The sequence below is a fragment of the Onychostoma macrolepis genome, chromosome 01 (assembly GCF_012432095.1).
Source record: "Onychostoma macrolepis isolate SWU-2019 chromosome 01, ASM1243209v1, whole genome shotgun sequence".
In the NCBI taxonomy this organism is placed as follows: domain Eukaryota; kingdom Metazoa; phylum Chordata; class Actinopteri; order Cypriniformes; family Cyprinidae; genus Onychostoma; species Onychostoma macrolepis.
Genome location: NC_081155.1, coordinates 17,314,655 through 17,380,974, shown reverse-complemented (window position 1 = coordinate 17,380,974; position 66,320 = coordinate 17,314,655). Strand labels below are relative to the sequence as shown.

Sequence of the window (66,320 nt, the reverse complement as noted above, 5' to 3'; positions counted from 1 at the left end):
ACTGTGATTGAGATAATGAATATATTAACATAAATAGTTTGTGCTTATAATTACTAATTCAGCTATATTTTCACAACATTTGTAAATGTAAAAAGGAGCATTAGCTAATATGTGAACTGAAGTTTAATGACATTTGTTTAATGTGTTTTGTGGGGGAAAAAATAATACCTATGTGGCAGCAGTGCCTTACCGTAATACCCCAAATCCTATGGACAAAGCATGACAGACTCAAGCCCTATGAAGTGAGCACATGCTTGTGCCATTTTGAGAACACTAGAAGGGAGCACGTTCTTTTCGCCTGTCTAGATACTTCAGACAGGCGTTTGCACTGCCAGATTGGTTTACCTGTTTACACGTTCATAACGTGCATTTTGTCGGACTCAAAACGCGAGTATTCGACGCCCATTTCTGTTATGATAAACGCCCGTCAAAAACGCGCGTTTTTGGTGACTCCAAAGCGCGCATCAACAAGGAGCGTTTTTACAGCAAATCACACGTCATGGACGCGCGTTTTGATTAAAAGAAACAGGCGTTTCCGTCGCGCGTGTTCCAAGAACCCAAAGCGCACGTCAACAACGCGCGTTTTTATGGCAAATCACACGTCGAGGACGCGCGTTTTGCTGACAAAACGCACGCTTTTGACGTGTCAGTGTGCAATCAGACGCCCGAGCAGGCGTTTATGAATACTTTGGCTTGCCATAACACAGCGGACCAAATCCGGACGTTCTCCGAACGTGCGCCCGCGAACGTTACAAAGCGGACGTACTGCGGACCTAAACGGACGTTCGGAACGTCCGGGGGACGTCCCCTGTTTGAAGTCCAAGACTATTTCGACTTAATCCAGTACACGCTGATAGGCAGCTCCTTTCAAATTGTCCTGTGCTTGTGTTCCCGCGCTCTGTCTGAAGACCGGGCTTCTACAGCGGGATTTGCAAACACTGAGCACTGTAGCCAATCGACAGCTGTATTGACATTGATTGACAGCTGTAGGTCTAGTGATTATATTAAAGGGATCGCTCTTTGCTCACTTTTCTGTAGTTAATCTATTCACAGTTTGAATAGTCTATTTCTCATTCTAAAATAGGCCTAACACTGTTCTGTTAGCTTATTTAATGCATATGTTTAATTAACTGAAAAAAATGCTTAAGGCTTCTTAATGTGTGCTAATAAAAACGTTAACAATTATTTTATATTTTTGTCAAATTGTTAAAATTTTGTTAAAATAGAGGGGTGTGTTCCAATAGTTTTTGCTATGATTTCGAAATTAATAAAACTGGCTACTGAAATTTCAGAATCGTGGGTGTTATTTTTATTTATTATTATTTTTTTTAATAAAACACTTTAGCGTTTCATATTTATTATGTTGCCTCTGTGTCTGTGATTAGCCTATAGGAGCCCTCCAAAAATCTCTCCTTGATATCACATCCGGTGATAGCAATCGTCAAAATGGAATTAGCAGACGTGAAAAAAAATCTCGCCAGTGGAAATTTTAAAATAGTACACAATTCGTCGTCAAAACTCAAGTCCGACGTTTGGGAGAAATTTGGAGTAATAACTGATAGTGAAAATAACCTCGTAATGGGCTTCGCTGCATGTAGAACTTGTCTTAAAGTCTTAACTTATGAAAGCCGCAAGACTGGGACATCGTCACTGAGGAAACACTTCGACAGCCCTTGTCAAAAAATCCTATAGGATTCCAATAGGACAATTGTATAGGATTCCAATAGGAATTTCTATCGTATTTTGGAACCATTCCTATAGGATTCCGATAGGAATAGTCCTATAGGACAAGACATAAATATCCTGTAGGAACCGTTCCTATAGGATTTTAATGGGATTTTAATCCTATAGGATTTTTTTTTTTATATTCTAAAGGTGCACTTTTCCACTGTATTTGTAGTACTTACACTGTACTTGCAGTTTGCTTAAATTCACCCTGATGTAGAATGTAATGTAAAAATTCTAAGGCACTGATAATTGATTGATGACACACACACACACACACACACACACACACACACACACACACACACACACATACATACACATACAGTATTGCCACTAGACCAGTTCTAGACTCTAAAAGAATTGGGGAGGAAGATATGAAGCTTATACCAGGAGACCAGAAGTTGAATATAAAAATAACACTTTACTGTAACAACAACAACAATAACAATAATAATAGCAAATACAATCACATCACAACACAGAGCAATAAAACATCAAACAGTAAGTAGAATTTGATATCGTAAATCAGTTTAATTTCCCTTTGAGGTGTATAATACTGTTCATTTCATGCAATAAATGTAATAAAGTTCAGTTTGTGTTTAATGTAAAAAGAGAGAGAGAGAGAAAAAAACACCAATTCAGTTAAGGGAAAACCGGGGAAAGTATGAAAAATACTGTATCCAATATATTTCAAAGCAATCACTAATGCTCTGTCAATTGACCATATGCACAATTACTTCCTGGTTTTAGATGAGCCAGCTCAGTCATTTCCAGTCAATTGTACTGTGCTTTAAGAGGCGCACCCTTTGCTTAGTTTCTGTACAAAATCCATTCACAATTTTAAGAAAATTTTTGTTTATCCAAGAGGACCAAACGTCCACGTATACCATTTCAGGAATGACAAACGCGGGTGTTAAATATTACGCGGGTAAATCTGCTAACTTGTTCAGGGACTCGTTGCTATGATTGACATTGATAATGGAAGACAAGCCAATGTCAAAATATCGCTGTGCATTAAGTGATTCAGACTAAATTTAGAATAGCAAAACCACAACAGTAACAAGTCTGTGTTGACTGAATATATTTACCAGCTTTTACAGTTAAAGATAAAACTTAATAAATGTAGTTACTAAATTAAATCTAAAAATATTTCAAAATATTTAATGCATTATTTAATTGTTATACCATTAATAATGAACTTATTTCATTTGTAGTTAACTAGTTTAAATAATTCTCCCTTATATGCTTTTGGTGTCGGGGCATATTTATTTATTTATAAAATGACATGAGACTTTGTGATTCCTGCACTTGCTATACTTTATACTTCAGTACAATAAAAGCACACAAATTTGGAGTTGAAATGGCAGCTGAGCTAATGAGTGATCCTCTGCTGCCATCTACTAGTTATAATGATCATTTAATAACATTTTCATCTTAAAAGTGTTTGTTTTTCGCTAGGAGACACGTTTCTTTCATGTCATCTTCATGAATGAAAAGTATATCTATAAAGTGAATTTTACTTCACAGCCAGAGTTGAGAAGGCAAATATTATAATTTTTTAAAATGTGTTCACGACTATGAAGGTAAGTTATTGATTATCAATAATACCATTATGATGTCATTTGGGAGATAGCATCTCTGGCTACCTAAAGTTAAAGGCATCATCTATCATTGTTGTTATGCTATCATTATTTAGCATGTTGCAATTATTATAATTTTTTTCTCGATTTCTGACAAGCACGAGACAGGAGAGGTTTATGCTCGCTTTGAAAGAGACAACAGAGAAACTGCCACCAAGCTCAATCCCTCAGATGACCACCCACCAATCATACTCTCCTCCACAGATGTCTGCAAGGAACTGAGCCAGATCAGCGCGCACAAGGCTGCTGGACCAGACAACATCCCTGGTCGTGTTCTCAGGGCATGTGCGGAGCAGCTCGCTGGGGTTTTTACAGACATTTTCAACCTGTCTCTTGCCCAAGCAGCCGTACCAACATGCTTTAAATGCACTTCCATTGTGCCAGTGCCAAAACACTCTAGTCCGAGGTGCCCTAATGACTACCGCCCTGTAGCACTCACACCCATCGTCATGAAGTGCTTTGAGCGGCTGGTCCTGGAACACCTAAAAGACTCTCTACCATCCACATTGGACTCACACCAGTTTGCCTACCGTAGCAATAGGAGCACAGAGGACGCAGTTTTACATGGCACTGCACTCTGTGCTCACTCACCTGGACAATAAGAACACTTATGCACGTATGCTGTTTGTTGACTTCAGCTCAGCATTCAACACTGTCATCCCAACCAAGTTAATAGCCAAACTTGGAGACCTGGGCATCAATACCTCAATGTGTAACTGGATTTTGGACTTCCTGACCAACAGACCCCAGAATGTTCGATCAGGATTCACCTGCTCCACATCCATCACACTTAACACTGGTGTACCACAGGGCTGTGTGCTAAGCCCGTTTCTCTACTCCCTCTTCACCTCCGACTGCAAGCCTGTGTATGGATCTAATTCCATCGTCAAGTTTGCAGACGACACCACGGTGATTGGCCTCATCAGTAACAACGATGAGACTGCCTATAGGAAGGAGATCCAGCACCTGGCCACATGGTGCACTGAAAATAACCTGCTCCTCAACACCACCAAAACGAAGGAGCTCATCGTGGACTTCAGGAAGGAGTCAAGAGGCACACACGACACCATCCACATCAATGGAATGGCTGTTGAGCGTGTCTCCAGTTTCAAGTTCCTGGGGATCCACATCTCGGCGGACATGTTGTGGAAAACCAACACCTCCAGCCTGGTCAAGAAGGCTCACCAGCGCCTCTTCTTTCTGAGGACACTGAGGAAGAATCAGCTCTCCTCAGCTATCCTGGTGAACTTCTATCGCTGCGCAATAGAAAGCATCCTGACCAACTGTGTCACAGTATGGTATGGGAGCTGCTCTGTTGCGGAGCGCAAGGCACTGCAGCGGGTGGTGAAAACTGCCCAGCGCATCACAGGGACTCCACTACCTGCCATCGAACACATCCAGAGGAAACGCTGTCTGCATCGAGCTCGCAGCATCCTTAAGGACTCCTCTCACCCAGCCCACAGACTGTTTTCTCTCCTGCCCTCCGGCAGGCGTTTCAGGTGCCTCCGGACCAGGACCAGCAGACTAAAGAACAGTTTCTTCCCCAGAGCTGTCTCTTTACTGAACTCTAACCCCCGTTGATCCACTCCCTCATATATTATTAACTCTTCTCTCCTACCTCACATCTGCCTTATTTGCACTACTGAATGTAAATTTTATTACAGTAACAACTGTTTACTTTTGTATCTTGCACTACCATACCTAAATTGGATTATGCTCATTTGCACTGCCGACTGTTGTTACATTATCAATGCTTACATTAACATTTTGCACCGTATGTCTAATTGTATTACGCAATCACTTCCACTGCACTTTTACACCTTGTTTATAGTAATAGTCATCTGTATATATATTATATTGATAGTACATATCACCTGTAAATTCTGCTTATAGTAATAGCCATCTGTATATTTATTCACTATATATATTCACCTGTAAATTCTGTATATTTATTCACTATACATATTCACCTGTAAATTCTGTTTATATTAATAACCATCTTTCTATATATATTTATACATATACTCAGTACATATCCTTGTCCTGCACTTATTCAACCATTGTATATACTGCACTTGCTACTATTGCACTTCTGGTTAGACCTAAACTGCATTTCGTTGCCCTGTACCTGTACTTGTGTAATGACAATAAAGTTGAATCTAATCTAATCTAATCTAATAAGGGTCTCAAGAGTCTCTACCTATATAAACCACAACATTAAATCCGCTTTACCGGAATTTTACGAGCTGGCTTGTTATAAAAGATGTATAAAGAATCATTTTAAATGCAATAATCTATCTTGTCTTTTTAAAATTTATTTTATGTACCATATGGGTTGTTTTGCTAATCTCCTTGCTCCTTGCTAATCACATTCAATAAAACCAGCTCAACAACTCACCAACAGATATTGTTAACCCAAAACAGATAAGTATTACTATTTCTTCCTTTTTAGCATCTTTAAATACATTTTAACAAGTTAAACAACATTAATCACTCGATTTCTCAGCTTCTTCTCCTCTTTGACCGTTACTGTTCAAAGTATGCGCGCTACAGTTGCACGTGCACTACACTCAGATTTCTTAAAAGGGAAGCGTCAGGATGATACCATATATAGATGTTTGTGTTTCTATGAATTCCTACTAACATGTAATGCATTTTATCTTATTTAGACATTATGAAATGTCATACTTATTATCTTTGCCTTACTGTAATATTATGAATTTCAGTTATATTTGTGTGCATTCAGATAGGCTGCATTTTTATTGAGGGTTACAAGTACACACATGCAGTGTTACTTTTAAAAAGTAATTAATTAACAGAATCAAATACAGTGCCTTGAGAATGTATTAATACCCCTTTTTTATGTTGCTGCCTTGTGCTAAACTGCTTTAAATTACTCCCCCCCATCAATATATACTCCATACACCATATTGACAAAGCAAAAACCGAATTGTCACAACTTCGTAAATTGATTAAAAATAAAAAAAACTCAAATAAGTACATTGCATAAGTATTCATACCCTTGACTAAATATTTAGCTGAAGTACCTTTACAGCCTCAAGTCTTTTTTGTTTGATGCGACAAGCTTTGCTCATCAACATTTGGCAATTATCTGCCATTTGTCTCCTCACCTCTTCATGTCTCAAGCTCTGTCAGGTTGGATGCGAGCAGACGCACATTTTCAGGTTTCTCCAGAAATATTTGACTGGGTTCAATCCCAGGCTGTCGTTGAGCCACTCAAGGACATTCACAGAGCTGTCTATAAGCGACTCTTGCTGTGTGCTTAGGGTCACTGTCCTGTTGGAAGGTGAACCTTCTGCCCGTCCGAGGTGCCCTAATGACTACCGCCCTGTAGCACTCACACCCATCGTCATGAAGTGCTTTGAGCGGCTGGTCCTGGAACACCTAAAAGACTCTCTACCATCCACATTGGACTCACACCAGTTTGCCTACCGTAGCAATAGGAGCACAGAGGACGCAGTTTCCATGGCACTGCACTCTGTGCTCACTCACCTGGACAATAAGAACACTTATGCACGTATGCTGTTTGTTGACTTCAGCTCAGCATTCAACACTGTCATCCCAACCAAGTTAATAGCCAAACTTGGAGACCTGGGCATCAATACCTCAATGTGTAACTGGATTTTGGACTTCCTGACCAACAGACCCCAGAATGTTCGATCAGGATTCACCTGCTCCACATCCATCACACTTAACACTGGTGTACCACAGGGCTGTGTGCTAAGCCCGTTTCTCTACTCCCTCTTCACCTCCGACTGCAAGCCTGTGTATGGATCTAATTCCATCGTCAAGTTTGCAGACGACACCACGGTGATTGGCCTCATCAGTAACAACGATGAGACTGCCTATAGGAAGGAGATCCAGCACCTGGCCACATGGTGCACTGAAAATAACCTGCTCCTCAACACCACCAAAACGAAGGAGCTCATCGTGGACTTCAGGAAGGAGTCAAGAGGCACACACGACACCATCCACATCAATGGAATGGCTGTTGAGCGTGTCTCCAGTTTCAAGTTCCTGGGGATCCACATCTCGGCGGACATGTTGTGGAAAACCAACACCTCCAGCCTGGTCAAGAAGGCTCACCAGCGCCTCTTCTTTCTGAGGACACTGAGGAAGAATCAGCTCTCCTCAGCTATCCTGGTGAACTTCTATCGCTGCGCAATAGAAAGCATCCTGACCAACTGTGTCACAGTATGGTATGGGAGCTGCTCTGTTGCGGAGCGCAAGGCACTGCAGCGGGTGGTGAAAACTGCCCAGCGCATCACAGGGACTCCACTACCTGCCATCGAACACATCCAGAGGAAACGCTGTCTGCATCGAGCTCGCAGCATCCTTAAGGACTCCTCTCACCCAGCCCACAGACTGTTTTCTCTCCTGCCCTCCGGCAGGCGTTTCAGGTGCCTCCGGACCAGGACCAGCAGACTAAAGAACAGTTTCTTCCCCAGAGCTGTCTCTTTACTGAACTCTAACCCCCGTTGATCCACTCCCTCATATATTATTAACTCTTCTCTCCTACCTCACATCTGCCTTATTTGCACTACTGAATGTAAATTTTTATTACAGTAACAACTGTTTACTTTTGTATCTTGCACTACCATACCTAAATTGGATTATGCTCATTTGCACTGCCGACTGTTGTTACATTATCAATGCTTACATTAACATTTTGCACCGTATGTCTAATTGTATTACGCAATCACTTCCACTGCACTTTTACACCTTGTTTATAGTAATAGTCATCTGTATATATATTATATTGATAGTACATATCACCTGTAAATTCTGCTTATAGTAATAGCCATCTGTATATTTATTCACTATATATATTCACCTGTAAATTCTGTATATTTATTCACTATACATATTCACCTGTAAATTCTGTTTATATTAATAACCATCTTTCTATATATATTTATACATATACTCAGTACATATCCTTGTCCTGCACTTATTCAACCATTGTATATACTGCACTTGCTACTATTGCACTTCTGGTTAGACCTAAACTGCATTTCGTTGCCCTGTACCTGTACTTGTGTAATGACAATAAAGTTGAATCTAATCTAATCTAATCTAATAAGGGTCTCAAGAGTCTCTACCTATATAAACCACAACATTAAATCCGCTTTACCGGAATTTTACGAGCTGGCTTGTTATAAAAGATGTATAAAGAATCATTTTAAATGCAATAATCTATCTTGTCTTTTTAAAATTTATTTTATGTACCATATGGGTTGTTTTGCTAATCTCCTTGCTCCTTGCTAATCACATTCAATAAAACCAGCTCAACAACTCACCAACAGATATTGTTAACCCAAAACAGATAAGTATTACTATTTCTTCCTTTTTAGCATCTTTAAATACATTTTAACAAGTTAAACAACATTAATCACTCGATTTCTCAGCTTCTTCTCCTCTTTGACCGTTACTGTTCAAAGTATGCGCTTCTGATTGCACGCGCACTACACTCAGATTTCTTAAAAGGGAAGCGTCAGGATGATACCATATATAGATGTTTGTGTTTCTATGAATTCCTACTAACATGTAATGCATTTTATCTTATTTAGACATTATGAAATGTCATACTTATTATCTTTGCCTTACTGTAATATTATGAATTTCAGTTATATTTGTGTGCATTCAGATAGGCTGCATTTTTATTGAGGGTTACAAGTACACACATGCAGTGTTACTTTTAAAAAGTAATTAATTAACAGAATCAAATACAGTGCCTTGAGAATGTATTAATACCCCTTTTTTATGTTGCTGCCTTGTGCTAAACTGCTTTAAATTACTCCCCCCCATCAATATATACTCCATACACTATATTGACAAAGCAAAAACCGAATTGTCACAACTTCGTAAATTGATTAAAAATAAAAAAACTCAAATAAGTACATTGCATAAGTATTCATACCCTTGACTAAATATTTAGCTGAAGTACCTTTACAGCCTCAAGTCTTTTTTGTTTGATGCGACAAGCTTTGCTCATCAACATTTGGCAATTATCTGCCATTTGTCTCCTCACCTCTTCATGTCTCAAGCTCTGTCAGGTTGGATGCGAGCAGACGCACATTTTCAGGTTTCTCCAGAAATATTTGACTGGGTTCAATCCCAGGCTGTCGTTGGGCCACTCAAGGACATTCACAGAGCTGTCTATAAGCGACTCTTGCTGTGTGCTTAGGGTCACTGTCCTGTTGGAAGGTGAACCTTCTGCCCGTCTGAGGTTCTGAATGCTCTGGACTGGGTTTTCTCTATATTTTGGTGCATTGAGCTTTTCTTCTATTCTGACAAGTCCCTCAGTCCCTGCTGCTGAAAAACAGACCCACAGCATGAGACTGCTACCACCACACTTTACTTTTGGGACGGTACTCTGCAGGTGATGAGCAGAGCATGGTTTCCTTCAAACATGATGCTTAGAATTGAGGTTCATCAGACCAGATAATATTATTTTTCACAGTCTGAGAGTCCTTTAGGTGCTTTTTTTTTTCTTTTGTCTTCACTGAGGAGAGGACTGAGTTTGGCCACACCGCCATAAAGCCCAGATCGGTGGAGTGTTGCAGTGATGTTTGTCCCTCTGTAGATTTCTCCTGTCTCCACATATGATCATGGAGCTGAAATCGCAAGATCTATTCTTTCCATCCCGGCATCAAGCGCCGTGGCGAGAGAGACTTCTCCTGTGCTGGATTTGTAATTCAGGAGTGGAGGAGTCAGCTGAAACCATCAACAGTTGATCACATGCTGTTCTTGCATAGCAACCTTACCGTGTGTAATTTCTTTCTTTTTCTTTCTTTCTTTCTTTCTCTCTCTCTCTTAAGCTTTCTCTCTCTCTCTTCCTCGACACTGCTGCCAATCCTACATATTTTTATGCAGAATAAAGTTGACTGTTTTTTATAGTTTATGACGGAAAAGTTCATATTTGACTAATCTAAGCCTATTAGACCCGTTTAAAATAGATTGGTCACACATACGCAATAGTTTTATATTGTTTTTACACGTTGGATGTTGTGCGCTCTCTCTCTCTCTCTCTCTCAGTCTCTCTCTCTCTCGACACTGCTGCCAGTCCTACATATTTTTATGCAGCCTATAAAGTTAATTGTTTTATAGGTTATGAAGGAAAAGCTCATATTTGGCTTGTTAATCTAAGCCCTTTAGACTTGTTTACAATAGATTGTTCACATACGCAATAGTTTTATATTGTTTACACGTTGGATGTTGCTTTCTCTCTCTGTTAACTTGTTGGGCTGCGTGTGTTAAATGTTATTATTAATTTTTAAACGCATTAACTCAGAACGACTTGTTAATTGCTTGTTACATTAAAAATAAAATAAAGGTATTTTGTCTGCCTTATGTAGATTTAATGCGGGTGCGGTTCGGGTCGCGGTTTTTATGTCAAACGGGTCGGGTCGGGTTCGGAATTAAATTAGTGTTGCTGTCGGATAACGGGTCGGGTATTCGGTTAACTACTGCAGGTGCGGGTTTATGAAACAGGACCCGTGCAGGACTCTGCCTTGTTGTCGTTCGTCTTGACCCTTGTAGACAGCGATTTCAGCTCCTCGCCGACGAAGTCAACCGTCTTCGAAAGGTTAACTATAGCAACCGAGTTCTGGGCGATTTGTTGTTCCATATGTGAAGCGATCAGTGAGGGCATTGACAGCACGAAGTATGTCAGCATTCGAAACTTTAGGATCATCTTCAGGAGTTTTTTTGAGAGAGGAGTGGACTACCTGTTGGAGTATTTGGCGACGAATCATGGTCTCCAGATGACGTATCAAAAAGCGAAGAGAGTAACTTTCGGTCTTGGCATTTTGCAAGTTTCGCACGTGCATTAATCTGTACAGTCTAGTTTATCCGAATAGAGCAGTCTATTAAACGTAAACACTAGCTCATTCGTTCTTTAGAGGGAGTTCACAATCCCTACCTTAATATTAGAGGTTAGTTTGACCAGATGATGCGAACTCCTCAAAACGCCCCAGAGCTCAAATCAACACAACCGTTCAGGTCGCCATCTTGCGCCACGCCCCGCTGCGACCAATATGGTACGGTAGAGTGACGTCCTCACGACGTGCCAGTTTGGTCGTTAGGACGTTCTCAGCACGTTCCAGCGACGTAACAAATAACGTCGCCACGACGATGGGCCTGCGTCCCAATGTTCATACTATCCATCCTAAATAGTATGTGAGAATAGAATAAGTGTGTCCCAAAGCATAGTATGCTGAAAAGAGTATGCCAAAAGTCCCCGGATGGTCTACTATTTCTGATAGATTTTTGAATCAGTGCGTCCCAATGTTCATACTTTCCATCCTAAATAGTATGTGAGATTAGAATAAGTGTGTCCTATAGTATGTTGAAAAGAGTATGTCAAAAGTCCCCGGATGGTCTACTATTTCAGGTCGATTTTTGAAGTGTGAATCCGTGCACACTCTAATGGCTTGAGTTTCACATAATTCTTTGCACGTGGGAGGAGGAGTTAAGATCTGTAAGGTGAATTCGCTAAACAAACATGACGGACAACCCTGATATCACTGTGTCATCATCAGCATTTAAATGTGAAAAGTTTATACATTATAAAGCAAAGCATTTATTTTGAATTTTTCTTTTTTGTGTATTAACTGTAGACCTAGTAGTTAAAATTCTTATTTTGCAGGGTCAGATGAACACACTGAAAAGCTAATTACTTGGCGAGCTGCCAATGAAGCCGTATTCACAGGCAAGAGAAACGCTGCTATAAAAGGATTTGAGTGAGTACGATTGTTTGTTTCCTTATGTGGATCTATAAGGCTGCAGGATAGGGGAGAGCGGTGCACAAAGTAACACTTTTTGACTTTCTCAAATTGTGTAAATCCACTTCATGTTCAGAGTATAATTTTTTTTATCCACAGTAATTTCACACTTGTCTAGTACAAATATGTCGCTTTGTTTCATAAATAGTGTATACGTTTTTCTTTATTTACCCTCAAAAATTGGAAGTGAAATGTGACAACATGCTCCATAGGTGGGGTACATAACAGCTGAGGGGCACGTTGTAACATGACCATATGACACCCTAAAATGTTATCTGATCTTATGAAAAAATATACAAGACAAACTAAAATATTTTGTCAAAATAAAATGGCCATTATTTTATTTAAAATAAATAATTATGTGGAAAATCGACATTGCGATATTGCTTAATGCGAGTCAAATTGCGAAGGTTGCGATTACGTTAAATAAATATGCCCCTTCAGAGCAAGCCAGCTGTGTTTATTTACGGAATAAATATTTCCGTGTGCAGTTCACGGAATCCTGAATTATACTTGCAGCGCCCGCAGTAGCGCGAGGCAAAAATATAGTTTATATAGGCCTACAGAATTTTATTTTTCGTCGGGCCTGGGCAAAAGTGAGCAGCATGGAGTCTAGCTCAATATTATTTCAATCTTCTTTTCTTTGATCCTGTTAAAAAAAAAACGGCTTGTGAAATTAATGTTTTTATGACTTCGATTTGATTATTTAATTTGGTTGAATACAATATATTGTTTGTTTGTTTTTTTGTTTTTGTTTTTTCAGTTCTTTCATGGACATTAACAGCAAACAATAATAATTCCTTATATTATTACAAATTATTTAGAAAATATTTAATATAATATATAAATTAATTTTAAACATGTTCAATGTAACATTTTAATATGAAAATGGATAAGCGTAATGCAGCTGTTTGTGATGTATTGCATACATACAGCATTGTGAAAAAACATCAGCACCGCTCTCCGGACATTATGCGACAGATCTGCGCCGACGCACTCTTTCTTGTCTCGAGAATAAACTGGTAAGCATTTGTAGAACAAATAATGAGCAGTGTAGGGAACGGTAAGGATAAATAAACTTGCGAGTAATGGAAAAGAAATGTCGATGTGTATTTTTTATGCAATGTCAAAAATGTCATGTAAGAATGTTTTCTATCTGAATAATTGACAGCAGATGTAAAATGAACGCAATTATGTCACCAGACGCAATTTTATGACGTAGTAGTGTTTTCCAAAAACGTCCATACTTTTCTGCTACACGCTCAAAAGTATCTACTTTTTCTTCGCAAAAAAAGTACATACTTTTAGGATGTAGTACAAGTAGGCACATTGGGACGCAGGGTGGGAATCACAAAGTTACGTCGCAGGAACGTTATTTGGTACGTCGCTGCGACGTATATGGTCTGGTCCAGTTACGTCGTCACGACGTAGCTGGGTAGCTGTACGTTTATGACTGTTACTGGATTCCGCTTATTACACTGCTACTGACCAAATTATGTGGACATGAAATATTGATTTGAGTTAAATTATTTATAATACTGATTTATATCCATATATGTAATCCTGATTTTTATCCATGAGCCGCAAGAGAGCGCCAGCTGCCTTTGTATGAGAGTGAGTCTGAGTCCTGATAGGAGGTACATGAAAGTAGCGCCATAATTAGGAAACATATTTGACCGCTGAAAGCCTGGGTTGACTGTTTCAAGAAGCATCCCAAAGCCTATTCGTATTGTTTTAACTAAAATGAAAATAATAATAATAACAATAATAATAATTATTGAATTTGACAAGATTTAAGTAATTAAATATTGTTAAATATATTTAAATACAAAACTTAAAAATAAATGTATATGTGAAATGAACCCAGGAACCAAAACAAATATTATCGAATACATCATATAAATCATAAAAATACAAATAATTACGGTGGCCAATAGAGTTCAACTTGTTGCAAATAGAAAAATAAAATAAAAACCCTGCAAATTAAGAAAACAACTTTTACAACACATGCGCTGCAAATGCTCACAACACAACCAAATAAAGAAATGCACTTCAAATAAAATTCTTTATTTGTGTTGTGAGCATTTGCAGCACTTGTTGTCAAACTGATGAAGATGTTTTCTTGATTTGCTGGTGCTTTTTATATTTGCATGCATTTTCTAAAGTACTTACAACATTCAAAATAAATAAAATTTGTGTATTTTTCAACATTGATAGGTTTTTATTTATATCATATAGTATGCATGGTGTTACACAGAGTTCTGTTAGATCATTGATAGTCATTTGGTTATATGTACACATACATTTGGTCTTAATGTATTAATATTGTTATGATTTAAGACTAAATAGGCTGTTTGTGTGATGATTTTTTCTTTGAGTTACATGGAACTAAAGTGCATAAATGTGAATAAGTTTAATATTACCAACATTGCCCCTTAAAATGAAATGTGTAATATCAAATAAATTAATTATTTGGAAATCCAAAAATATTATAACATGTAAATATTGTAAACCTTACAGAAATAGTAAATACATTTTTAGTCCATTAAACAGTACTGAAAATAAATTACATTAAATCACAATTTAAGATCCTGTCTGTCCAGCATTACAGGCGCAAGAACATAAATAATGTATTATAAAAGCTCTAAGATAGAATAATCATTATGGAAAGTTAAATGTAAACTTTAAAGTACCACCATCACAATTTGGATTAGAAGTTCAAGTAATTAGTCATTAGTGTTAGAAACTTTTCCTGATGTGTCTCAAGTTCTCTAGAAAAGGCTGTTTCGAGTAGTGTATTGTACATTGTACGACCGTCTTCTGGACCACCGTCTTCTTATTGCTGTACAGCAGCCACAGAGCAAACACTGAGGACAGACAGAGACTGACATTATTAACCTTCATGACATTCATAGGTTTCTGGTAAATTATTATTATCAAATACATATCATATTCCTGTTATCACTAATCACTTCAATTATAATATGCATATTTGTTATTAAATCTTTACGCAACTTACACAAAGGATAATCCAGCAAGGTACGAGGATGATGGCAATAGCACAGGGTACAATGATGGCCACAACCCATGCAGCACTAGTACTGTTAGTTGTGACTGTAGTGCTCAGTACTGTGGAGTAAAAGGTGGTTCTTGTTGCAGCAGGTGTAGTTGTGGTAATAGACTCTGTAGATGACAAGGTGTAAAACATTTAAGGTTAAAAAAAAAAAAAAAATTAAAAAAAAAACTCTAATTATAAAACTAATAATAGTAACATTTCTGTGCAGAAGAACATACCATTATTAACCACAATAAGTGCATAGAGAAAGGAACTGGGTTTCTGGATGTCGCTTTCTGAGAAAACATAGTGTACATCAGCCTGAATAGTAGTGGAATTACCCCTGTGGAGAAATTAAAATGTACAGTGATGCAAATGAACCCTTCAAAAAGATCTCAATGTGCTACTTCCTTTACTTCTGGTCTAACCACATTTAAACTAGATGTCTAAAAATCAATGGACATTTCTGTTCTAATAAAAGTTTAATTCTTACGTGAAATTGGCATCTTTGAACACAAATGGAGTGGCAGTGGGCTCAGTTAGGATCGCATTCAGCTAAAAAGGTTAGCAATCAAAACAAATTAATTGTTATATCAATAGCTGAAGTTGATACAATTTGAGCTTAATAGTTAAGCTTAATCAAAAACAAAGCTTAATAAAAATATGGGCATTTTAAATATAAATCATATCAGACTCACCAATTTATTTATAGAGTCCTGGATTAATTTATATGTGGTATCCCTGAGTTCAAGTTTCTCAGACATGGTAACATTGTTGATTTCAAATCCAAAATTTAGGGCATATGACGTATCAGAAATTTCTTTAAAAAAAAAAAACATGAATTAATAATAGTACATATTAGCTGACACTGTATGCATAGATCTTTTGTAATGAAATATAGAAATTTGTTTACTGGTGACTGAACAGAGAAGAGAAAACTCACTTGTATAAGTGACATTCACAAAGCTCACAGGGGTACGCAAGCTTTGTGACCTTAGTTCTCGTTTAGTTCTCAGACGTGTGGCCAGCAGATTGGTAACCAACTGTAATATTTTAGCTTCACTTGGTACAGGGCCCCGTGTGATAAATATGAGCCGAATGTAAATAATCACCCTCCCAATCCTGAAAAAAAAAGGTAAATAAGAATAAGGGTGAGTGAGATAATGAATAAAATGGCTACCTTTTACACAACACAATTTATTCGTAAATTTTATACTTACACATTTGGTGTCTCTACAGGTTTCTGAGTTGTTTTATTCACTGTTGGGACTGGAGTTGTTAGGCCTGTAGTGTAAAAAATAGTTTAGGAGATATTTAAGGAGAAGAATAATGCATAAAAATAATATAGTATATTTAATAGTATATTTAAAACATGAAATAGCAGTTAATAGTGTTAAAGTGTTATATATTGAATTAATTCATTAATTCTATAATATGGAAAGAACACATACTATTATTAACTTTGAGAAGTTCTTGGAGAAAGCCACTGGGTGACTTGATGTCTTGTTGCCGGAAAATATAATCCATATTAGCAATGACCTCCATGGAATTTTTCCTGGGGGAATTTAAAACAGATTTTCTAAACTCACTTGAAACCACATTATTGCGCTGATTAAAGTATAAAACAAAAAGTCATTACATACGTGAAATTGGTTTTGTTGAACTCAACAGAAGTGTCAGAGTCACTTAGGATCTGGTTCAGCTAAAGAATTTATCAATAAACACAGATTAATAATTGTATGATAATATTTTAAGGTTAATGTATTTTTACATCTCTTTCTAAAACAGTAAAAAACCCACCTTTCTTTTTATGAAGTTTTGAATGAATGTGTAGTTGCCATCCCTGAGTTCAAGTCTCTCTGTCATGGATGGACTGTTGATCTCAAATCCAAATTTGAGGGCATATGAATTATCAGAAATTTCTTAATAAGAACACAGTACATAACACTAATTAGTTGACAATACACATAAGTGGTGAAATTTCATATTTATCCTCCTGCTCAAAGTGCGAGAGAGAGATATCAACTAGCCAGCAATAATTAAATAGGGAGATATAAGGAGAAGTAAACTTTATCTTTATTTATGTAGCAGAGTGAGGTATAGCCCCGGTATGATTGGCTGGTGTCATCCAACTAGGTGAACCAATCAGTGTTCGCACTTCATTATGATTGGTTAGTTGTGTAAGTTTTATGAGCCTATTAGTGCCTGTGTGGAAGTGTTTGGCTGCTTGGGATGCATCATCCTTGGTATTGCCCCTTTGTGACATGTGGTGCTTTGAATGAGTGCTAGCAGTTGGGTTATCCTCCTGTCTGTCATGCATGCTGGCTGTTGGCCAGTTTTCAGGTTAGTCCTTGTTTTAAAGGTGCCTTTTGCCTGTTCAATGGAGAGGCTTATTATCTTGTTTGTTCTCAGTCATGGGCCTGCAAGTAGCTGTAATCCTGCGTGGTGAGCGACCATGTGTATTGCAGCATTGCACCATTTCCTTGGTATGTATGTAGTTTATTGTTTGATTTTTAACAAGTTTTATGAGTAACTTTTTCTGTTCAATGTCCGGCAGGTTTGATTGTATGTCCAGGGGTTTCCAGTGATCTTAATTAAAGCCTAACGACCGTCGAGTAATTGACTGCACTGCTGCTCCGTTTCGTCTTTGTGGTGTTATAGTTTTAACAGTTTTGTCTGGAACTCACCTGGGGTGTATTCCAGAAAGCATGGTTAACTTACCGTCAGATAAACCCTGAACTTTCGGTTGATTAACCCCAAACCTTGCTTACTCGAGGTATGTGGTTCCAAAAACACGTCCGGGAGTAAGTTCAGGAGTTGAGGAGTAGCCTCAAACATACCCAGGTATGTCACATAACCTGCTTTCTGGAATACACCCCAGGGTCCTTTCTGTTATTTTGTTTGTTTTATTTCTGTTTGAAGCACTGGCACTGGATTGTGCTGGTCTGCGTGTGAGTTAGCTGGGAGGCTAAATTTCTGTAATCTGGCTGCTCTTTGCTATTTTATTTCCCCCTTCCGTGCCAGTGGCTGTGTTTGTTTGTGCTTTGGTGTTTTTGTGTAAACTATTATTGAATTTGACTTGATTTGTGTGCATCTTTTTGTATTGTTTTGTGTGTGGATTTAGGTCTTCACAGTGGGAGGGGTTGGCCATGGTACCCTGTACTGGTGTGTCCACATGGAGTGCTGTGCTTAACATTTTGCCTTTTTCACAAGAGTGTGTCATGGATATTGAGTGTGGGGTAGAAATTTGAGGGTCTCTGTTGGCAACCTCCCTCTTTACTAGATTATCTCCATTTAATCATTTTGTATGTTACTGGTATTGTGACGTGATTTGAGACCTTGTGTGATGTATTGTATTGACTAACTGTTTCTATTAATTGTTTGAATAAAGTGATTCTTGTTTATAATTATGCTCACCCTGTCTCTGGCAACGAACTTGTGTGCCCTTTATATGGGGCTTTTTGGTCCTGGTGTAGTCCAGGTGGCATAGTCGATTATAAGATTTTTCTTATTATTGGTAACTTCTACCTGACCACTCATTGCCACATTTACAAAAAGCATCATGCTCTAAACTTTAATATCAATTAAACCCACGTTAACAAATCTCTGCTATTAGCAACTTAGTTTAGTTTTAAAAGTTATATTCACAGCAAGCAAATCTAAACAGAAGAGAACAACTCACTCTCATAGGTGACATTCACATAGCTCACAGGATCACTCCGGGTTTGTGCTGTGTCTTGTTTAGTTCTAAGACGTGGGGCCAGAAGTAAGTTGACCAAATCTTGAACACGACTCTCACTTGGTAGAGGGCCCCGTGTGATAAAAATTAGCCGAATGTAAAAAAACACCCTCCCAATCCTGAAAAATAAAATTTAAATAAAAATGATCTACAGTACAGACAGGTAATATAAACAATATAAAGAATCGGCAACAATTTTTCTTACAAAGTTGTAGTTTCTTTAGTGGTTTTAGATGTGTCAGGTGTTGCAAGGGTTGTTGTTAAGCCTGTAAAACAAAATTGATTACTGGATGAGAAACATATGGTAAATTATACAGTGACAATGGCATGAACAGTCATGACATGTTTTATTATATAATTAGAATTGACATACTGCTCTGTAAACTAAGCTCCTTTAAGAAAATGGTGGGTTGATCTTTGTTGTTGAAGATATATTCCATACTGCCATTAATGTGGTTTTCTGTGCACCTAGAAGGAAGTGTTTTTAAATTTTTGAAAAAGCTAAAAGAAGCGAAAATATGACTATATATTTAAAAGGATGGAATGCATAATAAATTGATTCTGAAATGGAAGTCAGTTTGCATATTAGGTGCAGTTGGAGGATGTTTTAAAATAGCTTCAGTCAATATGGGCAAAACAGGTTAAGTACAAAACGGTTTAAGTCTTTTCATATACAAAAATGCTACAGTGAATTAACAATATGAATATACATGATTAAAAAATGAAGTCATCTTACGTGAATTTGGAGGACTTGGCTTTAAAAACCTGACTGCCAGGTTCATTCAGAAGTGTGTTCAACTGCAGAGTAATATCAAGACATATTTATCATAAATGTGAGAGATCTGCATTCAAACCAAACTTTATATATATATATATATATATATATATGTGTGTGTGTGTGTGTGTGTGTGTGTGTGTGTGTGTGTGTATACACATACACATACATAACAATAACTATGTATTTTAACTACAAATGCTTACCACATTATTGATAACATTCTGTAGGTGCTGATAGGTGTTTTTCTTTAGTTTAGGGTCCTCTGGTATACTAATGTTAATCAGGTTAAATGTAAAGATGATTGCATAGGAGGTCTCTGAGATATCTGTTTGAAGGGAAATATATGGATTGTGTCTTGGCTTCACATTCACATTATAGTCGGCACATTCATATTTCAAAAACTTTTCAGCTCAGAACAATGAAACTTACTCTTATAGGTGACATTCAGCACCTGCACTGATTTGTTGAGCTGTGAATCTCTGGATTTCAGAAGAGTGTTGATAACATTGAGGACCTGAGTTTCACTGGGGACTGGAGATGAGGAGTCGAACAGCAGTTTGCTTGTGACCAGTGCTGAACCAGTTATGTTCATTAAAGGTAAACTTGTTTTGCCAAGGACTGTTGTAGAAATTGGGATGTGCATTGTAGGATTATTTTCCGTTTGAGAATTAGTCAAAGTTGTTGTTGTAAATGTTGTTGTTGTATTTAAATTAGATGTAGCTTGTGATGTTTTTGCAGTTGTTGAAACTTCAGTGATTTCAGGCATAGCTGTGATTGTTTGATTAGTTTTAGCAATTGGTGTTGTCATTGACTCTTCCAAAAATGTTGAGGAGGACATTCTGATTGTAATTGCTTCACTACTAGTTGTTGTGATTTTAGAAATAGTTGTGGTTGTTGAATCAGTAATATCTGTTCTTCCTGTAGTTGAGAATGATGCAGAGGTTTTTGTGCTTGTGGGAATCAATGTTGCATCAATAGTAGTTGTAGTTGGAAGTGTAGTTGTGGTATCAGTCACAATAATTTTTGTTGGATGATTTATAGTAGCTGGTGCTGTAATCAAGAGCATTGGTGTGGTTATTGCATTTGTAGGAGCTAAAGTTGTATTTAACGCACCAGAGGTAGTAATTTTCATCTCAGACATTGTGCTTGTTGGATGAATTTTTATGGATGATGTTGTTATTGACTCCTCCACCAATGTTGGAGGGTTTGTGGTGCTTGAGGGGGTCAAAGTTGTAGTTTTTACACCAATACTTGTATTGGTTTCAGGCATAGTTGTAGTTTGTGGATGAGTTGTGGTGTTTGGTGTGATAGTTGAAAATGTTGGTGGGGCTACTGTGGTTTTGAGTCCCAAGATTATAGTTGTCTCACCTATAGCTGCTGTTGGAAGTGTACTTGTGCCAGCCAAAGTTCTTGTTGTTGCACCAGTAGTTGTCACTGGAAGTACTGTTGTTGTTTCAGACATAGTTGTGGCTGTTGATTCGGTTGTCGATAAGGGTGCTGAAGATGAGAATGATGGAGGGGTGCTTGTGCTGGCGATATTTGTTGTACCAATAGTTTTGGTTTCAGGCACAGTTGTTGCTGCATCAGTTGTCAACATTGGTGCTGCAACTGAAGATGTTGCAGGGGTGCTTATGTTAACCAAAGTTATTGTTGTTGGAAGAACTGCTGTTTTAGGCTCAGTTGTGGTTGCTGCATCAGATGGTAGCACTGGTTTTAGAAGTGATGCTGTTGGAGGGGTGCTTGTTGTAGCCACAGTTGTTGTTGCACCAATAAGTGTTGTTGGTAGGACTGTTGTTGTTTCAGGCATAGTTGTGGTTGATGCATCAGTTGGCAATGTTAGTGCTACAGATGAGGATTCTGAAGGTGTACTTGTCTTAACCAAAGTTGTTGCTTTTGCAACAATAGTTGTTGCAGGAAGTACTGTTGTGGTGTCAGGCATAGTTGTGGTTGCTGCATCAGTTGTTGTTGACATTGGTGACATGGATAAAGATGTTGGAGGAGAGGTTGTGCTGACCAAAGATGTTGCATTAATACCTTTTTCTGTGTCAGGCAGACTTGTGGTTGCTGCATCAGTTGTTGACATTGATTCTATTGTTGTGGATGTTGGATTGGTGGTTGTGGAATCCAAAGTTGTTGTTGTTTCAGGACTTGTTGTAGTGTCAGGCATACTTTTTGTTGCTGCTTCAGTTATTGCCACAGTTGAGGATGTTTGAGGGTTGGATGTGGTAGCCAAAATTGTTGTTGCATCAATAGTTGTTGTGGCCTCAGCCATACTTAAGGTTGTTGCATCAGTATTCAACATTGGGGCCACAGTTGAGGATGCTGAAGGCATGTTTGTAGAAGCCAAAGTTGTTGTTGTTGTTGCAGCAATATTTATTGTGATGTCAGGCATAGTTCTGGTTGCTGCATTAGGTGTCGATGTTGATGCAGTAGTTGAGGATGTAGTAGGGGTGTTTGTGGAAGCCAAATTTGTTGTTAAGTAAGTAGATGTTGTGGTGTCAGACATAGTTACGGTCGCTGCATCGGTTAACGTTAGAAGGGTGGTTCTGGAAGCCAAAATTGTTGCTGCATCAGTAGATTTTGTGGTGTCAAATGGAGTTGTCATTGCTGCATCAGTTGTTGGTTCTGCAGTTGAGGATGTTGGAAGGCTGGTTATGGAAGTCAAATGTGATGTTGCATAAATAGTTCTTGTGGTGTCAGGCATAATTGTGGTTACTACATCAGTTGTTGACCTTGGAGGGGTGGTTGTGGAAGACAAAGTTGTTGTTACATCAGTAGATGTGGTGTCAGACCGAGTTGTGGTTGATGCATCAGTTGTTGACATTGGTGTTACAGTCGAAGACGTTGGAGGGGTGGTTGTGGAAGCCAAAGTTGTTGTTGCATCAGTAGTTGTTGTGGTGCCAAGCATACTTGTGGTTGCTGTATCAAATGTTGTTGACGTTGATGCCACAGTTGAGGATGTTAAAGGGGTGGTTGTTGAAGCCAAAGTGGTTGTTACATCAGTAGTTTTTGTGGTGTCAGGCATAGTTGTTGCTGCATCAGTTGTTGATGCTGGTGCTACAGTTAAGGATGTTTGAGGAGTGACTGTAGCAACCAAAGTTGTTGTTGCATCAGTATTTGGAGTGAAGTCAGGCATACTTGTGGTTGCTGCATTAGTTGTTGACACTAGTGCTACAGTTGAGGATGATGGAGTTGTAGTTGTGGCAGCCAATGTTGTTGTATCATCAGTAGCTGTTGTAGTGTCAGGAATACTTTTGGTTGCTGCTTCCATTGTTGTTATTGGTGCCAGAACTGAGGATGTTGGCGTGGTGGTTGTGGAAGCCAAAGATGTTGTTGAATCAATAGTTGTTGTGTTGTGAGGCAGACTTGTGGTTGTTTCATAAATTGTCAAGGTTGGTACATCAGTTGACGATGTTGGAGGGGTAGTTGTGGAAGCCAAATTTGCTGTTGAATCAACAGTTGTTGTGAAGTCAGGCATAGTTGTGGTTGCTGTATTAGTTTTTGATGTTGGTGCTATAATTGAGGATGTTGGAGGTGTGATTGTGGGAGCAACAGTTTTTGTTGCATCACTAGTTGTTGTGGCATCAGGCATACTTGTAGTTGATGCACTAATTGTTGCTGATGTTGTGTTAGCCAAAGATGTTTTTACATCAAAGCCTGTGGTGGTGTCAGACATAACTTTGGTTGCTGCATCAGTTGTTGACATTGGTGCAGTAGATGAGAATGTTGGAGGGCTGTTTGTGGAAGCCAAAGTTGTTGTGTGAATAGAAACTGAGGTGAGAGGCATAATTGTGGTTGCTGAATCAGTTGTTGACATTAGAGGGGTGATTGTGGAAGCCAAAGTTGTTGTTGCATCAGTACTTTTTGTGTTGTCAGACAGAGGTGTGGTTGCTGTATCAGTTGCTGTTATAGGTGCAATACTTGAGTATGTTGGAGGGATTATGGAAGCCAAAGATTTTGTTGCATCAATAGTCATTGTGTTGCCTGGCATAGCTGTAGTTGTTGTATCAGTTGTTGAAGTTGGTGCTGCAGTTGAGGATGTTGGAGAGGTGGTTGAGGAAGCCAAATTTGTTGTTGCATCAGTAGTTTTTGTAGAGTCAGGCATATTTGTGGTTGCTGCATCATCTGTTGATGCTGTTGCTACATTTGGTAAGGTTAGAGAGGTGGTTGTGGAAGCCAATGTTGGTGTATCAGTAGTTTTTGTGGTGTCAAGCAGATTTGTAGTTGATGGATCAGTTGTTGTTGATGTTGGTAACACTGTTGAGATTGTTGGAGGAGTGGCTGTGAAAGCCATAAGTGTTGTTGCATCTATAGTTGTTGTGATGGCAGATATAGTTGTTGTTATTGCATCAGATGTTGTTGATGTTGTTGACATTGGTGCCATAGCTGAAGGTGTTGAAAGGGTGGTTGTGGTAGCCAAAGTTGCTATTGAATCAATAGCTGTTGAAGTGCCAGGCATTGTTGCAGTTGTTGCATCAGTTGTTGTTAAAGTAGTTGAGAATGTTGGAGAGGTGGTTGTGGTAACTAAAGAGGTTGTCACATCAATAGTTTTTGTGGAGTCAGACATAGTTGTGTTTGCTGCATTAGTTGTTGATATTAATGCAATAGCTGATGATGCTAGAGTGGTTGTTGTACTAGCCAAACTTCTTGTTACATCAATAGTTGTTGTAGTATCAGAAATAGTTGTAACTGCTGCATGACTTGTTGACATTGGTGCCACAGTTGAGGATGTTGGAAAAGTGGTAGTGGAAGCTAAATTTGTTGTTGCATCAGTAGTTGCTGTGGTCTCAGGCATACTTGTGGTTGACGCATCATTTCTTGTTAATGCTGATTCCACAATTGAGGATGTTGAAAAGGAGGTTGTGGTAGTTGTTGTGGTGTCTGGCATAGTTGTGGTGGCTGCATAAGATGGTGATTCTGGTGATATAGTTGAGGATGATGGAGGGGTGGTTGTGGTAGTCAAAGTTGTTGTTGCATCAGTAGTTGTTGTGGTGTCAGGCACAACTGTGGTTGCTGTATCAGTCGTTGATGCTGGTGATATAGTTGTGGATGATGGAGGGGTGGTTGTTGAAGTCACAGTTGTTCTTGCATCATTTGTTTTTGTGGTGTCAGACACAGTTGTGTTTGATACATCAGTTGTTAACGATAGAGGGGTGGTTGTTAAATCCAAAGCTGTTGTTGCATCAGTAGATTTTGTGGCTTCAGGCATGATTGTTTTTGGTCCATCAGTTGTTGATGTTGGTGCAGTAGCTGAAGATGTAGGAGGGGTGGCTGTGGTAGTCAAAGTTGTTGTTGCATCACTAGTTGTGCTGCCAGACAGAGTTGTGGTTCCTGCATCAGTTGTTGACACTGATGCTATGGTTGAGGATGTTGAAAGGGTGGTTGCGATAGCTAATGTAGTTGTTGCATCAATACTTGTTGTGGTATAAGGTATAGTTGTGGTTGCTGCATCAGTTGTTGAGACTGGTGCTACAGTTGAGGATGATGTAGGAGTGATTGTGGAAGCCAAAGTTGATGTTGCATCAATACTTGTTGTGGTGTCAGGTATAGTTGTGGTTGATGCATCAGTTGTTGATTCTGGTGCTATTGTTGAGGATGTTTGAGGGATGGTTGTGGAAGCCAAAGTTCTTGTTTCATCAGAAGTTGTGGTGTCGGAAAGAGTTGTGATTGTTGCACCAGTTGTTGATGTTAGAGGGGTGCCTGTGGAATCCAAAGTTGTTGTTGCATTAGTATTTTTGGTGCTGTCAGACATAGGCGTTTTTGGTTCATTAGTAGTCGATGTTGGTACTGTAGCTGAAGATGTTGTACGGGAGGTTGAGGATGTCAAAGTTGTTGTTGCATCAATAGTTGTGCTGTCAGAAAGAGTAGTGGTTGATGCATCAGTTGTTGAGACTGGTGCTTCAGTTGAGGATGTTGTAGAAGTGATTGTGGAAGCCAAAGTTGTTGTTGCATCAATACTTGTTGTGGTGTCAGGTATAGTTGTAGTTCCTACATCAGTTGTTGATGCTGGTGCTATAGTTGAGGATGTTTGAGGTGTGGGTGTGGCAGCCAAAGCTGCAGTTGCATCAGTAGTTTTTGTGGTGTCAGGCACAGTTTTGGTTGATGCATCAGTTGTTGATTCTGGTGCTATTGTTGAGGATGTTTGAGGGATGGTCGTGGAAGCCAAAGTTCTTGTTGCATCACTAGTTTTTGTGGTGTCAGACATAGTTATCGTTGGTCCATTAGTTGTTGATGCTGGTGCAGTACTTGAGGATGTTGAAGCAGTGGTTGTGAAAGCCAAATATGTTGTTGCGTCAGTAGTTTTTGTGGTGTCAGGCACAGTTGTGATTGATGCATCAGTTGTTGAAGCTGGTGCTATTGTTGAAGATGTTTGAGGGGTGGTTGTGGATGGCAAAGTTGTTGTTGCATCAGTAGTTGTTGTGGTGTCAGACATTTTTGTGGTTGCTGCATCAGTTGTTGACACTGATGCTATAGTTGAGGATGTTGAAAGGCTGGTTGTGATAACTAATGCTGTTGTTGCATTAATACTTGTGGTGACAGGCAAAGTTGTGGTTGCTGCAGGTGTTGTTGACACTGGTGCTACAGTTGAGGATGCTGTAGGAGTGATAGTGGAAGCCGAATTTGTTGTTGCATCAAGAGTTGTTGCTGTCCCAGAGAGAGTTGTTGTTGCTTCATCAGTGGATGTTGACATTGGTGCCACAATTGAAGATTTTGAAAGGGTGGTTGTGGTGGCTAATGTTGTTGTTGCATAAACACTTGATGTGGTGTCACGCATAGCTGTAGTTGCTGTATCAGATTTTGTCGATGTTGGTGCTATAGTTGAAGATGATGGTTGAGTGGTTGTGGAAGCCAAAGTTGTTGTTGCATCCGTAGTTGTTTTGGTGACAGGCAGAGTTGTGATTGGTGCCTCAGATGTTGTTGACGTTGGTGCTACAGTCAAAGATGTTGGAGGGTTGGTTGTGGAAGCCAAAGTTGTTGTTGCATGAATAGTTGTTGTGGTTTCAGGCACAGTTGTGGTTGCTGAATCAGTTGTTGATGCAGGTGCTATAGTTGAGGATGTTGGAGCAGTGGTTGTGACAGCCAAAGTTGTTGATCCATCAGTAGTTTTTGTGGTGTCAGGCATAGTTGTTGTTGGTCCATTAGTTGTTGATGTTCGTGCAGTACTTGAGGATGTTTGAGGGGTGGTTGTGGAAGTCAAAGTCATTGTTGCATCAATTGTTGTTGTAGTTTCAGACAGAGTTGTGGTTGATGCATAATTTGTTGATGTTAGATGGGACGTTGTGGAATCCAAAGTTGGAGTTGCATCACTAGTTTCTATGGTGTCAGGCATAGTTGATGTTGGTCCATTAGTTGTTGATGTTGGTAATGTAGGTGAAGATGTTGGACGGGTGGTTGTGGAAGTCAAAGTCATTGTTGCATCAATTGTTGTTGTAGTTTCAGACAGAGTTGTGGTTGCTGCTGGTGCTATAGTTGAGGATGTTGGAGGGGTGGTTGTGGAAGACAAAGTTGTACTTGCATCAGTATTTGTTGTGGTGTCAGGCACAGTTGTGGTCGAAGCATCAGTTGTTGATTCTCGTGCTATTGTTGAGGATGTTTGAGGGGTGGAAGTCAAAACTGTTTTTGCATCAATTGTTGTTGTAGTTTCAGACAGAGTTGTGGTTGCTGCTGGTGCTATTGTTGAGGATGTTTGAGGGGTGGTTGTGGAAGTCAAAACTGTTTTTGCATCAGTAGTTGTTGTGGTGTCAGACAGAGTTGTGATTGTTGCACCAGTCGTTGATTTTAGAGGGGTGGCTGTGGAATCCAAAGTTGTTGTTGCATCAGTATTTTTTGTGGTGTCATGTATATTTGTTGTTGGTTCATTAGTAGTCGATGTTGGTACTGTAGTTGAGGATGTGGTTGACGCACCAGTTGTTGATTCTGGTGCTATTGTTGAGGATTTTGGAGGGGTGGTTGTGGAAATCAAAGGTGTTGTTGCATCAGTTGTTGTGTCAGGCACAGTTGTGGTTGCTGAATCTGTTGTTGATGCTGGTGCTATTGTTGAGGTTGTTGGAGGGGTGGTTGTGGAAATCAAAGGTGTTGTTGCATCAATTGTTGTTGTTGTGTCATGCATGGATGTGGTTGAAGCATCAGTTGTTGATGCTGGTGCTATAGTTGAGGATGTTGGAGCAGTGGATGTAAAAGCCAAAGCTGTAGTTGCATCAGTATTTTTTATGGTGTCAGGCATATTTGTTGTTGGTTCATTAGTCATCGATGTTGGTACTGTAACTGAGGATGTTGGAGGGATGGTTGTGGACGTCAAAGTTATTGTTGCATCAGTAGTTGTTGTGCTGTCAGACAGACTTGTGGTTGACGCATCAGTTGTTGACATTGATGCTATAGTTGAGGATGTTGAAAGGCTGGTTGTGATAACTAATGCTGTTGTTGCATCAATACTTGTGGTGTCAGGCAAAGTTGTGGTTGCTGCAGTGGTTGTTGACACTGGTGCTACAGTTGAGGATGCTGTAGGAGTGATAGTGGAAGCCGAATTTGTTGTTGCATCAAGAGTTGTTGCTGTCCCAGAGAGAGTTGTTGTTGCTTCATCAGTTGATGTTGACATTGGTGCCACAGTTGAAGATTTTGAAAGGGTGGTTGTGGTGGCAAATGTTGTTGTTGCATCAACACTTGATGTGGTGTCACGCATAGCTGCAGTTACTGTATCAGATTTTGTCGATGTTTGTGCTACAGTTGAAGATGATAGTTGGGTGGTTGTGGAAGCCAAAGTTGTTGTTGCATCCGTAGTTGTTGTGGTGACAGGCAGAGTTGTGGTTGGTGCCTCAGATGTTGTTGACGTTGGTGCTACAGTCAAAGATGTTGGAGGGTTGGTTGTGGAAGCCAAAGTTGTTGTTGCATCAGTAGTTGTTGTTGCATCAGTAGTTGTTGTGGTTTCAGGCACAGTTGTGCTTGATGCATCTGTTGTTGATGCTGGTGCTATTCTTGAGGATGTTTGAGGGGTGGTTGTGGAAGCCAAAGTTGTTGTTGCATCAGTAGTTGTTGTGGTTGCAGACAGAGTTGTAGTTGATGCATCAGTTGTTGATGTTAGATGGGAGTTTGTGGAATCCAAAGTTGGAGTTGCATCACTAGTTTCTATGGTGTCAGGAATAGTTGATGTTGGTCCAATAGTTGTTGATGTTGGTAATGTAGCTGAAGATGTTGGATGGGCGGTTGTGGAAGTCAAAGTCATTGTTGCATCAATTGTTGTAGTTTTAGACATAGTTGTCGTTGCTAGTGGTGCTATAGTTGAGGATGTTGGAGGGGTGGTTGTGGAAGCCAAAGTTATTGTTGCATCAATAGTTGTTGTCGTGTCAGACAGAGTTGTGGTTGATGCATCAGTTGTTGATGTCAGAGGGGAGGTTATGGAGTCCAAAGTTGGTGTTGCATCACTAGTTTCTATGGTGTCAGGCATAGTTGTTGTTGGTCCATTAGTTGTTGATGTTGGTAATGTAGCTGAAGATGTTGTAGGGGTGGTTGTGGAAGTCAAAGTTGTTGTTGCATCAATTGTTGTTTTTGTGTCAGACAGATTTGTGGTTGCTGAATCAGTTGTTGATGCTGGTGCTATAGATGAGGATGTTGGAGCAGTGGTTGTGAAAGCCAAATCTGTTGATGCTTCGGTATTTTTTGTGGTGTCAGGCATATTTGTTATTGGTTCATTAGTTACCGATGTTGGTACTGTAGCTGAGGATGTTTGAGGGGTGGTTGTGGAAGTCAAAGTTGTTGTTGTATCAATAGTTGTTGTTGTGTCAGGCATATTTGTGGTTGCTGCATCTGATGTTGTTGAAACTGGTGTTATAGTTGAGGATGTGGGAGGGATGGTTGTGGATGCCAAAGTTGTTGCTGCATCAGACGTTGTTGTGCTGTCAGACAGAGTTGTGGTTGAAGCATCAGTTGTTGATTCTGGTGCTATAGTTGAGGATGTTGGAGCAGTGGTTGTTAAAGCCAAAGTTGTCGTTGCATCAGTATTTTCTGTGGTGTCATGAATATTTGTTGTTGGTTCATTAGTCGTCGATGTTGGTACTGTAGTTGAGAATGTTTTAGGGGTGTTTGTGGAAGTCAAACTTGTTGTTGTATCAATAGTTGTTGTGTCAGGCATATTTGTGGTCACTGGATCTGATGTGGTTGACAGTTGTGCTATAGTTGAGGATGTTGGAGGGGTGGTTATGATAGCTAATGCCATTGTTGCATCAATACTTGTTGTGGTCTCAGGTATACTTCTGGTTGCTGTATCTGTTGTTGAGACTGGAGCTGCAGTTGAGGATGTTAGAGGGGTGGCTGTGGAAGTCAAAGGTGTTGTTGTTGCATCAGTATTTTTTGTGGTTTCAGGCATAGTTGTTGGTTCATTAGCTGTCGATGTTGGTACTGTAGTTGAGGATGTTGGAGGGGTGGTTGTGGAAGTCAAAGGTGTTGTTGTTGCATCAGTAGTTGTGCTGTCAGACAGAGCTGTGGTTGATGCATCAGTTGTTGACACTGATGCTATAATTGAAGATGTTGAAAGGGTGGTTGTGACAGCTAATTCTTTTGTTGCATCAATACTTGTGGTGTTAGGCAAAATTGTGGTTGCTGCATCAGTTGTTGACACTGGTGCTACAGTTGAGGATGTTGGAGGGGTGGTTGTGGATGCCAAAGTTGTTGTTGCATCAGTAGTTGTTGTGGTGTCAGACAGAGTTGTAGTTGATGCATCAGTTGTTGATTCTGGTTCTGTTGTCGAGGATGTTTGAGGGGTGGTTGTGGAAGCCAAAGCTGTTGTTGCATCAGTATTTTTTGTGGTCTCAGGAATATTTGTTGTTGGTTCATTAGTCGTCGATGTTGGAACTGTAGTTGAGGATGTTGAAAGGCTGGTTGTGATAACTAATGCTGTTGTTGCATCAATACTTGTGGTGTCAGGCAAAGTTGTGGTTGCTGCATCGGTTGTTGACACTGGTTCTACAGTTGAGGATGCTGTAGGAGTGATAGTGGAAGCCGAATTTGTTGTTGCATCAAGAGTTGTTGCTGTCCCAGAGAGAGTTGTTGTTGCTGCATCGGTTGTTGACACTGGTGCTACAGTTGAGGATACTGTAGGACTGATAGTGGAAGCCGAATTTGTTGTTGCATCAAGAGTTGTTGCTGTCCCAGAGAGAGTTGTTGTTGCTTCATCAGTTGATGTTGACATTGGTGCCACAGCTGAAGATTTTGAAAAGGTGGTTGTGGTGGCTAATGTTGTTGTTTCATCAACACTTGATGTGGTGTCTCGCATAGCTGTAGTTGCTGCATGAGATGTTGTCGATGTTGGTGCTACAGTTGAAGATGATGGATGGGTGGTTGTGGAAGCCAAAGTTGTTGTTGCATGCGTAGTTGTTGTGGTGTCAGACAGAGTTGTGGTTGTTGCAACAGTCGTTGATTTTAGAGGGGTGGCTGTGGAATCCAAAGCTGTTGTTGCATCAGTATTTTTATTGGTGTCAGGAATATTTGTTGTTGGTTCATTAGTCTGCGATGTTGATACTGTAGTTGAGGATGTTTGAGGGGTGGTTGTGGAAGCCAAAGTTGTTGTTGCATGCGTAGTTGTTGTGGTAACAGGCAGAGTTGTGGTTGGTGCCTCAGATGTCGTTAAAGTTGGTGCTACAGTCAAAGATGTTGGAGGGTCGGTTGTGGAAGCCAAAGTTGTTTTTGCATGAACAGTTGTTGTGGTTTCAGGCACAGTTGTGGTTGCTGAATTAGTTGTTGATGCAAGTGCTATAGTTGAGGATGTTGGAGCAGTGGTTGTGAAAGCCAAAATTGTTGATCCATCAGTAGTTTTTGTGGTCTCAGGCATAGTTGTTGTTGGTCCATTAGTTGTTGATGTTCGTGCAGTACTTGAGGATGATGGAGCAGTGGTTGTGAAAGCCAAAGTTGTTGTTGCATCAGTAGCTGTTGTGGTGTCAGGCACAGTTGTGCTTGACGCATCAGTTGTAGATGCTGGTGCTATTGTTGAGGATGTTTTAGGGGTGGATGTGGAAGTTAAAGTTGTTATTGTATCAATAGTTGTTGTTGTGTAAGGCATATTTGTGGTTGCTGGATCTGATGTTGTTGACAGTGGTGCTATAGTTGAGGATTTTGGAGGGGTGGTTGTGGATGTCAAAGTTGTTGTTGCATCAGTATTTTTTGTGGTGTCAGGCATAGTTTTTGTTGGTTCATTAGTTGTCGATGTTGGTACTATAGTTTGGGATGTTGGAGGGGTGGTTGTGGAAGTCAAAGGTATTGTTGTTGCATCAGTAGTTGTGCTGTCAGACAGAGCTGTGGTTGATGCATCAGTTGTTGACACTGGTGCTACAGTTGAGGATGCTGTAGGAGTGATAGTGGAAGCCAAATTTGTTGTTGCATCAAGAGTGGTTGCTGCATCTAATGTTGTTGATGCTGGTGCTATAGTTGAGGATGTTGGAGGGGTAGCTGTGGATGCCAAAGGTGTTGTTGCATCAGAAGTCGTTGTGCTGTCAGACAAAGTTGTGGTTGATGCATCAGTTGTTGATTCTGTTGCTATAGTCGAGGATGTTTGAGGGTTGGTTGTGGCAGCCAAAACTGTTGTTACATCAGTAGTTGTTGTGGTTGTTGCACCAGTCGTTGATTTTAGAGGAGTGGTTGTGGAAGCCAAAGTTATTGTTGCACCAGTAGTTGTTGTTCTTGCAGACAGAGTTGTGGTTGATGCATCAGTTGGTGATGTTAGATGGGAGTATGTGGAATCCAAAGTTGGAGTTGCATCACTAGTTTCTATGGTGTCAGGAATAGTTGATGTTGGTCCATTAGTTGTTGATGTTGGTAATGTAGCTGAAGATGTTGGATGGGCGGTTGTGGAAGTCGAAGTCATTGTTGCGTCAATTGTTGTTGTAGTTTCAGACAGAGTTGTCATTGCTAGTGGTGCTATAGTTGAGGATGTTGGAGTGGTGGTTGTGGAAGACAAAGTCGTTGATGCATCAACTGTTGTTTTTGTGTAAGGCACAGTTGTGGTTGCTGAATCAGTTGTTGATTCTGGTGCTATTGTTGAGAATGTTGGAGGGGTGGTTTTGTATGTCAAAGTTTTTGTTGCATCAGTAGTTGTTGTGGTGTCAGGCAAAGTTGTGGTTGCTTCATCAGTTGTTGACACTGGTGCTACCGTTGAGGATGCTGTAGGAGTGATAGTGGAAGCCAAATTTGTTGTTGCATCAAGACTTGTTGCTGTCCCAAAGAGAGTTGTTGTTGCTTCATCAGTTGATGTTGACATTGGTGCCACAGTTGAAGATTTTGAAAGGGTGGTTGTGGTGGCTAATGTTGCTGTTGCATCAACACTTGATGTGGTGTCTCGCATAGCTGTGGTTGCTGCATCAGATGTTGTCGATGTTGGTGTTATAGTTGAAGATGATGGTTGGGTGGTTGTGGAAGTCAACGTTGTTGTTGCATGAATAGTTGTTCTGGTGTCAGTCACAATTGTGGTTGCTGAATCAGTTGTTGATTCCCGTGCTATTGTTGAGGATGTTTCAGGGGTGGTTGTGGAAGCCAAAGCTGTTGTTGCATCAGTATTTTTTGTGGTGTCAGGCATATTTGTTGTTGGTTCATTAGTCATCGATATAGCTACTGAAGCTGAGGATGTTTGAGGGGTGGTTGTGGAAGTCAAAGTTGTTGTTGTATCGGTAGTTGTTGTGTCAGGTATATTTGTGGTTGCTGCATCTGATGTTGTTGAAACTGGTGCTACAGTTGAGGATGTTGTAGGGGAGGTTGTGGATGCCAAAGGTGTTGTTGCATCAGAAGTTGTAGTGCTGTCAGACAGAGTTGTGGTTGATGCATCAGTTGTTGATTCTGGTGCTATTGTCGAGGATGTTTGAGGGGTGGTTGTGGAAGCCAAAACTGTTTTTGCATCAGAAGTTGTTGTGGTGTCAGACAAAATTGTGGCTGTTGCACCAGTCGTTGATTTTAGAGGTGTGGCTGTGGAATCCAAAGCTGTTGTTGCATCAGTATTTTTTGTGGTGTCAGGAATATTTGTTGTTGGTTCATTAGTCGTCGATGATGGTACTGTAGTTGAGGATGTTTGAGGGGTGGTTGTGGAAGTCAAAGTTGTTGTTGTGTCAGGTATATTTGTGGTTGCTGCATCTGATGTTGTTGATGCTAGTGCTATAGTTGAAGATGTTGGAGGGGTGGTTGTGGATCCCAAAGCTGTTGTTGCGTCAGTAGTTGTTGTGGTGTCAGACATTTTTGTGGTTGCTGCATCAGTTGTTGACACTGATGCTATAGTTGAGGATGTTGGAGCAGTAGTTGTGAAAGCCAAAGTTGTTGATCCATCAGTAGTTTTTGTGGTCTCAGGCATAGTTGTTGTTGGTCCATTAGTTGTTGATGTTCGTGCAGTACTTGAGGATGATGGAGCAGTGGTTGTGAAAGCCAAAGTTGTTGATCCATCAGTAGTTGTTGTGGTGTCAGGCACATTTGTGCTTGATGCATCAGTTGTTGTTGCTGGTGCTATTGTTGAGGATGTTTGAGGGGTGGTTGTGGAAGCCAAAGTTGTTGTTGCATCAGTAATTGTTGTGGTCGCAGACAGAGTTGTGGTTGATGTATCAGTTGTTGATGTTAGATGGGAATTTGTGGAATCCAAAGTTGGAATTGCATCACTAGTTTCTATGGTGTCAGGGATAGTTGATGTTGGTCCATTAGTTGTTGATGTTGGTAATGTAGCTGAAGATGTTGGATGGGCGGTTGTGGAAGTTGAAGTCATTGTTGCATCAATTGTTGTTGTAGTTTCAGACAGTGTTGTTGTTGCTAGTGGTGCTATAGTTGAGGATGTTTTAGGGGTGGATGTGGAAGTCAAAGTTTTTATTGTATCAATAGTTGTTGTTCTGTCAGGCATATTTGTGGTTGCTTGATCTGATGTTGTTGACAGTGGTGATATAGTTGAGGATGTTGGAGGGGTGGTTGTGGATATCAAAGTTGTTGTTGCATCAGTAGTTGTGGTGTCAGACATTTTTGTGGTTGCTGCATCAGTTGTTGACACTGATGCTATAGTTGAGGATGTTGAAAGGCTGGTTGTGGTAACTAATGCTGTTGTTGCATCAATACTTGTGGTGTCAGGCAAAGTTGTGGTTGCTGAATCGGTTGTTGACACTGGTGCTACAGTTGAGGATGCTGTAGGACTGATAGTGGAAGCCAAAGTTGTTGTTGCATCCGTAGTTGTTATCGTGACAGGAAGAGTTGTGGTTGGTGCCTCAGATGTTGTTGACGTTTGTGCTACAGTCAAAGATGTTGGAGGGTTGGTTGTGGATGCCAAAGTTCTTGTTGCGTCAGTAGTTGTTGTGGTGTCAGACATTTTTGTGGTTGCTGCATCAGTTGTTGACAATAATGCTATAGTTGAGGATGTTGAAACGCTGGTTGTGATAACTAATGCTGTTGTTGCATCAATACTTGTGGTGTCAGGCAAACTTGTGGTTGCTGCATCGGTTGTTGACACTGGTGCTACAGTTGAGGATGCTGTAGGACTGATAGTGGAAGTCAAAGTTGTTGTTACATCCGTAGTTGTTGTTGTTGTGATAGGCAGAGTTGTGGTTGGTGCCTCAGATGTTGTTGACGTTGGTGCTACAGTCAAAGATGTTGGAGGGTTGGTTGTGGATGCCAAAGTTGTTGTTGCATCACTAGTTGTTGTGGTGTCAGACATTTTTGTGATTGCTGCATCAGTTGTTGACACTGATGCTATAGTTGAGGATGTTGAAACGCTGGCTGTGATAAGTAAAGCTGTTGTTGCATCAATACTTGTGGTGTCAGGCAAAGTTGTGGTTGCTGCATCGGTTGTTGACACTGGTGCTACAGTTGAGGATGCTGTAGGAGTGATTGTGGAAGCCAATTTTGTATTTGCATCAAGAGTTGTTGCTGTCCCAGAGAGAGTTGTTGTTGCTGCATCGGTTGTTGACACTGGTGATACAGTTGAGGATGCTGTAGGACTGATAGTGGAAGCCAAAGTTGTTGCTGCATCCGTAGTTGTTGTGGTGATAGGCAGAGTTGTGGTTGGTGCCTCAGATGTTGTTGACGTTGGTGCTACAGTCAAAGATGTTGGACGGTTAGTTGTGGAAGCCAAAGTTGTTGTTGCATGAATAGTTGTTGTGGTTTCAGGCACAGTTGTGGTTGCTGAATCAGTTGTTGATGCAGGTGCTATAGTTGAGAAAGTTGGAGCAGTGGTTGTGAAAGCCAAAGTTGTTGATCCATCAGTAGTTGTTGTGGTGTCAGGCACAGTTGTGGTCGAAGCATCAGTTGTTGATTCCCGTGCTATTGTTGAGGATGTTTGAGGGGTGGTTGTGGAAGCCAAAGCTGTTGTTGCATCAGTATTTTTTGTGGTGTCAAGCATATTTGTTGTTGGTTCATTAGTCATCGATATTGGTACTGAAGCTGAGGATGTTTGAGGGGTGGTTGTGGAAGTCAAAGTTGTTGTTGTTGTATCGGTAGTTGTTGTTGTGTCAGGTATATTTGTGGTTGCTGCATCTAATGTTGTTGAAACTGGTGCTACAGTTGAGGATGTTGTAGGGGAGGTTGTGGATGCCAAAGGTGTTGTTGCATCAGAAGTTGTAGTGCTGTCAGACAGAGTTGTGGTTGATGCATCAGTTGTTGATTCTGGTGCTATTGTCGAGGATGTTTGAGGGTGGTTGTGGAAGCCAAAACTGTTGTTGCATCAGTAGTTGTTGTGGTGTCAGACAGAATTATGGCTGTTGCACCAGTCGTTGATTTTAGAGGGGTGGCTGTGGAATCCAAAGTTGTTGTTGTTGTTGTATCGGTAGTTGTTGTTGTGTCAGGTATATTTGTGGTTGCTGCATCTAATGTTGTTGAAACTGGTGCTACAGTTGAGGATGTTGTAGGGGAGGTTGTGGATGCCAAAGTTGTTGTTGTTGCATCAGAAGTTGTAGTGCTGTCAGACAGAGTTGTGGTTGATGCATCAGTTGTTGATTCTGGTGCTATTGTCGAGGATGTTTGAGGGGAGGTTGTGGATGCCAAAGTTGTTGTTGCATCAGAAGTTGTTGTGGTGTCAGACATTTTTGTGGTTGCTGCATCAGTTGTTGACACTGGTGCTACAGTTGAGGATGCTGTAGGAGTGATAGTGGAAACCAAATTTGTATTTGCATCAAGAGTTGTTGCTGTCCCAGAGAGAGTTGTTGTTGCTGCATCAGTTGTTGACACTGGTGCTACAGTTGAGGATGCTGTAGGACTGATAGTGGAAGCCAAATTTGTTGTTGCATCCGTAGTTGTTGTGGTGTCAGGCATAGTTGTTGTTGTTGCATCAGAGTTGTTGTTGCTGCATCAGTTGTTGATGTTGGTGCTACAGTCAAAGATGTTGAGGGTTGGTTGTGGATGCCAAAGTTGTTGTTGCATCAGTAGTTGTTGTGGTGTCAGACATTTTGTGGTTGCTGCATCAGTTGTTGACAATAATGCTATAGTTGAGGATGTTGAAACGCTGGTTGTGATAACTAATGCTGTTGTTGCATCAATACTTGTGGTGTCAGGCAAACTTGTGGTTGCTGCATCGGTTGTTGACACTGGTGCTACAGTTGAGGATGCTGTAGGAGTGATAGTGGAAGCCAAATTTGTTGTTGCATCAAGAGTTGTTGCTGTCCCAGAGAGAGTTGTTGTTGCTGCATCAGATGTTGTTGACAGTGGTGCTACAGTTGAGGATGCTGTAGGACTGATAGTGGAAGCCAAAGTTGTTGTTGCATCCGTAGTTGTTGTTGTGATTGGCAGAGTTGTGGTTGGTGCCTCAGATGTTGTTAACGTTGGTGCTACGGTCAAAGATGTTGGACGGTTGGTTGTGGAAGCCAAAGTTGTTGTTGCATGAATAGTTGTTGTGGTTTCAGGACAGTTGTGGTTGCTGAATCAGTTGTTGATGCAGGTGCTATAGTTGAGAATGTTGGAGCAGTGGTTGTGAAAGCCAAAGTTGTTGATCCATCAGTAGTTGTTGTGGTGTCAGGCACAGTTGTGGTCGAAGCATCAGTTGTTGATTCCGTGCTATTGTTGAGGATGTTTGAGGGTGGTTGTGGAAGCCAAAGCTGTTGTTGCATCAGTAGTTGTTGTTGTGTCAGGCATATTTGTTGTTGGTTCATTAGTCATCGATATTGGTACTGAAGCTGAGGATGTTTGAGGGGTGGTTGTGGAAGTCAAAGTTGTTGTTGTTGTTGTATCGGTAGTTGTTGTTGTGTCAGACATTTTTGTGGTTGCTGCATCAGTTGTTGACACTGATGCTATAGTTGAGGATGTTGAAAGGCTGGTTGTGATAACTAATGCTGTTGTTGCATCAATACTTGTGGTGTCAGGCAAAGTTGTGGTTGCTGCATCGGTTGTTGACACTGGTGCTACAGTTGAGGATGCTGTAGGAGTGATTGTGGAAGCCAAATTTGTATTTGCATCAAGAGTTGTTGCTGTCCCAGAGAGAGTTGTTGTTGCTGCATCGGTTGTTGACACTGGTGCTACAGTTGAGGATGCTGTAGGACTGATAGTGGAAGTCAAAGTTGTTGTTACATCCGTAGTTGTTGTTGTTGTGATAGGCAGAGTTGTGGTTGGTGCCTCAGATGTTGTTGACGTTGGTGCTACAGTCAAAGATGTTGGAGGGTTGGTTGTGGATGCCAAAGTTGTTGTTGCATCACTAGTTGTTGTGGTGTCAGGCACAGTTGTGGTTGCTGCATCAGTTGTTGACACTGATGCTATAGTTGAGGATGTTGAAACGCTGGCTGTGATAAGTAAAGCTGTTGTTGCATCAATAGTTGTTGTGGTGTCAGGCAAAGTTGTGGTTGCTGCATCAGTTGTTGACACTGGTGCTACAGTTGAGGATGCTGTAGGAGTGGTTGTGGAAGCCAATTTTGTATTTGCATCAAGAGTTGTTGCTGTCCCAGAGAGTTGTTGTTGCTGCATCGGTTGTTGACACTGGTGATACAGTTGAGGATGCTGTAGGACTGATAGTGGAAGCCAAAGTTGTTGTTGCATCCGTAGTTGTTGTTGTTGCATCAGTTGTTGTGGTGATAGGCAGAGTTGTGGTTGCTGCATCAGATGTTGTTGACTGGTGCTACAGTTGAGGATGTTGTAGGGGAGGTTGTGGATGCCAAAGTTGTTGTTGTTGCATGAATAGTTGTTGTGGTGTCAGGCACAGTTGTGGTTGCTGAATCAGTTGTTGATGCAGGTGCTATAGTTGAGGATGTTGAGGGGTGGTTGTGAAAGCCAAAGTTGTTGATCCATCAGTAGTTGTTGTGGTGTCAGGCACAGTTGTGGTCGAAGCATCAGTTGTTGATTCCGTGCTATTGTTGAGGATGTTTGAGGGTGGTTGTGGAAGCCAAAGCTGTTGTTGCATCAGTATTTTTGTGGTGTCAGGCATATTTGTTGTTGGTTCATTAGTCATCGATATTGGTACTGAAGCTGAGGATGTTTGAGGGTGGTTGTGGAAGTCAAAGTTGTTGTTGTTGTTGTATCGGTAGTTGTTGTTGTGTCAGGTATATTTGTGGTTGCTGCATCTAATGTTGTTGAAACTGGTGCTACAGTTGAGGATGTTGTAGGGGAGGTTGTGGATGCCAAAGGTGTTGTTGCATCAGAAGTTGTAGTGCTGTCAGACAGAGTTGTGGTTGATGCATCAGTTGTTGATTCTGGTGCTATTGTCGAGGATGTTTGAGGGTGGTTGTGGAAGCCAAAACTGTTTTTGCATCAGAAGTTGTTGTGGTGTCAGACAGAATTATGGCTGTTGCACCAGTCGTTGATTTTAGAGGGGTGGCTGTGGAATCCAAAGTTGTTGTTGTTGTTGTTGTATCGGTAGTTGTTGTTGTGTCAGGTATATTTGTGGTTGCTGCATCTAATGTTGTTGAAACTGGTGCTACAGTTGAGGATGTTGTAGGAGGTTGTGGATGCCAAAGGTGTTGTTGCATCAGAAGTTGTTGTGCTGTCAGACAGAGTTGTGGTTGATGCATCAGTTGTTGACACTGGTGCTATTGTTGAGGATGTTGTAGGGAGGTTGTGGATGCCAAAGTTGTTGCATCAGAAGTTGTTGTGGTGTCAGACATTTTGTGGTTGCTGCATCAGTTGTTGACACTGGTGCTACAGTTGAGGATGCTGTAGGAGTGATAGTGGAAACCAAATTTGTATTTGCATCAAGAGTTGTTGCTGTCCCAGAGAGAGTTGTTGTTGCTGCATCGGTTGTTGACACTGGTGCTACAGTTGAGGATGCTGTAGGACTGATAGTGGAAGCCAAAGTTGTTGTTGCATCCGTAGTTGTTGTGGTGACAGGAAGAGTTGTGGTTGGTGCCTCAGATGTTGTTGATGTTGGTGCTACAGTCAAAGATGTTGGAGGGTTGGTTGTGGATGCCAAAGTTGTTGTTGCATCAGAAGTTGTTGTGGTGTCAGACATTTTTGTGGTTGCTGCATCAGATGTTGACACTGATGCTATAGTTGAGGATGTTGAAATGCTGGTTGTGATAACTAATGCTGTTGTTGCATCAATACTTGTGGTGTCAGGCAAAGTTGTTGTTGCTGCATCGGTTGTTGACACTGGTGCTACAGTTGAGGATGCTGTAGGACTGATAGTGGAAGTCAAAGTTGTTGTTGCATCCGTAGTTGTTGTTGTGATAGGCAGAGTTGTGGTTGGTGCCTCAGATGTTGTTGATGCTGGTGCTACAGTCAAAGATGTTGGACGGTTGGTTGTGGAAGCCAAAGTTGTTGTTGCATCCGTAGTTGTTGTGGTGTCAGGCACAGTTGTGGTTGCTGAATCAGTTGTTGATGCAGGTGCTATAGTTGAGAATGTTGGAGCAGTGGTTGTGAAAGCCAAAGTTGTTGCATCAGTAGTTGTTGTGGTGTCAGGCAAAGTTGTTGTTGCATCAGTTGTTGACACTGGTGCTATTGTTGAGGATGTTTGAGGGTGGTTGTGGAAGCCAAAGCTGTTGTTTCATCAGTATTTTTGTGGTGTCAGGCATATTTGTTGTTGGTTCATTAGTCATCGATATTGGTACTGAAGCTGAGGATGTTTGAGGGTGGTTGTGGAAGTCAAAGTTGTTGTTGTTGTTGTATCGGTAGTTGTTGTTGTGTCAGGAATATTTGTGGTTGCTGCATCTGATGTTGTTGAAACTGGTGCTACAGTTGAGGATGTTGTAGGAGGTTGTGGATGCCAAAGGTGTTGTTGCATCAGAAGTTGTTGTGCTGTCAGACAGAGTTGTGGTTGATGCATCAGTTGTTGATTCTGGTGCTACAGTTGAGGATGTTTGAGGGTTGGTTGTGGAAGCCAAAGTTGTTGTTGCATCAGTAGTTGTTGTGGTGTCAGGAATATTTGTGGTTGCTGCATCAGTTGTTGACACTGGTGCTACAGTTGAGGATGTTGAGGTGGTTGTGGAAGCCAAAGTTGTTGTTGCATCAAGTAGTTGTTGTGGTGTCAGGCAAAGTTGTGGTTGCTGCATCGATGTTGTTGACACTGGTGCTACAGTTGAGGATGTTTGAGGGTGGTTGTGGATGCCAAAGTTGTTGTTGCATCAGTAGTTGTTGTGGTGTCAGACATTTTGTGGTTGCTGCATCAGTTGTTGACACTGATGCTATAGTTGAGGATGTTGAAACGCTGGTTGTGATAACTAATGCTGTTGTTGCATCAATACTTGTGGTGTCAGGCAAACTTGTGGTTGCTGCATCGGTTGTTGACACTGGTGCTACAGTTGAGGATGCTGTAGGAGTGATAGTGGAAGCCAAATTTGTATTTGCATCAACAGTTGTTGCTGTCCCAGAGAGAGTTGTTGTTGCTGCATCGGTTGTTGACACTGGTGCTACAGTTGAGGATGCTGTAGGACTGATAGTGGAAGCCAAAGTTGTTGTTGCATCAGTAGTTGTTGTGGTGTCAGGCAGAGTTGTGGTTGCTGCATCTGATGTTGTTGACACTGGTGCTATTGTTGAGGATGTTTGAGGGTGGTTGTGGAAGCCAAAGCTGTTGTTGCATCAGTAGTTGTTGTGGTGTCAGGCAGAGTTGTGGTTGGTGCATCAGATGTTGTTGACGTTGGTGCTACAGTTGAGGATGTTTGAGGGTGGTTGTGGAAGTCAAAGTTGTTGTTGTTGCATCGGTAGTTGTTGTGTCAGGAATATTTGTGGTTGCTGCATCTGATGTTGTTGACACTGGTGCTACAGTTGAGGATGTTGTAGGGGAGGTTGTGGATGCCAAAGGTGTTGTTGCATCAGAAGTTGTAGTGCTGTCAGACAGAGTTGTGGTTGATGCATCAGTTGTTGATTCTGGTGCTATTGTCGAGGATGTTTGAGGGTGGTTGTGGAAGCCAAAGTTGTTGTTGCTGCATCAGATGTTGTTGATGCTGGTGCTACAGTCAAAGATGTTGAGGGGTGGTTGTGGAAGCCAAAGCTGTTGTTGCATCAGTATTTTTTGTGGTGTCAGGATTATTTGTTGTTGGTTCATTAGTCGTCGATGTTGGTACTGTAGTTGAGGATGTTTGAGGGGTGGTTGTGGAAGTCAAAGATGTTGTTGTGTCAGGTATATTCGTGGTTGCTCCATCTGATGTTGTTGATGCTGGTGCCTTAGTTGAAGATGTTGGAGGGGTGGTTGTGGATGCCAAAGTTGTTGTTGCATCAGTAGTTGTTGTGGTGTCAGACATTTTTGTGGTTGCTGCATCAGTTGTTGACACTGATGCTATAGTTGAGGATGTTGAAAGGCTGGTTGTGATAACTAATGCTGTTGTTGCATCAATACTTGTGGTGTCAGGAAAAGTTGTGGTTGCTGCATCGGTTGTTGACACTGGTGCTACAGTTGAGGATGCTGTAGGAGTGATAGTGGAAGCCAAATTTGTATTTGCATCAAGAGTTGTTGCTGTCCCAGAGAGTTGTGGTTGCTGCATCGGTTGTTGACACTGGTGCTACAGTTGAGGATGCTGTAGGACTGATAGTGGAAGCCAAAGTTGTTGTTGCATCCGTAGTTGTTGTGGTGACAGGAAGAGTTGTGGTTGGTGCCTCAGATGTTGTTGACTGGTGCTACAGTCAAAGATGTTGGAGGGTTGGTTGTGGATGCCAAAGTTGTTGTTGCATCAGTAGTTGTTGTGGTGTCAGACATTTTTGTGGTTGCTGCATCAGTTGTTGACACTGATGCTATAGTTGAGGATGTTGAAACGCTGGTTGTGATAACTAATGCTGTTGTTGCATCAATACTTGTGGTGTCAGGCAAACTTGTGGTTGCTGCATCGGTTGTTGACACTGGTGCTACAGTTGAGGATGCTGTAGGAGTGATAGTGGAAGCCAATTTTGTATTTGCATCAACAGTTGTTGCTGTCCCAAAGAGAGTTGTTGTTGCTGCATCGGTTGTTGACACTGGTGCTACAGTTGAGGATGCTGTAGGACTGATAGTGGAAGCCAATTTTGTATTTGCATCAAGAGTTGTTGCTGTCCCAGAGAGAGTTGTTGTTGCTGCATCGGTTGTTGACACTGGTGCTACAGTTGAGGATGCTGTAGGGCTGATAGTGGAAGTCAAAGTTGTTGTTGCATCCGTAGTTGTTGTTGTGAAAGGCAGAGTTGTGGTTGGTGCCTCAGATGTTGTTGATGTTGGTGCTACACTCAGAGATGTTGGACGGTTGGTTGTGGAAGCCAAAGTTGTTGTTGCATGAATAGTTGTTGTGGTTTCAGGCACAGTTGTGGTTGCTGCATCAGTTGTTGATTCTGGTGCTATAGTTGAGAATGTTGGAGCAGTGGTTGTGAAAGCCAAAGTTGTTGATCCATCAGTAGTTGTTGTGGTGTCAGGCACAGTTGTGGTTGCTGCATCAGTTGTTGATTCCAGTGCTATTGTTGAGGATGTTTGAGGGTGGTTGTGGAAGCCAAAGCTGTTGTTGCATCAGTATTTTTGTGGTGTCAGGCATATTTGTTGTTGGTTCATTAGTCGTCGATGTTGGTACTGTAGTTGAGGATGTTTGAGGGGTGGTTGTGGACGTCAAAGTTGTTGTTGTTGTATCGGTAGTTGTTGTTGTGTCAGGTATATTTGTGGTTGCTGCATCTAATGTTGTTGAAACTGGTGCTACAGTTGAGGATGTTGTAGGGGAGGTTGTGGATGCCAAAGGTGTTGTTGCATCAGAAGTTGTAGTGCTGTCAGACAGAGTTGTGGTTGATGCATCAGTTGTTGATTCTGGTGCTATTGTCGAGGATGTTTGAGGGGTGGTTGTGGAAGCCAAAACTGTTTTTGCATCAGAAGTTGTTGTGGTGTCAGACAGAATTATGGCTGTTGCACCAGTCGTTGATTTTAGAGGGGTGGCTGTGGAATCCAAAGTTGTTGTTGCATCAGTAGTTGTTGTGGTGTCAGACATTTTTGTGGTTGCTGCATCAGTTGTTGACACTGATGCTATAGTTGAGGATGTTGAAACGCTGGTTGTGATAACTAATGCTGTTGTTGCATCTATACTTGTGGTGTCAGGCAAAGTTGTGGTTGCTGCATCGGTTGTTGACACTGGTGCTACAGTTGAGGATGCTGTAGGAGTGATAGTGGAAGCCAATTTTGTATTTGCATCAACAGTTGTTGCTGTCCCAAAGAGAGTTGTTGTTGCTGCATCGGTTGTTGACACTGGTGCTACAGTTGAGGATGCTGTAGGACTGATAGTGGAAGCCAAAGTTGTTGTTGCATCCGTAGTTGTTGTGGTGACAGGAAGAGTTGTGGTTGCTCCATCAGATGTTGTTGACGTTGGTGCTACAGTCAAAGATGTTGGAGGGTGGTTGTGGATGCCAAAGTTGTTGATCCATCAGTAGTTGTTGTGGTGTCAGGAAAAGTTGTGGTTGCTGCATCAGTTGTTGACACTGATGCTATAGTTGAGGATGTTGAAAGGCTGGTTGTGGAAGCCAAAGCTGTTGTTGCATCAGTAGTTGTTGTGGTGTCAGGCACAGTTGTGGTTGCTGCATCAGTTGTTGACACTGGTGCTACAGTTGAGGATGTTTGAGGGTGGTTGTGGAAGCCAATTTTGTTGTTGCATCAACAGTTGTTGCTGTCAGAGAGTTGTTGTTGCTGCATCGGTTGTTGACACTGGTGCTACAGTTGAGGATGCTGTAGGAGTGGTTGTGGAAGCCAAAGTTGTTGTTGCATCAGTAGTTGTGGTGTCAGGACAGAGTTGTGGTTGGTGCATCAGATGTTGTTGACACTGGTGCTACAGTCAAAGATGTTGGAGGGTGGTTGTGAAAGCCAAAGTTGTTGTTGCATCAGTAGTTGTTGTGGTGTCAGGCAGAGTTGTGGTTGATGCATCAGTTGTTGATTCCAGTGCTATTGTTGAGGATGTTTGAGGGTGGTTGTGGAAGCCAAAGTTGTTGTTGCATCAGTATTTTTGTGGTGTCAGGCATATTTGTTGTTGGTTCATTAGTCATCGATATTGGTACTGAAGTTGAGGATGTTGAGGGGTGGTTGTGGAAGTCAAAGTTGTTGTTGTTGTTGCATCGGTAGTTGTTGTTGTGTCAGGAATATTTGTGGTTGCTGCATCTGATGTTGTTGAAACTGGTGCTACAGTTGAGGATGTTGTAGGGGAGGTTGTGGATGCCAAAGGTGTTGTTGCATCAGTAGTTGTAGTGCTGTCAGACAGAGTTGTGGTTGATGCATCAGTTGTTGATTCTGGTGCTATTGTTGAGGATGTTTGAGGGAGGTTGTGGATGCCAAAGTTGTTGTTGCATCAGTAGTTGTTGTGGTGTCAGACATTTTTGTGGTTGCTGCATTAGTTGTTGACACTGATGCTATAGTTGAGGATGTTGAAAGGCTGGTTGTGGAAGCCAATGCTGTTGTTGCATCAATAGTTGTTGTGGTGTCAGGAAAAGTTGTGGTTGCTGCATCGGTTGTTGACACTGGTGCTACAGTTGAGGATGCTGTAGGAGTGATAGTGGAAGCCAAAGTTGTTGTTGTTGCATCAAGAGTTGTTGCTGTCCCAGAGAGTTGTTGGTTGCTGCATCGGTTGTTGACACTGGTGCTACAGTTGAGGATGCTGTAGGACTGATAGTGGAAGCCAAAGTTGTTGTTGCATCCGTAGTTGTTGTGGTGTCAGGAAGAGTTGTGGTTGGTGCCTCAGATGTTGTTGACGTTGGTGCTACAGTCAAAGATGTTGAGGGTTGGTTGTGGATGCCAAAGTTGTTGTTGCATCGTAGTTGTTGTGGTGTCAGACATTGTGGTTGCTGCATCAGTTGTTGACACTGGTGCTATAGTTGAGGATGTTGAGGGTGGTTGTGATAACTAATGCTGTTGTTGCATCAATACTTGTGGTGTCAGGCAAACTTGTGGTTGCTGCATCGGTTGTTGACACTGGTGCTACAGTTGAGGATGCTGTAGGAGTGATAGTGGAAGCCAAAGTTGTTGTTGCATCAAGAGTTGTTGCTGTCCCAGAGAGAGTTGTTGTTGCTGCATCAGTTGTTGTGGTGTCAGACATTGTGGTTGCTGCATCAGTTGTTGATGCTGGTGCTACAGTTGAGGATGCTGTAGGACTGATAGTGGAAGTCAAAGTTGTTGTTGCATCCGTAGTTGTTGTGGTGTCAGGCACAGTTGTGGTTGCTGAATCAGTTGTTGATGCTGGTGCTATAGTTGAGGATGTTTGAGGGTGGTTGTGGAAGCCAAAGCTGTTGTTTCATCAGTATTTTTGTGGTGTCAGGCATATTTGTTGTTGGTTCATTAGTCATCGATATTGGTACTGAAGCTGAGGATGTTTGAGGGTGGTTGTGGACGTCAAAGTTGTTGTTGTTGCATCGTAGTTGTTGTTGTGTCAGGAATATTTGTGGTTGCTGCATCTGATGTTGTTGAAACTGGTGCTACAGTTGAGGATGTTGTAGGGGAGGTTGTGGATGCCAAAGTTGTTGTTGCATCCGTAGTTGTTGTTGTTGCATCAGAAGTTGTAGTGCTGTCAGACAGAGTTGTGGTTGATGCATCAGTTGTTGATTCTGGTGCTATTGTCGAGGATGTTTGAGGGTGGTTGTGGAAGCCAAAGTTGTTGTTGTTGCATCAGAAGTTGTTGTGGTGTCAGACAGAGTTGTGGTTGCTGCATCGGTTGTTGACACTGGTGCTAGTTGAGGATGTTGAGGGGTGGTTGTGGAAGCCAAAGTTGTTGTTGCATCAGTAGTTGTTGTGGTGTCAGGATTATTTGTTGTTGGTTGCTGCATCGGTTGTTGACACTGGTGCTACAGTTGAGGATGTTTGAGGGTGGTTGTGGAAGCCAAAGTTGTTGTTGCATCCGTAGTTGTTGTTGTTGTTGTTGTTGTTGTTGCATCAGTAGTTGTTGTTGTTGCATCAGTAGTTGTTGTGGTGTCAGACATTTTTGTGGTTGCTGCATCAGTTGTTGACACTGATGCTATAGTTGAGGATGTTGAAAGGCTGGTTGTGATAACTAATGCTGTTGTTGCATCAATACTTGTGGTGTCAGGAAAAGTTGTGGTTGCTGCATCGGTTGTTGACACTGGTGCTACAGTTGAGGATGCTGTAGGAGTGATAGTGGAAGCCAAAGTTGTTGTTGCATCAGTAGTTGTTGTGGTGTCAGGCAGAGTTGTTGTTGCTGCATCGGTTGTTGACACTGGTGCTACAGTTGAGGATGCTGTAGGGGTGGTTGTGGAAGCCAAAGTTGTTGTTGCATCCGTAGTTGTTGTGGTGACAGGAAGAGTTGTGGTTGGTGCATCAGTTGTTGATGCAGGTGCTATAGTTGAGATGTTGGAGGGTTGGTTGTGGATGCCAAAGTTGTTGTTGCATCAGTAGTTGTTGTGGTGTCAGACATTTTTGTGGTTGCTGCATCAGTTGTTGACACTGATGCTATAGTTGAGGATGTTGAAACGCTGGTTGTGATAACTAATGCTGTTGTTGCATCAATACTTGTGGTGTCAGGCAAAGTTGTGGTTGCTGCATCGGTTGTTGACACTGGTGCTACAGTTGAGGATGCTGTAGGAGTGATAGTGGAAGCCAATTTTGTATTTGCATCAAGAGTTGTTGCTGTCCCAGAGAGAGTTGTTGTTGCTGCATCGGTTGTTGACACTGGTGCTACAGTTGAGGATGCTGTAGGACTGATAGTGGAAGTCAAAGTTGTTGTTGCATCCGTAGTTGTTGTTGTGATAGGCAGAGTTGTGGTTGGTGCCTCAGATGTTGTTGACGTTGGTGCTACAGTCAAAGATGTTGGACGGTTGGTTGTGGAAGCCAAAGTTGTTGTTGCATCCGTAGTTGTTGTGGTTTCAGGCACAGTTGTGGTTGCTGAATCAGTTGTTGATGCAGGTGCTATAGTTGAGAATGTTGGAGCAGTGGTTGTGAAAGCCAAAGTTGTTGATCCATCAGTAGTTGTTGTGGTGTCAGGCACAGTTGTGGTCGAAGCATCAGTTGTTGATTCCCGTGCTATTGTTGAGGATGTTTGAGGGGTGGTTGTGGAAGCCAAAGCTGTTGTTTCATCAGTATTTTTTGTGGTGTCAGGCATATTTGTTGTTGGTTCATTAGTCATCGATATTGGTACTGAAGCTGAGGATGTTTGAGGGGTGGTTGTGGACGTCAAAGTTGTTGTTGTTGTTGTATCGGTAGTTGTTGTTGTGTCAGGAATATTTGTGGTTGCTGCATCTGATGTTGTTGAAACTGGTGCTACAGTTGAGGATGTTGTAGGGGAGGTTGTGGATGCCAAAGGTGTTGTTGCATCAGAAGTTGTAGTGCTGTCAGACAGAGTTGTGGTTGATGCATCAGTTGTTGATTCTGGTGCTTTTGTCGAGGATGTTTGAGGGGTGGTTGTGGAAGCCAAAACTGTTTTTGCATCAGAAGTTGTTGTGGTGTCAGACAGAATTATGGCTGTTGCACCAGTCGTTGATTTTAGAGGGGTGGCTGTGGAATCCAAAGCTGTTGTTGCATCAGTATTTTTTGTGGTGTCAGGATTATTTGTTGTTGGTTCATTAGTCGTCGATGTTGGTACTGTAGTTGAGGATGTTTGAGGGGTGGTTGTGGAAGTCAAAGTTGTTGTTGTGTCAGGTATATTTGTGGTTGCTCCATCTGATGTTGTTGATGCTGGTGCCATAGTTGAAGATGTTGGAGGGGTGGTTGTGGATGCCAAAGTTGTTGTTGCATCCGTAGTTGTTGTGGTGACAGGAAGAGTTGTGGTTGGTGCCTCAGATGTTGTTGACGTTGGTGCTACAGTCAAAGATGTTGGAGGGTTGGTTGTGGATGCCAAAGTTGTTGTTGCATCAGTTGTTGATGCTGGTGCCATAGTTGAAGATGTTGAGGGTTGGTTGTGGAAGCCAAAGTTGTTGTTGCATCAGTAGTTGTTGTTGTTGCATCAGTTGTTGACACTGGTGCTACAGTCAAAGATGTTGGACGGTTGGTTGTGGAAGCCAAAGTTGTTGTTGCATCCGTAGTTGTTGTGGTTTCAGGCACAGTTGTGGTTGCTGAATCAGTTGTTGATGCAGGTGCTATAGTTGAGAATGTTGGAGCAGTGGTTGTGAAAGCCAAAGTTGTTGATCCATCAGTAGTTGTTGTGGTGTCAGGCACAGTTGTGGTCGAAGTATCAGTTGTTGATTCCCGTGCTATTGTTGAGGATGTTTGAGGGGTGGTTGTGGAAGCCAAAGCTGTTGTTGCATCAGTATTTTTTGTGGTGTCAGGCATATTTGTTGTTGGTTCATTAGTCATCGATATTGGTACTGAAGCTGAGGATGTTTGAGGGGTGGTTGTGGAAGTCAAAGTTGTTGTTGCATCCGTAGTTGTTGTGGTTTCAGGCACAGTTGTGGTTGCTGAATCAGTTGTTGATGCAGGTGCTATAGTTGAGGATGTTGGAGGGTGGTTGTGGATGCCAAAGTTGTTGTTGCATCAGTAGTTGTTGTGGTGTCAGGCACAGTTGTGGTCGAAGCATCAGTTGTTGATTCACTGGTGCTATTGTTGAGGATGTTTGAGGGTGGTTGTGGAAGCCAAAGCTGTTGTTGCATCAGTAGTTGTTGTGGTGTCAGGCATATTTGTTGTTGGTTCATTAGTCATCGATATTGGTACTGAAGTTGAGGATGTTTGAGGGTGGTTGTGGAAGTCAAAGTTGTTGTTGTTGTTGCATCAGTAGTTGTTGTTGTGTCAGGAATATTTGTGGTTGCTGCATCTGATGTTGTTGAAACTGGTGCTGCAGTTGAGGATGTTGTAGGAGGTTGTGGATGCCAAAGTTGTTGTTGCATCAGTAGTTGTTGTGGTGTCAGACAGAGTTGTGGTTGCTGCATCAGTTGTTGATTCTGGTGCTACAGTTGAGGATGTTTGAGGGTGGTTGTGGAAGCCAAAGTTGTTGTTGCATCAGTATTTTTGTGGTGTCAGGCATATTTGTTGTTGGTTCATTAGTCATCGATATTGGTACTGAAGCTGAGGATGTTTGAGGGTGGTTGTGGAAGTCAAAGTTGTTGTTGTTGCATCGGTAGTTGTTGTTGTGTCAGGAATATTTGTGGTTGCTGCATCTGATGTTGTTGAAACTGGTGCTGCAGTTGAGGATGTTGTAGGGGAGGTTGTGGATGCCAAAGGTGTTGTTGCATCAGTAGTTGTTGTGCTGTCAGACAGAGTTGTGGTTGATGCATCAGTTGTTGATTCTGGTGCTATTGTCGAGGATGTTTGAGGGTGGTTGTGGAAGCCAAAACTGTTGTTGCATCAGTAGTTGTTGTTGTTGTTGCATCAGAAGTTGTAGTGCTGTCAGACAGAATTATGGCTGTTGCACCAGTCGTTGATTTTAGAGGGGTGGCTGTGGAATCCATAGCTGTTGTTGCATCAGTAGTTGTTGTTGTGGTGTCAGGATTATTTGTTGTTGGTTCATTAGTCGTCGATGTTGGTACTGTAGTTGAGGATGTTTGAGGGGTGGTTGTGGAAGTTAAAGTTTTTGTTATGTCAGGTATATTTGTGGTTGCTCCATCTGATGTTGTTGATGCTGGTGCTATTGTTGAAGATGTTTGAGGGGTGGTTGTGGATGGCAAAGTTGTTGTTGCATCAGTAGTTGTTGTGGTGTCAGACATTTTTGTGGTTGCTGCATCAGTTGTTGACACTGATGCTATAGTTGAGGATGTTGAAAGGCTGGTTGTGATAACTAATGCTGTTGTTGCATCAATACTTGTGGTGTCAGGAAAAGTTGTGGTTGCTGCATCGGTTGTTGACACTGGTGCTACAGTTGAGGATGCTGTAGGAGTGATAGTGGAAGCCAAATTTGTATTTGCATCAAGAGTTGTTGCTGTCCCAGAGAGAGTTGTTGTTGCTGCATCGGTTGTTGACACTGGTGCTACAGTTGAGGATGCTGTAGGACTGATAGTGGAAGCCAAAGTTGTTGTTGCTGCATCAGATGTTGTTGACGTTGGTGCTACAGTCAAAGATGTTGAGGGTTGGTTGTGGATGCCAAAGTTGTTGTTGCATCAGTAGTTGTTGTGGTGTCAGACATTTTTGTGGTTGCTGCATTAGTTGTTGACACTGATGCTATAGTTGATGATGTTGAAAGGCTGGTTGTGATAACTAATGCTGTTGTTGCATCAATACTTGTGGTGTCAGGAAAAGTTGTGGTTGCTGCATCGGTTGTTGACACTGGTGCTACAGTTGAGGATGCTGTAGGAGTGATAGTGGAAGCCAAATTTGTATTTGCATCAAGAGTTGTTGCTGTCCCAGAGAGAGTTGTTGTTGCTCCATCGGTTGTTGACACTGATGCTATAGTTGAGGATGTTGAAAGGCTGGTTGTGATAACTAATGCTGTTGTTGCATCAATACTTGTGGTGTCAGGAAAAGTTGTGGTTGCTGCATCGGTTGTTGACACTGGTGCTACAGTTGAGGATGCTGTAGGAGTGATAGTGGAAGCCAAATTTGTATTTGCATCAAGAGTTGTTGCTGTCCCAGAGAGAGTTGTTGTTGCTGCATCGGTTGTTGACACTGGTGCTACAGTTGAGGATGCTGTAGGACTGATAGTGGAAGTCAAAGTTGTTGTTGCATCCGTAGTTGTTGTTGTGATAGGCAGAGTTGTGGTTGGTGCCTCAGATGTTGTTGACGTTGGTGCTACAGTCAAAGATGTTGGACGGTTGGTTGTGGAAGCCAAAGTTGTTGTTGCATCCGTAGTCGTTGTGGTTTCAGGCACAGTTGTGGTTGCTGAATCAGTTGTTGATGCAGGTGCTATAGTTGAGAATGTTTGAGGGGTGGTTGTGGAAGCCAAAGCTGTTGTTTCATCAGTATTTTTTGTGGTGTCAGGCATATTTGTTGTTGGTTCATTAGTCATCGATATTGGTACTGAAGCTGAGGATGTTTGAGGGGTGGTTGTGGACGTCAAAGTTGTTGTTGTTGTTGTTGTATCGGTAGTTGTTGTTGTGTCAGGAATATTTGTGGTTGCTGCATCTGATGTTGTTGAAACTGGTGCTACAGTTGAGGATGTTGTAGGGGAGGTTGTGGATGCCAAAGGTGTTGTTGCATCAGAGTTGTTGTTGCTGTCAGAGAGAGTTGTGGTTGATGCATCAGTTGTTGATTCTGGTGCTATTGTTGAGGATGTTTGAGGGTGGTTGTGGAAGCCAAAACTGTTTTGCATCAGAAGTTGTTGTGGTGTCAGACAGAATTATGGCTGTTGCACCAGTCGTTGATTTTAGAGGGGTGGCTGTGGAATCCAAAGCTGTTGTTGCATCAGTATTTTTTGTGGTGTCAGGATTATTTGTTGTTGGTTCATTAGTCGTCGATGTTGGTACTGTAGTTGAGGATGTTTGAGGGGTGGTTGTGGAAGTTAAAGTTTTTGTTATGTCAGGTATATTTGTGGTTGCTCCATCTGATGTTGTTGATGCTGGTGCTATTGTTGAAGATGTTTGAGGGGTGGTTGTGGATGGCAAAGTTGTTGTTGCATCAGTAGTTGTTGTGGTGTCAGACATTTTTGTGGTTGCTGCATCAGTTGTTGACACTGATGCTATAGTTGAGGATGTTGAAAGGCTGGTTGTGATAACTAATGCTGTTGTTGCATCAATACTTGTGGTGTCAGGAAAAGTTGTGGTTGCTGCATCGGTTGTTGACACTGGTGCTACAGTTGAGGATGCTGTAGGAGTGATAGTGGAAGCCAAATTTGTATTTGCATCAAGAGTTGTTGCTGTCCCAGAGAGAGTTGTTGTTGCTGCATCGGTTGTTGACACTGGTGCTACAGTTGAGGATGCTGTAGGACTGATAGTGGAAGCCAAAGTTGTTGTTGCATCCGTAGTTGTTGTGGTGACAGGAAGAGTTGTGGTTGGTGCCTCAGATGTTGTTGACGTTGGTGCTACAGTCAAAGATGTTGGAGGGTTGGTTGTGGATGCCAAAGTTGTTGTTGCATCAGTAGTTGTTGTGGTGTCAGACATTTTTGTGGTTGCTGCATTAGTTGTTGACACTGATGCTATAGTTGAGGATGTTGAAAGGCTGGTTGTGATAACCAATGCTGTTGTTGCATCAATAGTTGTTGTGGTGTCAGGAAAAGTTGTGGTTGCTGCATCGGTTGTTGACACTGGTGCTACAGTTGAGGATGCTGTAGGAGTGATAGTGGAAGCCAAATTTGTTGTTGCATCAAGAGTTGTTGCTGTCAGAGAGAGTTGTGGTTGCTGCATCAGTTGTTGACACTGATGCTATAGTTGAGGATGTTGAAAGGCTGGTTGTGATAACCAATGCTGTTGTTGCATCAATAGTTGTTGTGGTGTCAGGAAAAGTTGTGGTTGCTGCATCGGTTGTTGACACTGGTGCTACAGTTGAGGATGCTGTAGGAGTGATAGTGGAAGCCAAATTTGTATTTGCATCAAGAGTTGTTGCTGTCCCAGAGAGAGTTGTTGTTGCTGCATCGGTTGTTGACACTGGTGCTACAGTTGAGGATGCTGTAGGACTGATAGTGGAAGTCAAAGTTGTTGTTGTTGCATCCGTAGTTGTTGTTGTGATAGGCAGAGTTGTGGTTGGTGCATCAGATGTTGTTGACGTTGGTGCTACAGTCAAAGATGTTGGAGGTTGGTTGTGGAAGCCAAAGTTGTTGTTGCATCAGTAGTTGTTGTGGTGTCAGGCAAAGTTGTGGTTGCTGCATCAGTTGTTGATTCCAGTGCTATTGTTGAGGATGTTTGAGGGGTGGTTGTGGAAGCCAAAGCTGTTGTTGCATCAGTATTTTTTGTGGTGTCAGGCATATTTGTTGTTGGTTCATTAGTCATCGATATTGGTACTGAAGTTGAGGATGTTGAGGGGTGGTTGTGGAAGTCAAAGTTGTTGTTGTTGCATCCGTAGTTGTTGTGTCAGGAATATTTGTGGTTGCTGCATCTGATGTTGTTGAAACTGGTGCTACAGTTGAGGATGTTGTAGGGGAGGTTGTGGATGCCAAAGGTGTTGTTGCATCAGAAGTTGTAGTGCTGTCAGACAGAGTTGTGGTTGATGCATCAGTTGTTGATTCTGGTGCTATTGTCGAGGATGTTTGAGGGGTGGTTGTGGAAGCCAAAGTTGTTGTTGCATCAGTAGTTGTTGTGGTGTCAGACATTTTGTGGTTGCTGCATTAGTTGTTGACACTGATGCTATAGTTGAGGATGTTGAAAGGCTGGTTGTGGAAGTCAAAGTTGTTGTTGCATCAGTAGTTGTTGTGTCAGGCAGAGTTGTGGTTGCTGCATCGATGTTGTTGACACTGGTGCTACAGTTGAGGATGCTGTAGGAGTGATAGTGGAAGCCAAAGTTGTTGTTGTTGCATCAAGAGTTGTTGCTGTCAGAGAGAGTTGTTGTTGCTGCATCAGTTGTTGACACTGGTGCTACAGTTGAGGATGCTGTAGGACTGATAGTGGAAGCCAAAGTTGTTGTTGCATCAAGTAGTTGTTGTGGTGTCAGGCAGAGTTGTGGTTGGTGCCTCAGATGTTGTTGACTGGTGCTACAGTTGAGGATGTTTGAGGGGTGGTTGTGGAAGCCAAAGTTGTTGTTGCATCAGTAGTTGTTGTGGTGTCAGGCAAAGTTGTGGTTGCTGCATCAGTTGTTGATTCTGGTGCTACAGTTGAGGATGTTTGAGGGGTGGTTGTGGAAGCCAAAGCTGTTGTTGCATCAGTATTTTTTGTGGTGTCAGGCATATTTGTTGTTGGTTCATTAGTCATCGATATTGGTACTGAAGCTGAGGATGTGTGAGGGGTGGTTGTGGAAGTCAAAGTTGTTGTTGTTGTTGTTGTATCGGTAGTTGTTGTTGTGTCAGGAATATTTGTGGTTGCTGCATCTGATGTTGTTGAAACTGGTGCTACAGTTGAGGATGTTGTAGGGGAGGTTGTGGATGCCAAAGTTGTTGTTGTTGCATCAGAAGTTGTTGTGGTGTCAGACAGAGTTGTGGTTGATGCATCAGTTGTTGATTCTGGTGCTATTGTCGAGGATGTTTGAGGGGAGGTTGTGGATGCCAAAGTTGTTGTTGCATCAGTAGTTGTTGTGGTGTCAGACATTTTTGTGGTTGCTGCATTAGTTGTTGACACTGATGCTATAGTTGAGGATGTTGAAAGGCTGGTTGTGATAACTAATGCTGTTGTTGCATCAATACTTGTGGTGTCAGGTAAAGTTGTGGTTGCTGCATCGGTTGTTGACACTGGTGCTACAGTTGAGGATGCTGTAGGAGTGATAGTGGAAACCAAATTTGTATTTGCATCAAGAGTTGTTGCTGTCCCAGAGAGAGTTGTTGTTGCTGCATCGGTTGTTGATTCTGGTGCTACAGTTGAGGATGCTGTAGGACTGATAGTGGAAGCCAAAGTTGTTGTTGCATCCGTAGTTGTTGTGGTGACAGGAAGAGTTGTGGTTGGTGCCTCAGATGTTGTTGACGTTGGTGCTACAGTCAAAGATGTTGGAGGGTTGGTTGTGGATGCCAAAGTTGTTGTTGTTGTTGTTGTATCGGTAGTTGTTGTTGTGTCAGGAATATTTGTGGTTGCTGCATCTGATGTTGTTGAAACTGGTGCTACAGTTGAGGATGTTGTAGGGGAGGTTGTGGATGCCAAAGGTGTTGTTGCATCAGAAGTTGTAGTGCTGTCAGACAGAGTTGTGGTTGATGCATCAGTTGTTGATTCTGGTGCTATTGTCGAGGATGTTTGAGGGGTGGTTGTGGAAGCCAAAACTGTTTTTGCATCAGAAGTTGTTGTGGTGTCAGACAGAATTATGGCTGTTGCACCAGTCGTTGATTTTAGAGGGGTGGCTGTGGAATCCAAAGCTGTTGTTGCATCAGTATTTTTTGTGGTGTCAGGATTATTTGTTGTTGGTTCATTAGTCGTCGATGTTGGTACTGTAGTTGAGGATGTTTGAGGGGTGGTTGTGGAAGTCAAAGTTGTTGTTGTGTCAGGTATATTTGTGGTTGCTCCATCTGATGTTGTTGATGCTGGTGCCATAGTTGAAGATGTTGGAGGGGTGGTTGTGGATGCCAAAGTTGTTGTTGCATCAGTAGTTGTTGTGGTGTCAGACATTTTTGTGGTTGCTGCATCAGTTGTTGACACTGATGCTATAGTTGAGGATGTTGAAAGGCTGGTTGTGATAACTAATGCTGTTGTTGCATCAATACTTGTGGTGTCAGGAAAAGTTGTGGTTGCTGCATCGGTTGTTGACACTGGTGCTACAGTTGAGGATGCTGTAGGAGTGATAGTGGAAGCCAAATTTGTATTTGCATCAAGAGTTGTTGCTGTCCCAGAGAGAGTTGTTGTTGCTGCATCGGTTGTTGACACTGGTGCTACAGTTGAGGATGCTGTAGGACTGATAGTGGAAGTCAAAGTTGTTGTTGCATCCGTAGTTGTTGTGGTGACAGGAAGAGTTGTGGTTGGTGCCTCAGATGTTGTTGACGTTGGTGCTACAGTCAAAGATGTTGGACGGTTGGTTGTGAAAGCCAAAGTTGTTGATCCATCAGTAGTTGTTGTGGTGTCAGGCAAAGTTGTGGTCGAAGCATCAGTTGTTGATTCCAGTGCTATTGTTGAGGATGTTTGAGGGGTGGTTGTGGAAGCCAAAGCTGTTGTTGCATCAGTATTTTTTGTGGTGTCAGGCATATTTGTTGTTGGTTCATTAGTCATCGATATTGGTACTGAAGCTGAGGATGTTTGAGGGGTGGTTGTGGACGTCAAAGTTGTTGTTGTTGTTGTATCGGTAGTTGTTGTTGTGTCAGGAATATTTGTGGTTGCTGCATCTGATGTTGTTGAAACTGGTGCTACAGTTGAGGATGTTGTAGGGGAGGTTGTGGATGCCAAAGGTGTTGTTGCATCAGAAGTTGTAGTGCTGTCAGACAGAGTTGTGGTTGATGCATCAGTTGTTGATTCTGGTGCTATTGTCGAGGATGTTTGAGGGGAGGTTGTGGATGCCAAAGTTGTTGTTGCATCAGTAGTTGTTGTGGTGTCAGACATTTTTGTGGTTGCTGCATTAGTTGTTGACACTGATGCTATAGTTGAGGATGTTGAAAGGCTGGTTGTGATAACTAATGCTGTTGTTGCATCAATACTTGTGGTGTCAGGTAAAGTTGTGGTTGCTGCATCGGTTGTTGACACTGGTGCTACAGTTGAGGATGCTGTAGGAGTGATAGTGGAAACCAAATTTGTATTTGCATCAAGAGTTGTTGCTGTCCCAGAGAGAGTTGTTGTTGCTGCATCGGTTGTTGACACTGGTGCTACAGTTGAGGATGCTGTAGGACTGATAGTGGAAGCCAAAGTTGTTGTTGCATCCGTAGTTGTTGTGGTGACAGGAAGAGTTGTGGTTGTTGCATCAGAGTTGTTGTTGCTGCATCAGATGTTGTTGACTGGTGCTACAGTCAAAGATGTTGAGGGTTGGTTGTGGATGCCAAAGTTGTTGTTGCATCAGAAGTTGTTGTGGTGTCAGACATTTTTGTGGTTGCTGCATCAGTTGTTGACACCGATGCTATAGTTGAGGATGTTGAAACGCTGGTTGTGATAACTAATGCTGTTGTTGCATCAATACTTGTGGTGTCAGGAAAAGTTGTGGTTGCTGCATCGGTTGTTGACACTGGTGCTACAGTTGAGGATGCTGTAGGAGTGATAGTGGAAGCCAAAGTTGTTGTTGCATCAAGAGTTGTTGCTGTCCCAGAGAGAGTTGTTGTTGCTCCATCGGTTGTTGACACTGATGCTATAGTTGAGGATGTTGAGGCTGGTTGTGATAACTAATGCTGTTGTTGCATCAATACTTGTGGTGTCAGGAAAAGTTGTGGTTGCTGCATCGGTTGTTGACACTGGTGCTACAGTTGAGGATGCTGTAGGACTGATAGTGGAAGCCAAAGTTGTTGTTGCATCCGTAGTTGTTGTTGTTGTGATAGGCAGAGTTGTGGTTGGTGCCTCAGATGTTGTTGACACTGGTGCTACAGTTGAGGATGTTGGAGGGTGGTTGTGGAAGCCAAAGTTGTTGTTGCATCAGTAGTTGTTGTGGTGTCAGGCAGAGTTGTGGTTGCTGAATCAGTTGTTGATGCAGGTGCTATAGTTGAGGATGTTTGAGGGGTGGTTGTGGAAGCCAAAGTTGTTGTTGCATCAGTATTGTTGTGGTGTCAGGCATATTTGTGGTTGCTGCATTAGTTGTTGACACTGGTGCTACAGTTGAGGATGTTTGAGGGGTGGTTGTGGAAGCCAAAGTTGTTGTTGCATCGGTAGTTGTTGTTGTGACAGGAATATTTGTGATTGCTGCATCTGATGTTGTTGAAACTGGTGCTACAGTTGAGGATGTTGTAGGGGAGGTTGTGGATGCCAAAGGTGTTGTTGCATCAGAAGTTGTAGTGCTGTCAGACAGAGTTGTGGTTGATGCATCAGTTGTTGATTCTGGTGCTATTGTCGAGGATGTTTGAGGGGTGGTTGTGGAAGCCAAAACTGTTTTTGCATCAGAAGTTGTTGTGGTGTCAGACAGAATTATGGCTGTTGCACCAGTCGTTGATTTTAGAGGGGTGGCTGTGGAATCCAAAGCTGTTGTTGCATCAGTATTTTTTGTGGTGTCAGGATTATTTGTTGTTGGTTCATTAGTCGTCGATGTTGGTACTGTAGTTGAGGATGTTTGAGGGGTGGTTGTGGAAGTCAAAGTTGTTGTTGTGTCAGGTATATTTGTGGTTGCTCCATCTGATGTTGTTGATGCTGGTGCCATAGTTGAAGATGTTGGAGGGGTGGTTGTGGATGCCAAAGTTGTTGTTGCATCCGTAGTTGTTGTGGTGACAGGAAGAGTTGTGGTTGGTGCCTCAGATGTTGTTGACGTTGGTGCTACAGTCAAAGATGTTGGAGGGTTGGTTGTGGATGCCAAAGTTGTTGTTGCATCCGTAGTTGTTGTGGTGACAGGAAGAGTTGTGGTTGGTGCCTCAGATGTTGTTGACGTTGGTGCTACAGTCAAAGATGTTGGACGGTTGGTTGTGGAAGCCAAAGTTGTTGTTGCATCCGTAGTTGTTGTGGTTTCAGGCACAGTTGTGGTTGCTGAATCAGTTGTTGATGCAGGTGCTATAGTTGAGAATGTTGGAGCAGTGGTTGTGAAAGCCAAAGTTGTTGATCCATCAGTAGTTGTTGTGGTGTCAGGCAGAGTTGTGGTCGAAGTATCAGTTGTTGATTCTGGTGCTATTGTCGAGGATGTTTGAGGGGAGGTTGTGGATGCCAAAGTTGTTGTTGCATCAGTAGTTGTTGTGGTGTCAGACATTTTGTGGTTGCTGCATTAGTTGTTGACACTGATGCTATAGTTGAGGATGTTGAGGCTGGTTGTGGAAGCCAAAGCTGTTGTTGCATCAATAGTTGTGGTGTCAGGCATATTTGTTGTTGGTTGCTGCATCGGTTGTTGACACTGGTGCTACAGTTGAGGATGCTGTAGGACTGATAGTGGAAGCCAAAGTTGTTGTTGCATCCGTAGTTGTTGTGGTGACAGGAAGAGTTGTGGTTGGTGCCTCAGATGTTGTTGACGTTGGTGCTACAGTCAAAGATGTTGAGGGTTGGTTGTGGATGCCAAAGTTGTTGCATCAGTAGTTGTTGTGGTGTCAGGCATATTTGTTGTTGGTTGCTGCATCAGTTGTTGACACTGATGCTATAGTTGAGGATGTTGAAACGCTGGTTGTGATAACTAATGCTGTTGTTGCATCAATACTTGTGGTGTCAGGCAAACTTGTGGTTGCTGCATCAGTTGTTGACACTGGTGCTACAGTTGAGGATGCTGTAGGACTGATAGTGGAAGCCAATTTTGTATTTGCATCAAGAGTTGTTGCTGTCCCAGAGAGAGTTGTTGTTGCTGCATCGGTTGTTGACACTGGTGCTACAGTTGAGGATGCTGTAGGGCTGATAGTGGAAGTCAAAGTTGTTGTTGCATCCGTAGTTGTTGTTGTGAAAGGCAGAGTTGTGGTTGGTGCCTCAGATGTTGTTGATGTTGGTGCTACACTCAGAGATGTTGGACGGTTGGTTGTGGAAGCCAAAGTTGTTGTTGCATCAGAAGTTGTTGTGGTGTCAGACATTTTTGTGGTTGCTGCATCAGTTGTTGACACTGATGCTATAGTTGAGGATGTTGAAACGCTGGTTGTGATAACTAATGCTGTTGTTGCATCAATACTTGTGGTGTCAGGCAAAGTTGTGGTTGCTGCATCGGTTGTTGACACTGGTGCTACAGTTGAGGATGCTGTAGGAGTGATAGTGGAAGCCAAATTTGTATTTGCATCAAGAGTTGTTGCTGTCCCAGAGAGAGTTGTTGTTGCTGCATCGGTTGTTGACACTGGTGCTACAGTTGAGGATGCTGTAGGACTGATAGTGGAAGTCAAAGTTGTTGTTGCATCCGTAGTTGTTGTTGTGATAGGCAGAGTTGTGGTTGGTGCCTCAGATGTTGTTGACGTTGGTGCTACAGTCAAAGATGTTGGACGGTTGGTTGTGGAAGCCAAAGTTGTTGTTGCATCCGTAGTTGTTGTGGTTTCAGGCACAGTTGTGGTTGCTGAATCAGTTGTTGATGCAGGTGCTATAGTTGAGAATGTTGGAGCAGTGGTTGTGAAAGCCAAAGTTGTTGATCCATCAGTAGTTGTTGTGGTGTCAGGCACAGTTGTGGTCGAAGCATCAGTTGTTGATTCCCGTGCTATTGTTGAGGATGTTTGAGGGGTGGTTGTGGAAGCCAAAGCTGTTGTTTCATCAGTATTTTTTGTGGTGTCAGGCATATTTGTTGTTGGTTCATTAGTCATCGATATTGGTACTGAAGCTGAGGATGTTTGAGGGGTGGTTGTGGACGTCAAAGTTGTTGTTGTTGTTGTATCGGTAGTTGTTGTTGTTGTGTCAGGAATATTTGTGGTTGCTGCATCTGATGTTGTTGAAACTGGTGCTACAGTTGAGGATGTTGTAGGGGAGGTTGTGGATGCCAAAGGTGTTGTTGCATCAGAAGTTGTAGTGCTGTCAGACAGAGTTGTGGTTGATGCATCAGTTGTTGATTCTGGTGCTATTGTCGAGGATGTTTGAGGGTGGTTGTGGATGCCAAAGGTGTTGTTGCATCAGAAGTTGTAGTGCTGTCAGACAGAATTATGGCTGTTGCACCAGTCGTTGATTTTAGAGGGGTGGCTGTGGAATCCAAAGCTGTTGTTGCATCAGTATTTTTTGTGGTGTCAGGATTATTTGTTGTTGGTTCATTAGTCGTCGATGTTGGTACTGTAGTTGAGGATGTTTGAGGGGTGGTTGTGGAAGTCAAAGTTCTTGTTGCATCCGTAGTTGTTGTGGTGACAGGAAGAGTTGTGGTTGGTGCCTCAGATGTTGTTGACGTTGGTGCTACAGTCAAAGATGTTGGAGGGTTGGTTGTGGATGCCAAAGTTGTTGTTGCATCCGTAGTTGTTGTGGTGACAGGAAGAGTTGTGGTTGGTGCCTCAGATGTTGTTGACGTTGGTGCTACAGTCAAAGATGTTGGACGGTTGGTTGTGGAAGCCAAAGTTGTTGTTGCATCCGTAGTTGTTGTGGTTTCAGGCACAGTTGTGGTTGCTGAATCAGTTGTTGATGCAGGTGCTATAGTTGAGAATGTTGGAGCAGTGGTTGTGAAAGCCAAAGTTGTTGATCCATCAGTAGTTGTTGTGGTGTCAGGCACAGTTGTGGTCGAAGTATCAGTTGTTGATTCCCGTGCTATTGTTGAGGATGTTTGAGGGGTGGTTGTGGAAGCCAAAGTTGTTGTTGTTGTTGCATCAGTATTTTTTGTGGTGTCAGGCATATTTGTTGTTGGTTCATTAGTCATCGATATTGGTACTGAAGCTGAGGATGTTTGAGGGGTGGTTGTGGAAGTCAAAGTTGTTGTTGCATCCGTAGTTGTTGTGGTTTCAGGCACAGTTGTGGTTGCTGAATCAGTTGTTGATGCAGGTGCTATAGTTGAGAATGTTGGAGCAGTGGTTGTGAAAGCCAAAGTTGTTGATCCATCAGTAGTTGTTGTGGTGTCAGGCACAGTTGTGGTCGAAGCATCAGTTGTTGATTCCCGTGCTATTGTTGAGGATGTTTGAGGGGTGGTTGTGGAAGCCAAAGCTGTTGTTTCATCAGTATTTTTTGTGGTGTCAGGCATATTTGTTGTTGGTTCATTAGTCATCGATATTGGTACTGAAGCTGAGGATGTTTGAGGGGTGGTTGTGGACGTCAAAGTTGTTGTTGTTGTTGTATCGGTAGTTGTTGTTGTGTCAGGAATATTTGTGGTTGCTGCATCTGATGTTGTTGAAACTGGTGCTGCAGTTGAGGATGTTGGAGGGTGGTTGTGGATGCCAAAGTTGTTGTTGTTGCATCAGAAGTTGTAGTGCTGTCAGACAGAGTTGTGGTTGCTGCATCAGTTGTTGATTCTGGTGCTATTGTCGAGGATGTTTGAGGGGTGGTTGTGGAAGCCAAAGCTGTTTTTGCATCAGTATTTTTTGTGGTGTCAGGATTATTTGTTGTTGGTTCATTAGTCGTCGATGTTGGTACTGTAGTTGAGGATGTTTGAGGGGTGGTTGTGGAAGTCAAAGTTGTTGTTGCATCAGTAGTTGTTGTGTCAGGTATATTTGTGGTTGCTCCATCTGATGTTGTTGATGCTGGTGCCATAGTTGAAGATGTTGGAGGGGTGGTTGTGGATGCCAAAGTTGTTGTTGCATCAGTAGTTGTTGTGGTGTCAGACATTTTTGTGGTTGCTGCATCAGTTGTTGACACTGATGCTATAGTTGAGGATGTTGAAAGGCTGGTTGTGATAAGCCAAAGCTGTTGTTGCATCAATACTTGTGGTGTCAGGAAAAGTTGTGGTTGCTGCATCGGTTGTTGACACTGGTGCTACAGTTGAGGATGCTGTAGGACTGATAGTGGAAGCCAAAGTTGTTGTTGCATCCGTAGTTGTTGTGGTGACAGGAAGAGTTGTGGTTGGTGCCTCAGATGTTGTTGACGTTGGTGCTACAGTCAAAGATGTTGGAGGGTTGGTTGTGGATGCCAAAGTTGTTGTTGCATCAGTAGTTGTTGTGGTGTCAGGCAAACTTGTGGTTGCTGCATCGGTTGTTGACACTGGTGCTACAGTTGAGGATGCTGTAGGAGTGATAGTGGAAGCCAATTTTGTATTTGCATCAACAGTTGTTGCTGTCCCAAAGAGAGTTGTTGTTGCTGCATCGGTTGTTGACACTGGTGCTACAGTTGAGGATGCTGTAGGACTGATAGTGGAAGTCAAAGTTGTTGTTGCATCCGTAGTTGTTGTTGTTATAGGTAGAGTTGTGGTTGGTGCCTCAGATGTTGTTGACGTTGGTGCTACAGTCAAAGATGTTGGACGGTTGGTTGTGGATGCCAAAGGTGTTGTTGCATCAGAAGTTGTAGTGCTGTCAGGCACAGTTGTGGTTGCTGAATCAGTTGTTGATGCAGGTGCTATAGTTGAGAATGTTTGAGGGGTGGTTGTGGAAGCCAAAGCTGTTGTTTCATCAGTATTTTTTGTGGTGTCAGGCATATTTGTTGTTGGTTCATTAGTCATCGATATTGGTACTGAAGCTGAGGATGTTTGAGGGGTGGTTGTGGACGTCAAAGTTGTTGTTGTTGTTGTATCGGTAGTTGTTGTTGTGTCAGGAATATTTGTGGTTGCTGCATCTGATGTTGTTGAAACTGGTGCTACAGTTGAGGATGTTGTAGGGGAGGTTGTGGATGCCAAAGGTGTTGTTGCATCAGAAGTTGTAGTGCTGTCAGACAGAGTTGTGGTTGATGCATCAGTTGTTGATTCTGGTGCTATTGTCGAGGATGTTTGAGGGGTGGTTGTGGAAGCCAAAACTGTTTTTGCATCAGAAGTTGTTGTGGTGTCAGACAGAATTATGGCTGTTGCACCAGTCGTTGATTTTAGAGGGGTGGCTGTGGAATCTAAAGCTGTTGTTGCATCAGTATTTTTTGTGGTGTCAGGATTATTTGTTGTTGGTTCATTAGTCGTCGATGTTGGTACTGTAGTTGAGGATGTTTGAGGGGTGGTTGTGGAAGTCAAAGTTGTTGTTGTGTCAGGTATATTTGTGGTTGCTGCATCAGATGTTGTTGACACTGGTGCTATAGTTGAGGATGTTGAGGGGTGGTTGTGGATGCCAAAGTTGTTGTTGCATCAGTAGTTGTTGTGGTGACAGGAAGAGTTGTGGTTGGTGCCTCAGATGTTGTTGACGTTGGTGCTACAGTTGAGGATGTTGAGGGTTGGTTGTGGATGCCAAAGTTGTTGTTGCATCCGTAGTTGTTGTGGTGTCAGGAAGAGTTGTGGTTGGTGCATCAGATGTTGTTGACGTTGGTGCTACAGTCAAAGATGTTGGACGGTTGGTTGTGGAAGCCAAAGTTGTTGTTGCATCAGTAGTTGTTGTGGTGTCAGGCAAAGTTGTGGTCGAAGCATCAGTTGTTGATGCAGGTGCTATAGTTGAGGATGTTTGAGGGGTGGTTGTGGAAGCCAAAGTTGTTGTTGCATCAGTAGTTGTTGTGGTGTCAGGCATATTTGTTGTTGGTTCATTAGTCGTCGATGTTGGTACTGTAGTTGAGGATGTTTGAGGGGTGGTTGTGGAAGTCAAAGTTGTTGTTGCATCGGTAGTTGTTGTTGTTGTTGCATCGGTAGTTGTTGTTGTGTCAGGAATATTTGTGGTTGATGCATCTGATGTTGTTGAAACTGGTGCTACAGTTGAGGATGTTGTAGGGGAGGTTGTGGATGCCAAAGGTGTTGTTGCATCAGAAGTTGTAGTGCTGTCAGACAGAGTTGTGGTTGATGCATCAGTTGTTGATTCTGGTGCTATTGTCGAGGATGTTTGAGGGGAGGTTGTGGATGCCAAAGTTGTTGTTGCATCAGTAGTTGTTGTGGTGACAGGAAGAGTTGTGGTTGGTGCCTCAGATGTTGTTGACGTTGGTGCTACAGTCAAAGATGTTGGAGGGTTGGTTGTGGATGCCAAAGTTGTTGTTGCATCAGTAGTTGTTGTGGTGTCAGACATTTTTGTGGTTGCTGCATCAGTTGTTGACACTGACGCTATAGTTGAGGATGTTGAAACGCTGGTTGTGATAACTAATGCTGTTGTTGCATCAATACTTGTGGTGTCAGGAAAAGTTGTGGTTGCTGCATCGGTTGTTGACACTGGTGCTACAGTTGAGGATGCTGTAGGAGTGATAGTGGAAGCCAATTTTGTATTTGCATCAAGAGTTGTTGCTGTCCCAGAGAGAGTTGTTGTTGCTCCATCGGTTGTTGACACTGATGCTATAGTTGAGGATGTTGAAAGGCTGGTTGTGATAACTAATGCTGTTGTTGCATCAATACTTGTGGTGTCAGGAAAAGTTGTGGTTGCTGCATCGGTTGTTGACACTGGTGCTACAGTTGAGGATGCTGTAGGAGTGATAGTGGAAGCCAAATTTGTATTTGCATCAAGAGTTGTTGCTGTCCCAGAGAGAGTTGTTGTTGCTGCATCGGTTGTTGACACTGGTGCTACAGTTGAGGATGCTGTAGGACTGATAGTGGAAGTCAAAGTTGTTGTTGCATCCGTAGTTGTTGTTGTGATAGGCAGAGTTGTGGTTGGTGCCTCAGATGTTGTTGACGTTGGTGCTACAGTCAAAGATGTTGGACGGTTGGTTGTGGAAGCCAAAGTTGTTGTTGCATCAGTAGTTGTTGTGGTGTCAGGCAGAGTTGTGGTTGGTGCATCAGATGTTGTTGACACTGGTGCTATAGTTGAGGATGTTTGAGGGTGGTTGTGGAAGTCAAAGTTGTTGTTGTTGTTGTTGTATCGGTAGTTGTTGTTGTGTCAGGAATATTTGTGGTTGCTGCATCTGATGTTGTTGAAACTGGTGCTACAGTTGAGGATGTTGTAGGGGAGGTTGTGGATGCCAAAGTTGTTGTTGCATCCGTAGTTGTTGTGCTGTCAGACAGAGTTGTGGTTGATGCATCAGTTGTTGATTCTGGTGCTATTGTCGAGGATGTTTGAGGGGAGGTTGTGGATGCCAAAGTTGTTGTTGCATCAGTAGTTGTTGTGGTGTCAGACATTTTTGTGGTTGCTGCATCAGTTGTTGACACTGATGCTATAGTTGAGGATGTTGAAAGGCTGGTTGTGATAACTAATGCTGTTGTTGCATCAATACTTGTGGTGTCAGGTAAAGTTGTGGTTGCTGCATCGGTTGTTGACACTGGTGCTACAGTTGAGGATGCTGTAGGAGTGATAGTGGAAACCAAATTTGTATTTGCATCAAGAGTTGTTGCTGTCCCAGAGAGAGTTGTTGTTGCTGCATCGGTTGTTGACACTGGTGCTACAGTTGAGGATGCTGTAGGACTGATAGTGGAAGCCAAAGTTGTTGTTGCATC

General features: G+C 42.1%; 1 protein-coding gene and 1 long non-coding RNA gene across 2 annotated transcripts; one reads left to right on the top strand and one right to left on the bottom strand.

The window, feature by feature from the left end:
* Window positions 1-14,419: 14,419 nt before the first annotated feature.
* LOC131543696 (serine-rich adhesin for platelets-like) lies at window positions 14,420-35,035 on the bottom strand. The gene is made up of 16 exons (XM_058781368.1): window positions 20,177-35,035; window positions 19,951-20,072; window positions 19,706-19,767; window positions 19,343-19,437; window positions 19,175-19,235; window positions 18,913-19,088; window positions 17,031-17,152; window positions 16,874-16,932; window positions 16,682-16,785; window positions 16,451-16,514; window positions 16,174-16,352; window positions 15,929-16,050; window positions 15,724-15,785; window positions 15,470-15,573; window positions 15,195-15,358; window positions 14,420-15,042 (listed from the first exon to the last, which is right to left on the bottom strand). The coding sequence occupies exons 1-16, from the start codon at window positions 34,713-34,715 to the stop codon at window positions 14,947-14,949; spliced, it is 16,131 nt and encodes a 5,376-aa protein (XP_058637351.1). The 5' UTR covers window positions 34,716-35,035; the 3' UTR covers window positions 14,420-14,946.
* On the top strand, window positions 17,446-18,531 carry LOC131538157 (uncharacterized). The gene is made up of 3 exons (XR_009270492.1): window positions 17,446-17,573; window positions 17,643-17,716; window positions 18,355-18,531. It is a non-coding gene; the product is annotated as an uncharacterized LOC131538157 (long non-coding RNA).
* Window positions 35,036-66,320: the final 31,285 nt, after the last annotated feature.

Excerpts from the sequence above, each read along its gene's own strand:
- LOC131543696 (XM_058781368.1), bottom strand. The coding sequence starts at position 34,715 with ATGTCTGACACCACAACTACTGATGCAACAACAACTTTGATATCCACA. Across the intron at positions 17,153-18,912 it reads TGTGAATGTCACCTATGAGA|AAATTTCTGATAATTCATAT; the intron begins GTGAGTTGTTCT and ends GTTCTTATTAAG. Across the intron at positions 15,786-15,928 it reads AGGACTCTATAAATAAATTG|CTGAATGCGATCCTAACTGA; the intron begins GTGAGTCTGATA and ends TAACCTTTTTAG.